General features: G+C 42.3%; 1 protein-coding gene across 2 annotated transcripts; it reads left to right on the top strand.

The window, feature by feature from the left end:
- The first annotated feature begins 17,758 nt into the window (after nucleotides 1-17,758).
- On the top strand, nucleotides 17,759-65,586 carry KDM4B (lysine demethylase 4B). Of its 2 annotated transcripts, none has more exons than XM_075281114.1 (22): nucleotides 17,759-17,877; nucleotides 37,847-38,017; nucleotides 39,788-39,963; nucleotides 42,913-43,027; nucleotides 43,616-43,809; nucleotides 48,202-48,251; nucleotides 48,655-48,758; nucleotides 48,854-48,991; nucleotides 49,090-49,280; nucleotides 49,888-50,036; nucleotides 51,106-51,419; nucleotides 51,502-51,616; nucleotides 54,026-54,204; nucleotides 54,347-54,533; nucleotides 54,620-54,696; nucleotides 56,172-56,227; nucleotides 57,677-57,785; nucleotides 58,191-58,376; nucleotides 62,232-62,396; nucleotides 62,562-62,681; nucleotides 63,598-63,690; nucleotides 64,562-65,586. In XM_075281114.1, exons 2-22 carry the CDS (start codon nucleotides 37,877-37,879, stop codon nucleotides 64,718-64,720), a joined length of 3,018 nt encoding a protein of 1,005 aa, XP_075137215.1. In that variant the 5' UTR covers nucleotides 17,759-17,877; nucleotides 37,847-37,876; the 3' UTR covers nucleotides 64,721-65,586. The 2 variants fall into 2 exon arrangements, with proteins under 2 accessions (XP_075137215.1, XP_075137208.1); XM_075281107.1 differs by having other exon boundaries at nucleotides 17,759-17,942.
- The last annotated feature ends 517 nt before the right edge of the window (nucleotides 65,587-66,103 follow it).

The raw sequence follows: 66,103 nt of genomic DNA, 5'->3' as shown, positions 1-66,103 counted from the left end.
GCGTTCACTGTGCAGCCAAAATGATGTCCCCTGTATTCTGTGTTTCGGTACGGTTCCAGGGATACCAAATTTATATAGTTTTATTTACATTTTGACCCCTTAAAAAAAAAAATCCAAAATTGTGCCAATTTTTTTTTTTCTAAAAGTCGCCATATTCTGACAGCCGTAACTTTTTTATACGTCAGTGTACGGGGATGCATAGGGCGTCTTTTTTTGCGGGGCGGGGTGTACTTTTTAGTTCTACCATTTTCGGGAAATGCTATTGCTTTGATCACTTTGTATTCAAATTTTTATCAGAATCAAAACAGTGAAAAAACGGCGGTTTGGCACTTTTGACTATTTTTCCCGTTACGGCGTTTACTGTACAGGAAAAATATTTTTAGAGATTTGTAGAACAGGCGATTTTGGACACTGGGATACCTAACATGTATTTGTTTCACAGTTTTTAACTACTTTTATATGTGTTCTAGGGAAAAGGGGGTGATTTTAATTTTTAATACTTTTTATATTTTTTTATATTTTTATTTATTTTTTTTGCATTTGTTAGACCTCCTAGGGGTCTTGAACCCCAGGGGGTCTGATCACTAATGCAATGCATTACAATGCATTGCAAAAATTCATCCTTTCTTTTGCAGGCTGCATAGACCAGCCTGCAAAAGATAGAGATTGCAGACCGGCCAGGGAGCCTTGTAAAGGCTCCCGGCTGTCATGGCAACGTGATGTCGGCCCTGGAGCATGCTCCAGGAGCCGGCGATCACAGGCAAAATGGCGGCACCCATGAACCGCTGGGAAAATGGTGCCTCCGGCACCTATGACCGTGGCGCCAGAGGGGTTAATGCCTCCGATCGGTCCGGGGACCGATCGGAGACATTAGAGCCGGTTGTCTACTGCTTAAAGTAGTAGACACCCGGCGGCTATGGCGGCCGCCCAGCTCCCGGGCGGTCGCCATAGTTAAACACCCGACATGCGCCGTACTATTACGGCGGATGTCGGGAAGGGGTTAAAAAACATTGTTATCCTTTAACCCCTTAACGACCCATAACGTACTAGTACGTCATGGGCACTAGGTACTTCGCAGCTAGTGAGCGGGCGGAATCGGAACCGGGTGGTGGCACCCCCCGCGGCAAGATTGGGGGGTGCCGGTATCTGTAATATGTAGTCTGGGGTCTGGTTAGTAAACCCAGGCAGCCCTGAGCCCCCACTTACCTGTTGATGCTGCCGGCGTCTTCTGGAAGTGAGCTGTGCCGTCCGCACAGCTCACTTCCTGTTTCTAGAGTGAGACACATGCAGGCTGTGTCTCACTCTATAATAGAGGATTAGTGATGAAATCATCACTAATCCAAGTGTCCCATAGGGACACAAGAAAAAGTAAAAAAAAGTGTAAAAAAAAAAAAGTATTTGAAAACAATTAATAAAGTTATAAAGCCCCAAAAATCCCTTTTTTCGATAAAAAATGAATCATGTTAAAGAAAAACACAAAAAATTAATAAAAAAGAATACATATTTGGTATTGTCGCGTCTGTAACAACCTGTACAACAAAACAAACAATATTTAATGTATACAGTGAACAGCGGGAAAAAACCCCCGGAAAAAACCCGCTGGAAGTAGTGATTTTTCACCATCTCACCTTACGAAATGTGCTATAAAAAGTGATCAAAAGTCATATGCACCCCAAAATAGTACCAATAAAATGCGCAGGTTGTCCCGCAAAAAATAAGCCCTCAACCAACACTGTCAAGCGAAAAATAAAAATGTTATGCCTCTCACAAGATGGCTATGCAAAAATCATTGATTTATGTCCCCAAATGTGTTCTTGTTCTGCAGAATTAGTATTGCATAAAAAAATAACATAAATGAGGTATCGCCGTAACTGTACCGACCCGCAGAATAAAGGTCACATGTTACTTATACTGTACGCTGCATGGCAAAAAATGTAAAAGGTAAAACTCAATACCAGAATAGATTTTTTCTCTTTTAAATCCAGCAAAAAAGAGTTAATAAAATGTATTCAGTAAGTTGTAGGCACCCAAGATGGTGTCAATACAAAATACATCGCATCCCACAAACAACAAGCCCTTATATGGCCACGTCACCAGAAAAATAAAGAAAATCTAGCATCTAGTAATGTGAAGACAAAATCCCGCAAAATCACCAAATTATTAGAATACAACTGGCTGCGGCAGGAAGGGAATATATAAGCTGTGCGAGCGGATATCAGGGGACATCCCAGATTTACAGCTTATGAGGGAAAATATACCAGAAGTGACCCCAGTGTGACTCCCCCAATCATTGGAGCTACTGGGACATAGTAGGGAATTTGGAGTTTGCAATGTACTCCGCAAAGTTTACATATTCCCTCTTCGCCATCCGCTGTGCAGTCACGTCTGAGATACTAATACTCCACTACACCCCCTGAGAAATTCTTTGAGGGGTGCAGTTTTCAAAATGGGGGTCACTCCTGGTACCCCATGGAATCCACTTTTCTGGTACCTTTACAGGCTCTACAAACATGACATCGCGTCCAGATACCAAACATCAGAATCTGTGCTCCAAAAGCCGCATCGCGCTCCTTCCCTTCTGCGCCCTGCTGTGTGCCCAAACTGCAGTTTATACAACATGGAAAAAGCACAATCTAATACAAGGAGACAGTAATCCAACCAATATAAAAAAATATCAAATATTTTATTACACACTAGATAAATTATTATTAAAAACAATAATGTACAGCAGGGCAGATGGATTTAAGCCAAAGACATACAAAAATAGACACATAGAATAAAGAACGTGGGTGCTTATGCTAGACCATATAAAATGAATATAGGTAGGTATAATAGCATAGGGTAACACTTATATAGGTATAGCAAGGCTATATTAGTACCAACAATAAAATACTGTTGGCAAACAGCACCCCTCCAAAAATATGTCCCTACAAATGTATATCTATATACTGATATTTTATCATTATAGCATAAATAGCTGAGGACATATAGTTGGAGGCAAAAATATATATGTAAAGTGTGAGGTAAACTACATGGGTATTACTCCCATCAATAGGATATAGATTACAACAGTGTCATTTCCAGAGGAATCCAATATTGGACCATAATCACACTACAATGCAGCCTAAGCTATACAAATATAGAATGCCAATAGCTCCTATAAGGCAATAAGCCAAATACCTGAAGTCATGTCTCCAAATGGTAAAGGTCAGCTAGCAACCACGATAAAGTACTGACAGTTAGGTAGACGGACCACCCCTACGCGTTTCGCCACTACAGTGGCTTCCTCAGGAGGTGACAATACTGTAAGGCAGATAGCGTCTTTATATACCAGTGATGAGTGATGTCGGCGCGCCGCAGCTGCGATGGCGTCCCGAGGAGCCGGAAACGTCAGTGCGCATGCGCCGGCAACGTCAATGACGTGCCGGTCACATGACACACACAACGGACCAGATCACATGATTGGGAGACCAGAGCGCAGCTGAAGCGCGCACCTCATCGGAAATAGGTAAGTATAGTAATGCAAAAACAAAGGAATGGAAGAAAAGAAAGCATGGTGGGCAGGATTTTATTAGAACTTAAATGGAACCTCAAACAGACTTCATATATGGAATATAGTTACTATAAGATTGTTGCGTCCCGCTTCATAGGGAACTAACTCAACTAGTTTGGAATGAAACAATATAATACAGTGTACATTGATCAACAATAAGATGATGTCACTAGTAAGCATCTAAAATGATAAATATATTCAATAAAATGGCTTGATATGGATACATAAATATACGTATGTAAATGCATAGCTCTACACTCGCATGCATAAAGAACATCAGAAAAAAAAATACTAATAGCATACCAATTAACCACAATGCATATGTGCAAACATCATTTCTATAAATTTAAAACACAATCAAAAATGTGATGAAGCAAAGTTAAGAGGGATAACCCAATTAAGACAGTGAATAAACACTGAAAATAGTTGACCAACAGTGATATAATAAAGTGATAAATAAAAAAACCAAAGCACCACTGAAAACAAAAAATAAACAATAATAATAAAATCAAGCAGGCAATTCCAATTGGAAAATTTCTGCGGTTAAAACGTATCTGCTCCAATGATGTTCAATTTGAAGAACAGGCCATGGACCTGAAAAACCGTTTTAGAGATAGAGGTCACAGCAATAAAGTCATTAAGAAGGGATACTTACGAGCCAAAAATACACCGCGTAGTTCATTATTGGTAAGTAAGAAGGCTATGAAAGATAGAAATGAACAGGTGGCCCACAATTACGTTTTATTACATCATACAATTCAAGATGGCGTGAGGTTCAGAAAGTGGTGCAAAAACATTGGCCAATTTTGTTGGCTGACGAGGATATAGCACCACAATTAACAAAATATCCAAGTATTACTTGGAAATGATCAAGGAATCTACGAGGTATCCTCACAAATTGCCACTACATCCCGCCCCCGGTTAATCTATTCGGATCTCGTGGACCTCGTAATGGCTTCTTTCCCTGCGGTAATTGCACAATATGCATATACATGGTTAGAGCGGTTGATTTTTCCGACTCAAAACAAATGAGAAGCTATAAAATCAGGCATAGAAATGATGATTGCACATATGCATTGTGGTTAATTGGTATGCTATTAGTATTTTTTTTTTTCTGATGTTCTTTATGCATGCGAGTGTAGAGCTATGCATTTACATACGTATATTTATGTATCCATATCAAGCCATTTTATTGAATATATTTATCATTTTAGATGCTTACTAGTGACATCATCTTATTGTTGATCAATGTACACTGTATTATATTGTTTCATTCCAAACTAGTTGAGTTAGTTCCCTATGAAGCGGGACGCAACAATCTTATAGTAACTATATTCCATATATGAAGTCTGTTTGAGGTTCCATTTAAGTTCTAATAAAATCCTGCCCACCATGCTTTCTTTTCTTCCATTCCTTTGTTTTTGCATTACTATACTTACCTATTTCCGATGAGGTGCGCGCTTCAGCTGCGCTCTGGTCTCCCGATCATGTGATCTGGTCCGTTGTGTGTGTCATGTGACCGGCACGTCATTGACGTTGCCGGCGCATGTGCACTGACGTTTCCGGCTCCTCGGGACACCATCGCAGCTGCGGCGCGCCGACATCACTCATCACTGATATATAAAGACGCTATCTGCCTTACAGTATTGTCACCTCCTGAGGAAGCCACTGTAGTGGCGAAACGCGTAAGGGTGGTCCGTCTACCTAACTGTCAGTACTTTATCGTGGTTGCTAGCTGACCTCTACCATTTGGAGACATGACTTCAGGTATTTGGCTTATTGCCTTATAGGAGCTATTGGCATTCTATATTTGTATAGCTTAGGCTGCAGTGTAGTGTGATTATGGTCCAATATTGGATTCCTCTGGAAATGACACTGTTGTAATCTATATCCTATTGATGGGAGTAATACCCATGTAGTTTACCTCACACTTTACATATATATTTTTGCCTCCAACTATATGTCCTCAGCTATTTATGCTATAATGATAAAATATCAGTATATAGATATACATTTGTAGGGTCATATTTTTGGAGGGGTGCTGTTTGCCAACAGTATTTTATTGTTGGTACTAATATAGCCTTGCTATACCTATATAAGTGTTACCCTATGCTATTATACCTACCTATATTCATTTTATATGGTCTAGCATAAGCACCCACGTTCTTTATTCTATGTGTCTATTTTTGTATGTCTTTGGCTTAAATCCATCTGCCCTGCTGTACATTATTGTTTTTAATAATAATTTATCTAGTGTGTAATAAAATATTTGATATTTTTTTATATTGGTTGGATTACTGTCTCCTTGTATTAGCTTGTGCTTTTTCCATGTTGTATTGTGAGTTTTTTTCAAGCTAGTTTTTTGCGAGAACATGATGTGAGGTCTCTTTGTATGAAGTGTTGCAAACTGCAGTTTATGCCACATGTATGACACTGGTGTAACCGGGGTAATGTCATATGTGAGTATAAACTGATATTAGGGCACATATATGACACTGGTGTACCCCGGATAACGTACGTAATGTCATATGTGGGTATAAACTGATATTAGGGCCCAGCCGGACACAGAAGGGAAGAAGGTTATTTGGTTTTTGGAGCACAGATTTAGACGGTTTGGTTTTTGGATGCCATGACACTTTTGCAGAGACCCTAAAATTGCCCCTACAAAATGGGGTCACTTCTTGGGGAATTCCAGTTTACTGGCACCTTCAGGGCTCTGCAAAAACAACATGGCGCCCAGAAAGTCCCTCTAAATCTGTACCCCAAAAGCTAATAAGCGCAGTGCTCCTTCCCTTCTGAGCCCTGCTGTGTGCCCAAGCAGCAGTTTATACCCACATATATAATTTTTTGCACCTCGGGATCACCCACTTAATAGTTTTAGAAGTGCAGGTCTCTGACAACACAAAGTGGGTGCAACGTATTGGGCACCGAAATGGCATATTTCTTTAAAAATTTCAATTTTTGGGAAGCATTTTTAGTTTCAAAATCATAATACCACTTGATGCATTCCTTGACGGGTGTAGTTTCTAAAATGGGGTCACTTTTGAGGGGTTTCTATTGTATTGATACTTTAGGGGCTCAGAAAATGCGACATGGCACCTCAAAACTATTCCAGCAATATATGCCCTCCAAAATCCAAATAGCGCTCTTTCCATTCTAAGCCCCACCATGTACCCATACAGCAGATTATGATCACATATGGGGTATTGCCGTGTTCAGGAGAAATTGTGTAACAAACTGGGGGGGGGCTCTTAATTCTCTAACTACTTGCAAAAATTAAAAATATGGCGCTAAATGGACGATTTATTGGAAAAAAAAAAGTAATTTTTCATTTTCACATCTCAATGGTAAAAAAAATCTGTGAAACACCTGTAGGGTCCAAGTGCTCACTAAACCCCTTGATAAATTCCTTAAGGGGTCTAGTTTTCAAAATGGGGTAATTGGGGGGTGGGTTTCCACAGTTCTGGCACTTCAGGGGCTCTCCAAATGCAACATGGTGCCTGAAACAGATTTCAGCTAAATTTGCCCTCTAAAATCCCAATAGCGATCCTTCAGCTCTGGACCTTACAGTGTGCCCATACATCAATTTACATCCACATATGGGGCATTTCTGTAGTTGGGAGAAAATGCTTGACAATTTGTGGGGTGCATTTTCTCTTTTAACCCCTTGTGGAAATGCAAAATTTGGGGTTAAAGCAACATTTTATAGCAAAAAATGTCACTTTTCCTTTTGTTGGGCCAATTCTGTTACACTCCTGTAGGGTCAAAGGGCTCACTATACCCCTTGGTAAATTCCTTGAGGGGTATAGTTTCCAAAATGGGGTCACACTTTGGGGGTTTCCACTGTTTTGGCACATTGGGGGCTCTGCAAACGGGACATGGTGCCTGAAAAGTATTCTAGCAAAATCTGGCCTACGAAATCCAATTAGCGCTCCATCCGCTCTGAGAGCGACCGTGTGCCCGTACATTAGGGTAACAGCACATACGGGGTATTGTCGTGTTCGGGAAAAATTGTATAACAAAATGTGGAGTGCATTTCCTCTTTTAACCCTTAATACATGTCTAAATTCTAGGGCTAAATGAATATATTAGTGACAGAAATTGAAAAATGTAAATTTGACCTCCATTTTGTTTTAATTGCTGTGAAATGCTGAAAGGGTTAAGAAACTTTCTAACTGCTGTTTTAGATTCTTTCAGGAGTTCAGTTTTTAGAATGGCGTGACTTTTGGGGGGTTTTATTAGAGAGGCCTTTCAAGTTTCCTTCAGAACTGAACTGGTCCCTTGAAAATGTGTTTTGGAAATTTTCTTGAAAATTTGGAAAATGACTGCTTGACTTGTAAGCCTTATAATATCTGAAAAAAACTGAAAGGGTGATTAAAATTTGATTGCTACATAAATCAGAGACATGGTTAATTATATTTATGAAAAAATTTGGGTAGTATCACTTTCTATTTGAAAGGCTTGCAATTTCAAAGTTTGAAAACTGCATTTTTTTCAAAATTTTCACCAATTTTCCTATTTTTTCATAATTAAAGACAAAACATATTGACGAAAATTTACTACTGACATGAAGTACAATGTGTTACGAAAAAACTGTCTCAGAATCACTTGTGTAAATTAAAGCGTCTCAAAGTTATCGCCATTTAAAGTAACACGTCAGTTTTGAAAAAAGAGGCCTGGTCCTTAAGTCACTTTTGGGCTGTGTCTCTATGGGGTTAAAGCTGAATGCTAGATATAGTTGCTTATGCTTGAAACTGGTATAATGTTAAATCATAAGATGGCATCTGTATCCAAGATGGGTGCAAGAAAATCAAATGCTTGGCTTGCTGCCACAAGACAGCGCCCCAAGGTCAACACACAGAAGCGAGACCAGCTGGCTATATATGGCACTGCTTAAACTTTTTCTATTTGATTGAGATGTATCATGCCAATCAGGAGTGAATATGAAAACTTACTTTGCTATATCACTTCCTTTCTCTGCTACTATTTAACCCCGTGTTCTCAATAAAAAAAAAGAAGTGCGTCAGCACACATTCTTTGGTTGAGAGAAGAATGAATACCAATACATAGAGTGGTGTAATTTCTTTACCACCTGGCACACAGCCTAATTAATTAGGACGATGAAAGTTACCCGAGATTATTGGTCATTTAGTCATAAACGCAACTATGACCTTATCAGCCCCACATAGTATATTGCGCCACAGTGGCACCACACAGTATAATGCTGCACGGCGTCTTTACATACTATAATGCTTCACATTGTCTATCACAATATTATGCTCCATAGTGCTTCCATACCATATAATGCTCCAAACAATCTAAAATGGCCCACAGTATTTCCACACAGTATAATGCCCCATGGTGTCTCCGCACTGTGTAATGGTCCACAGTGTGTCCACACAGTATAATGCTTCACGCCACTTCATTAGTAAAAATGGATGAACTTCATTGTTTTGACGAATATTCATAAGGTTTGACAACCAGTTCCTGGGTTCGGTTTAGGGAATTATTGTACTCTGCAGTCTCCTCAGGTCACATGGGGCATGTTGACACCATGATGCCCTGACCCAGCATTGTGATATCAGCACACTCCATGTGACCGCTAAGGCCCAATTGCATGCCTTAACAGTGACCACTGGAGCACATGACCTTACAAGAGGCCTGAAAAGGATGCCAGAAGATCACTGGATGCCCAGGAAAGATGAGTATAAGCCTAATTACTGCTTTCAACCTGTGGCAGTTTTCATGTGAACCCCAAGGGGTTGTAACTCACAGTTTTGGACACACTGGTAAAAGAAAAAGTTTGGCATCCAGGACTTTTGTGTCAGTGAAAAATAACGGTTTAATGACGGACATCAAGCATCTGTTATTTTTTAACATTGAAGATTATGGGCATATTGAAAAGTGCTGCGGAATATGTTGACGCTGTATGAATAAAATGTATTTTTACTATTTTTATTATTATTATTATGAGTAACGGATTAATAATGGACGTTAACTGATAGTCATCAGTAACCGTCCATTATTTTGTATCCGTTTTTTTTTCTGAGTATGCTCAGAAAGGACAACTCTAGGGATACATGTGGAAATGTATTCTAAACAGATTGTTTAGTTAAAAAATTATGGTTATGCACAAAAAAAGTAAATAAACGTTTTTATTAAAATTAAAAATGATAAGATAGTGTTAAGGGAGGCCTCTTCAGTTGGTTAAAGGTTGACGTACACTTTGACCACTGAGGATCCCTCCAATGACTCCATCTTTAAAGAAACCATATACAAAACGTAAGTAGAGGCAAAAGTGACTATGATGATTTCTTTAAATGCTGTGGCAGGTGCAAGTATTGTAAAATGGAGCAGTCGGTATGTGAGAAATAAAGTCTCTCATTTTCAGTGCTCCGGACTTTAACCCGTTAACGACCCTAGAAGTACTACTACATCCCTGACTCAAGATACTTAACGCAACTGGGCATACTATTATGCCCATGGCCAGCTGCTATCTGAGTGGATGGGATTGGAAGCAGTTTTTAGCTTTAACTGACAGTTAACACCCTGTTCCATAACTCCCAATAGAGTTGAGCTCCGATCAGGGGGTTTAGCCACGGCATACAAGGGGTTCTGCCATGTTTATGACACCCCTCAGCACCCCCTACGGCGAGATCAGCAGGTGCCGTTATATATTTTCTGAAGCCCAGGGGTCATTCCAGTGACCGCAGGCTGTAAGGAGTCCCCAGTACCTGGTTGATCCTGCCGGGATGGGAGGAAGTTAGCCTATGCGTATGGGTAGGCTGACTGTCGCTAGGTTCACACCTGCGTTCAGGGTCTCCGTTCTATGGTTTCCGTCTTCTGCATGCCAGAAGACGGAAACCACAGACCGGGTCCGGCCGTGAGCGTTTTAGGCTCTCCGCCGCGAAACCGTTTTTTTAAATCAGGACACAGAGTACTGCATGTCCGACTCTGTGTCCAGATTATAAAACCCGGTTTCGTGGTGGAGAGCCTAAAACGCTCACCGCCGCACAGCTTTCTCACCCATTCAAATGAATGGGTGAGAAAGACTCCTGCAGGTTTCCGTATCCTGCCTCTGTTTTATGCAGGAAACGGAAACCTGAAGTACGGGGTGCCGGCGCAGATGTGAACGAGCCTTTACTCTATAGACTGCAACACACATGTATTGCAGTTTATAGTACTGAACCAGTGATCAGACCATTGCTGGTTCTGGTCTCCAAGTGAGACATCACTATATCATAAAAAAAAAAAAGTTGGGAAAACAAGTAAAGTGTGTAAAAAAAATTTTTGTATAAAGTCGCAAAATGTCCCTATTCTATTTAAAATTAAATATATAAAAGAAAATCCTAAAAAATTATTAAAACAAAACATAGTTGGTAATGTCACATCCGCAACAACTTGTACAATAAATCTGAAATATTATTTAACCTGCACAGTGAACATCCGTGAAAAAAACGGAAACAAAAAACACTGGAAATATTGATTTTTCACCTCATAACATAATTATAAAAAGTGATCAAAAAGTCACGTCTCCCAAAACAGTACCAATAAAAAGCTCAGGTTCAGCTGACAAATGTTACGTCCCTCAGAAGATGGCGACACAAAAATTGATTTATGTCCCTAAATGGGTTTTTGTTCTGTATAATGCATTCTGAGGTTTAATTCTTAAGTCTTTCCCTCTGTAAGCCCTGAAACTTGGGTGGGTGTATCCCAATGTGCTAATCAGGTTACACATCTCTTGCTCTTCTATATGTCAGGTAAGGTACCAGCAAAGTCGCACGTTCAAACCCTCAACACTTCCTGCCACCTCCAACTCAAGAAAATCCACCGAATCCGCTCCTTCCTCACCCCTGAAACTCCCGCTTAGATTACTGCAACACCCTTCTCCATGGACTCCCAGCTAACACCCTCGCCCCCTCCAGTCCACCTTAAACTGCGCTGCTCGCTTAATCCACCTCACCCCCCGATCCTCATCGACTGCTCCCCTCTGCCAGTCCCTCCACTGGCTACCTATAGCCCAGTGAATTGAGTTCAAGCTACTAACGCTAACATACAAAGCCATCCACAACCTGTCCCCTCCATATATCTCTGACCTAATCTCACTGTACTTGCCCACATGTAACCTCAGATCCTCCAATGACCTTCTACTCCGCTCTTCTCTCATCCGCTCCTCACACCTCCAAGATTTCTCCGGTGCATCCCCCATACTCTGGAACTCCTTACCACGACACATAAGACTGACCCCCACAACCACAGGCTTCAAGGAGGCCCTGAAGACTCACCTATTCAGGAAGGCCTACAACCTCCAATAACACTATCACTGCACTGCCATCTGTACAGTCTCCCCCTCTCCCTCTGTCTCTCCCCTCTTCCCCCATAGATTGTAAGCCCTCACGGGCAGGGCCCTCTACCCCACTGTGCCAGTCAGTCATTGTTAGTATTATATCTACTGTATATTCTGTGTATTGTATGTAACCCCCAAATGTAAAGCACCATGGAATTAATGGTGCTATATAAATAAAGAACAATAATAATACCTTTCAAATGTACCATGTATTCATCCTCCGTCCCCTAGAGGACAGATAAGGGGATTAAAAGTAGAAAATTCTAAACAGAGATATAACGGAGATATAATAAACATTTATTATATGTCCTTATCTCTACTCTGTTTACAATTGCTACGTTTAATCCCTTTATCTGTCCTCTAGGGGGATGGACAGTGTTTGCCATCAGCATAAAAAGGTGTCAGTATACAATCAGTATGTGCATCAGTCCGTTTTAAAGTCTCAAACTAAATTCAAACGGACTGATGGCATACTGATGTGTGAACATACCCTAACTTGTGAAAATGTTTTCTCTCCAGGACAGAGATTATCAGACCGGTTGATACTATTATGCTTCACAAGAAGATTAATTCCATTATCTCTGATATTCGCCCGATTTTTGACAAGGTTTGGGTGCCTTGGGTCCACAGATCTTGCATCCCTGGCCTCTCATACTGTCTTCAGCTTTAGTTGTATAACTGGATTGGATTCTTACTCATGTCACTCTTCCCTCAAGAAACTCCTTAAACATTGCCCATGTACTTTGCAGCACTAATTTTCCCTCTTTTTCTTCCTTGATTTGATTTTGTGTTTTTATTCTCTACTAGTTTTCCCCTAGTATCATATGAGTATTACTTTAGGATGTATTACGTTATCAAAGGGCTCGTTCACATCTGCGCCCGGGACTCTGTTCTGCAGGTTTCCGTTTCCTGCATAAAACGGAGCAGGAGACGGAAACCTGCAGGAGTCTTTCTCACCCATTCATTTGAATGGGTGAGAAAGATGTCCGGCCGTGAGCGTTTTATGCTCTCCGCCGCGAAACTGGGTTTTTTAATCCAGACACAGAGTCGGACATGCAGTACTCTGTGTCTGGATTAAAAAATCCGGTTTTGCGGTGGAGAGCATAAAACGCTCACCGCCGCACCCGGTCTGTGCTTTCCATCTTCTGGCATACAGAAGACGGAAAGCACAGAACGGAGACCAGAACGCAGGTGTGAACCTAGCGTTAGACAATTGCCAACCGTTTTGTACCTGAATTTAGTTTCTTCTGTTTATACTATTTTTATTTTTGGGATAATTTAATAAATATCTTTGAAACTAAAGAGTTTGTCTAGTCTTTTGATATCCATCTCCCACCCTTCATCAATATCATATTAGTGGAGGTCCAATACCCAGAACCACAACTAAACAGCTGATATGACTAGCTTCAGCCACCAGAACTACACAGTGAATGCTGAAAGTAGATGGTTCTGTCCATGGTGAACTGTTGCAGTTCACATTCCTTTCCAGTGAATAGGCACTGAGCTGCAGTAACCCAGCACATCTAATAGATAGTTGATGAAGTCGTCTGTTTCTAGCTGTGTCTACTGTGTAGTTCTGGCAGCAGCTGTGAACAGCTGATCGATGGGGGTTGCAGGTGTTAGACCCCACCAATCTTATATTTATGAAGAAGGCTCTATTCAGGCAACCATGATGGAAATGACATGTGAGCCTATTTGTGTGATCTGTAAAAACAGACATGTGAACAGCCTCATAAAAAGGCATTGAGTTTAATACAGGGGCCGTACAGGGTGGGGCGAAGATGATGAACTCCATTTTCTCCATGTTGAGTTTGAGAAATCGGGAGGAGAGAAAGAAGGCTACAGCTGCTAAACAATTTGGACCTCTGGCCAACAGAGAGGTAATGTCTGGTCCAGAGAGCTATATTTGGGTATCGTCAGCATAGCAATGGTATTGAAAACCATGAGATTCTATGAGTTTGCCTAGGCTGAGGGTGTAGATGAAGAACAAGAGGGGTCCTAGAACGGAGCCTTGAGGGACACCTACAGAGAGAGGGCGTGGTGAGGAGGTGGCGTGCGAGTGGGAGACACTGAATGTGCGGTCAGTGAGGTATGAGGAGATCCAGGGAAGGGCCAGGTCTGAGATACCGAGGGATGAGAGAGTTTCTAGCAGGAGGGAGTGGTCAACTGTGTCAAAGGCAGAGGAGAGGTCAAGGAGGAGGAGGATAGAGTAATGGCGCTTGTTTTTGGCAGTTAGAAGGTCATTAGTGACTTTTGTTAGGACAGTTTCAGTGGAGTGAGGGGGTCTAAAGCATGACCAAAGTCTGTCAAAGAGCAGGTTGGACGAGAGATAGGAGGAGTGTTCTGAGTGGACATGTTGCTCAAGCAGATTTGAGGCGTACGGGTGCAGTGAGATGGGACGATAGAGGGACTATAGCATAAAGATAGGTCATAAGTATCAAAAGGCTGGACAATCACTTTAAAGGTGGTGTGCCCAGAGATAAAAAGTTGTCACAGTACATTCACTGCACTGGATAAGCAGCCTTAAAGGGATTCTACCACTAAAACGCTGTTTTTTTCTGCTTTAGACGTCGGAATAGCCTTTAGAACTATTCGTCTCTTACCTTTAGACGTGGTCTCCGCCGCGCCGTTCCCTAGAAATACCTGTTTTTACTAGTATGCTAATGAGTTCTCCGCAGCAATGAGGGCGGGCCCCATCGCTCAAACGGTGATGGGGGCGTCCCCACTGCTGCCCAAGACCCTCTCTCCAGCGACGCCTTCTTCTTCACCTGCATCCTCCCCTTCTCTGTCGTCTTTCTTCTTCGTCAGCTCTGAAGCCTGTGCAGTCGGCTCTGCCAGCGAGACACTGGTAGAGCAGACTGCGCATGCCGGTGGCCATATTTTCGAGGCCGCAAGGCAAGACTGCATAGGCATCAGAGCTGACGAAGAAGGAAAACAACAGAGAAGGGGAAGATGCAGGTGAAGAAGAAGGCGTCGCTGGAGAGAGAGTCTCGGGCAGCAGTGGGGACGGTGGGCATCACTGTTTGAGCGCTGGGGCCTGCCCTCATTGCTGCGGAGAACTCATTAACATACCGGTAAAAAACGGTATTTCTAAGGAACGGCGCGGCGGAGACCACGTCTAAAGGTACGAAACAAATAGCCTTTCTAAAGGCTATTCTGACGTCTAAAGCAGAAAAAAAACAGCGTTTCAGTGGTAGAATCCCTTTAAGTCGCATGCATATCACCATATGCTTTTGTATGCTCACCGTGCTTTCCATGGCTAACACAATAGCCTCTACTTTGCTTATGGCCTCATGCACAATCTTGTATTATCACAGGTCCATGAGGACAGAGGCAAAACTTGGGACAGTTCATATCTGTTTTGTAAGCCAGGCTCATTAATGAAATGTATGGGTCTGTAGACGTCACAGACATGTAGAGACATGCATGCATTTGTGCACTCAAACAGCAGTAACACACAAAAAAAAACAAAAAAAAACCAAACAAAAAAAAAACAAATAGCATCGACTTGATAAATCAATGTTTTTGGTAGAAGTGATATTTCTGCATAGCAAATAATTTACTTCCAAGTATAGGAAAGCATACAGAGCCAACAGTATAGACATGCCTGTCGCACATTCTGACTAGATGAATAGTTTATTGGAACAGGCTTTTTCAAAACAATAGCAATGAGAAGATACATTAGTCATTTATTCTGTGGTAATACGGGTGTCAGTTTTGGGACTTATTTCAAGAAGGAGGGTAGCAAATGTTGCACAAGTTGTTTATAGTACATTTCCTTCTGAAATACTGGAATATCAGCTATTCCAGACTATTCCACTGTTTAAAAACATATATTGGAGGTGCAGAAAATTAAAGGGGTTGTCCCATCACAAGGATCCTATCTATACTGCTTGTTAATGTGAATGTAAGACTTTTCCTAAATACATTACTTCAGCAAAACTGCTTTGTTTGTCCACTATCTTACTTTATTCATTTCTCTGTTGACACATCCCTTGACTTATCTGGTCATGTCAAGTGATGTATCTGCCTGCTCTGAAGGGGGAGGGAGGAGGGGCTAAGTGCCTGGAGGGGGGAGGTATATTACACCTTTGGGGGGGGGGGGTGCGGGGCCGCCAATACAGACCCGACATCCGCTGTAATAGAGACGCTGATGCCGGGGAGTGTAGACGCCGGCACAGGTGCCTGCAACATCGGTACGCTCCTGCCCTGCATGAAGCCAGCAGCAGCGGGAGCGATGCTGCTATATTTGGGGGGGGGACGGGGGACGGAGCAGAGCACCTGTGCCGGCGTCTACACTCCCCGGCATCCGCCTCTCTATTACAGCGGATGCCAGGTCTGTATTGCATTGTGAACGCTGTGCGTCCGATGCCTAGCTGCATCAGGAGCACACATGCATGGCCAGTGGAATAGAAGCCACGACTTCTCGCCGCTGGCTTTGCATATGTAACCCCGCCCACCAATGACGCAACAAAGCCGGAAGAAAGAAGAATTTACAGCAGCGAAGACTGGCGAGTATGCGACGTGGGAATACCCCTTTAAGGCCTGCTCAACTAAAATGTTCTCAAGTTCCTTTAATTGTCAACTATAACCTGAAAGATACAGAAGAAAGCGGAGAACCACTGTTCACATGGATTGAATAATCTCCTTTAGAAAAATCATCTAAAAGAGGACCTTTCACGTCCTCAGGCACATGCGGTTTTATATACACCTAGAAAGCCGACAGTGCGCTGAATTCAGGACCTTATATCTTCTGAAAGAAGATTTTTCATGATGCATGATTTCACTAGTGCATGAACGGTGGAGCGTTTTTTTTTTTTTTATAGTTATCTGTAAGTTTTTAGCGAGTATGGCCTAAGAGGTTCATTCCTTCAACTCTTGGAAAACCCTTTCAATGGAAATCCAGTTTTCCTGTTACATCATAGGGAAAGATGGTCATGTAACAAGATAGGAAGAAGCAGTACCACCACCAGACTTTTTTTTTTGGAGAAAAAATAAAATATTTTGCATCAAACGTGATCTAATCCGTATGGCGCAGTCTAGACTAGCAGTACAAGTGAAAACAAAGCCTAAGGCTCAGGATACACGACAACAATTGTGGTGCGAAATAAACAAACTGCAATTAGTTGTATGGTATCACACGCAACACGCACACACTGTGCTGCAACCCAACAGCTGCACAAAAATCCAATCTTTCTGAACCTAATGTTGCATGTGACATTGCTCTCAAAGTTAACAATTGTTTCTCGTGAGTGAGAGTCATGCAATTGCTTTGTCTTTATACTCCTTGCTAAAATTTTGTGCACGCTCCAGATTTTTTTCTTAAATTTGTGTGAATTTATGCAGGTGTTAGAAATTAAACAAAAAAAAACCCTAAGAAAAAAAAATTAAAAATCATATCAAGCAATCGATAAATGCATGTGCAGCGGCATGTAACCCTAGCGTAAGAACTGCAGCTAAACAACCATAGCAAGTCCACATAAAGGAACACATTGCGCCTCACTGCTCACGGAGGGTCTCGTAGGATTGTCCAGAAAAAAGCACACATATACAAGCCGCCATTATGTTTCCTGTGCAGACCGGCCATCATACAAAGGCAGTAAACAGAAGCGCCGCGCGCCATGTAAGCACAGCTGAGAGGTGGCCAAGCATCCTCGCCGCCACCATAACCACCACTAGCATCAGGCACATCCGCATACGAACGGCTGATGTACGTGAGGAGATAATAACATCCAGCCTTCGTTTACGGGAAGAGTGGGGCGGGGCGCTCTCTGCTTAAAGCCAATGAAAAGCCACAGCTGGGCGGGCGCTTGCCGCAGGGGAGCCAATCAGCAGCGCTGGAGGGCGGGGATTGTACAGCTGCGGCCTGTCTGGGCTTTGAGAGATGGTGGACGGCGGAAGTGCGAGACTTGGAACGGGAGATCAGGGAATCGGATTTAGTGGATGAAACGGAAGCTCGATAGAACCTGAAAATAACGTACGTTTACCGATAGACAAGCAGTGACGTAGCCTGCTGTGTAGTGAATGGACGTCGCCATTGTGGTAGGGCTCTGCTTATATGCCCGGGCTGGGGGTTGAGAGGCCTCTCAGTACCGTCCTTGTGTGTCTTTATATTTGCCATAATGGTAGAGAAAGTGACTTGCTGTTGGAGCTTGGTGGTCGTGTGGGCCATCGGTGGATGGTCTGTGGCCCACTTGGAGCCGGTGCTTTGTTGTGCCTGTGCTGTATTTTGTGGTATTATTGAGCGATGACTATTGTTCTCTGTTGTCAGGTATAGCTGCAGGTGGGGAGCTGGGTTTGTGTCCCAGAAGCAGGAGCTCATTGCTACATTCCTGCTAGTGGCTGCTCTGCTGTCATGTCTGGGTGTTTTAGGGCCGGGCAGGGAGGCAAAACATTATCATCCATACTAATCATAAATCAGTAGAGCTATGCAGGCGATGAGAGGGCTGGGGGATGGGGAAGATGGTTGCAGATGCGCTGTCCCTTTAAGGGAGGCTGCTATGACAGCTGTCATAAGGATCCAGTCCTGTTCTGTGGCATCCCTGACTACTGGTAATCTACACTTTATGCTTTTACCATAGACTCTACTCGAGTTGTCGATCATTGCACCAGTCACAGGATTCATCACTTCCTCAGTCAGTGGTATTTTGTTGCATGCTGCTGATTTCCCTAGTAATAAGGCGGTATTCACACTTTGCTTAATCTTTTGAGATCTGTTAACAGATATTATCACAGGAGATAAGAGAAACCATCTAAACATAAGTCATAGAACAAGTCTTCTGAATGCCGCTGTGACCTAAGACCTATGTCCCTGATCATGTTTAGCTCCATGGACAGCATTTTCCCTTTTTATTTTTTATTTTTTGTGTGTTTGTACAAAAGGTGATGAAAAATCTGCTAAAAAGTCCCTATACAGTGCGTGTCATTCAACGTCATTGTTGTCACTGCAAGAATCCAGCTCAAGGTTAACAATCGAATGCAAATGGTGCTTGTTTATTACTGAGGCTTTCATGGACAATGTTTTATGGTGTCAGTATCCTTTTGTTGGAAAAATAGGTCCCATTATAGCAAAACATATTTTTCTGGATTTTTTTTATATCATATACCCTGTTCTAGATATGTAGAACGTCGCATGTTTCGTGCCGCCTGTAGAGGATCAGGCCTGCATTACAGACCCATTGCTTCTGTAGCCCACAATTAACGAACTTGCATAGGCACAATGGATTCAAAAGCAGACGTGTCCATTTATCAAGGCATGTAACCCTGTTCGTAAGACCTCAGATATGTCCGATTCTCTGTTCCGACCCGATTATTATAGAACAGGCCGTATGCTGCTCTCTGGCATTAGAACAAAGTGGAACAGCACCCTTATTAAAGAGGAACTTTCATGTCCTCAGGCACATGTGGTTTTATATATTACTACAAAGCCGACAGTACACTGGATTCAGCACACTGTCAGCTTTCCTGTTATATGCCCCGGGGCTGGAGCTATCTGTGCTGTTATAACAGCGCTGATGTCTTTCCACTGTTAGACGGGCTTTCCTGACAGTCTAGTTGGGCTGTGAGGAACACCCCTCCTGACAGTACTGTCCATAGCTCTGTACTGTCAGAGGGGGGCGTTCTCTACCACCCAGCGATGACGCTGAGTCTATGGATGAGTACAGTCAGGGTGTTGGATTCCTCACAGCTTAGCATCATCGCTGGGCGGTAAAGAACCCCCCCCCCCCCCCCAATCTGACAGTACAGAGCTATGGACAGTACTGTTAGAGGGGTTGTCACGGGATGGTTAGAGTCTATACTATAGGCAATGTGTAATATATATTTCATGTGGAATGTATTCTCTAACCTGTTGTAAACATCAGTGTGTAGTTGGCTGATTAGGGTCTAGTGTGTTAGCACATTGTATGCAAATACCTCTAACTAGTGAGGACAATGGGTGGAGATAATCTGATCAGTGTCTCCAAGAAGATGTTGGACTGTGCATTGTTCAAAAGAGACAGGGAGTCTGCTCTCCTTGGCATAGGTGAGGGGGGAAGGATCTGTGACTCAGCCCTTCCCACCCCCAGGTATAGGAAGTAACAGTTTAGTATATAGATGTAGCTGGAGTTAGTATGTGTTAGCCGGCCTGTGCACAGCTCTGTAGAGAGCCAGGATATAGTTACAGGACCAAGGAACCAAAGTTATCATTGGATTGTGACTTCTGTGGACTTATGGTTATTACGGTTGATGTGACCGCCGCCGGCTACTAACTTTGTGGATTACAATAAATTGCTGTTGTCTCCCGACCTCTTGCGTCCGTGTTGATTCAAAAGATCCTCCGGAGGAAGACGTATACCTTTGCTCCGTGACAACTGGTTGGCAGCGGTGGGATCAACAGCGGACAGCGAGATGGACTACAGCAGCCCAGCGATTAATGGAGCCACAACCTCAGAATACAGGAACTGGACTATGGCAAGTCTAAAATTAAGGGCCCGGGAACTAAACCTGAGTTACCAGGGAAGAACGAAAGAGCAACTGATCGAGGCACTGGAGGAGATGACCCTGCAAAGCGACCATGAGGAGGGCTGCCCCCAGGAGACTGGAGAGATACAGGAGTGGCAGGTACAGACCCAAAAGAGCAGATGGGTTGTTTTGTATGAGGAGGAATTGGCAGTGCTGGGGCTAGAAGCAACTGCAGAGCAAAGGAGTAGAGCATTACAGAGGGCTCAGGAAACGGAGAAGGAGGAACAGAGAATGGCGCATGAAAAGGAAAGAATGGCGCATGAAATGCGAATGGCTGAGATAACTATGAGGAATTATAATCAAACGTCGACCCCCAGCCCAACAGTGAGAGAACCACCATATGTCTCCCATAAACACTTCAAGACCTTTGATGAAGCGGCTGGGGATGTTGATGGATATTTTCAGGACTTCGAACACCAGTGCCGCCTGATGGAAGTCCCAGAAAAGGATTGGGTCCGGTATCTGGTGGGGCACCTACGAGATGGGGCTGCGGAAGCTCTCAGAGCTATGGACCCTAGTGATCAGCGGGACTATGAGGCCATTAAAAGAGCGGTGCAGAAGTATTATGCAGTCACTTCAGAGACCTACCGAGTTCAGTTCCGCTCTTTGTCTTACAATGGGGGAAGCTCCTTCCACATGTTCGCCCACAAGTTGAAACAAGCATGCAAGCGCTGGCTAGAAGGAGAGGAGGCTGTCACAGTCGATAAGATCCTCCAAGTCATACTTAAGGAACAGTTCTTTTCCCAGTGCCCCGCTGAGATCCGTGAGTGGGTGCTGGAACGGAACCCAGCCACAGTTGAGCAAGCTGCTTCTCTTGCAGATGAGGGCCTGACCATCAAGCCGCAGTGGAAGAGGTTGTTTGCAGAGGAGCGGAAAACTACCACAGTCCGCCAGACACCCTTCATCCAGCCACCCACCTTTCGTGTCCGGCCTCAGGATTACAATTCCCCCTCTACCCCTGCCCCAGCCCATCGGCCTCCAGCTATGAACAACCCTGTCCCTAGACAACGACCCACTGGAAGAATGCTAGAGCGCAGATGTTTTGGGTGCGGGCGGCCTGGACATTTGCAAGCTAGTTGCCCTGCTAACATGGGGGCACGGGCCACCGTGGCATCCCGGCCTATTCACTACCTGGGAACCACTCCTAGGACAGAAAGTTTGGCCCCATTTCCAGATGACTCCATGAATGACACATCTGTTCCACCTCCAGGGGTCTATGGGATTCAGCCTTCCGCCACACATCCCGCAAACCTTCAGAGGAAGCACTTGCAGGAGGTCCTACTGGATGGCCGAACAGTTGTTGGATTCCGGGACTCGGGAGCTTTCCTAACGGTAGCGGACCCCCGAGTTGTGCGACCCGAGGCCCTAGAGGAGGGCCCTGGCATTTCTATCAAGTTGGCAGGGGGTACTCAAAGACGTATTCCTAAAGCTACCGTGGAACTCGACTATGGTTATGGACCAAAACGATGCACAATTGGTGTGATGAGCGGGCTGCCGGCCGATGTTCTGTTAGGCAACGATGTTGGAAATCTACAGTGCCACTTTGTGGGAGCAGTGACCCGAAGCCAAGCTCAGAGAGACGCCAACATGGATCCACCGGATTTTCTGACAGATGCCAGCCCTTCAACCCTACAACTTTACCATTCAGTACCGCCGAGGGAACCAACACCAGAACACAGATGGGTTATCCCGGCAGGAGGAAATATGAGCTATAGAGACTGATGTGCATTCCCCAATTTACCTGTGTAGGCCAATTGTGTCATGCACATGTTTTGAGAGGGGGAGGGGTTGTCACGGGATGGTTAGAGTCTATACTATAGGCAATGTGTAATATATATTTCATGTGGAATGTATTCTCTAACCTGTTGTAAACATCAGTGTGTAGTTGGCTGATTAGGGTCTAGTGTGTTAGCACATTGTATGCAAATACCTCTAACTAGTGAGGACCAGTGAGGACAATGGGTGGAGATAATCTGATCAGTGTCTCCAAGAAGATGTTGGACTGTGCATTGTTCAAAAGAGACAGGGAGTCTGCTCTCCTTGGCATAGGTGAGGGGGGAAGGATCTGTGACTCAGCCCTTCCCACCCCCAGGTATAGGAAGTAACAGTTTAGTATATAGATGTAGCTGGAGTTAGTATGTGTTAGCCGGCCTGTGCACAGCTCTGTAGAGAGCCAGGATATAGTTACAGGACCAAGGAACCAAAGTTATCATTGGATTGTGACTTCTGTGGACTTATGGTTATTACGGTTGATGTGACCGCCGCCGGCTACTAACTTTGTGGATTACAATAAATTGCTGTTGTCTCCCGACCTCTTGCGTCCGTGTTGATTCAAAAGATCCTCCGGAGGAAGACGTATACCTTTGCTCCGTGACAGGGGTGTTCCTCACAGCCCAGCTAGACTGTCAGGCAGTGGGTGGACAATGGTAACAGCACCGAATTCAGCACACCGTCTGCGTTCTAGTGGAATATAAAATCGCATGTGCCTGAAGATCTGAAAGGTCCTCTTTAAAGTCAGTGGGGGTCGGTCAAATGACACTTGGATCTCATCCAATTGCCATCCCTCCTCGGCCTGCACACCTGGTCACCATGCATGAGACCTTAGCTCCTCTTATTGTCACTTATCTGCGGGTTGACACATTTATTAACCATTTGTGACAGAATTTAACCTTAGTGACTGCCAGTATGCTTTATTTTCACAGTAAGTTTATTAGACATCCAGAGTAATAGGCGTTGCTTTTCTGTCACCAATAAACCTTTTCCAAATCATCTGAGTGTAAAGGCCTAAGTATAACAATGTCCTTGTTTAACAGAGAATATTAAGAGGCAGATAGGCATCATAGTCTTCCTTCTAATAGTATAAAGCAGGGCTGTGGAATTGGTGGGTCAAACCTCCAACTCCTCTTTTTTCCAGTTTCTGGATAAATGACTGAAAACCACTGACAAGTCAGTCAGAAGCAATAAAGATCCCCCCCACATTGTGGAAACGCGTCTTTTTTTGCTGCAGATTTTGCTGCGGTTTTTTGAGCCAAAGCCAAGAATGGCTACAAGAGGAATGGGAAATATATAGAAAGTCCTTATAATTCTCCCTTCTGCTCAATCCACTCCTGGCTTTGGCTCAAAAAAATGCAACAAAATCTGCAAAAAAAAAAAAAGCTGCGTTTCCGCATTGTGGGGCCCTGGCCTAACGTATTAAAAATCTAGAGATTAAATTCCTATTAAAGTAAATATGAAACAAACTAGCGTATGCCCGTGACTTCAACAGTGTGTTGTTGGTGTCGATGATCCGCTTATATTCAGCAAATTGCTGCCGTTGATGATCTGCCTGCTCCGGCGTTTTGGCAGCTCTGAAACTGTCCTGCTACTGAACTTGTTCCTTGCACTGTGCCCGTGACTGTTCCGACAGCTCGCTGAGAGGCCATATAATGAGCGTGTTGTTGGCGTTCATGATCCGCCTGCTTCGGCATTTCAGAGCTGTCAAGCTGGCCTGCTGCTGAACTCGTTCCTCGCGCCGTGCCTGTGATTGTTCCAGCATCTCAGCAGCTCGCTGGGAAGCCATATAATGAGCGTGTAGTTGGCATCGATGATCTGCCTGCTCCGGCGTTCCATCGGCTGTAAGAGTCGTTTGACACCTAGTTTGCTCAATCCTCCTCAGCTCCGCTGGAGTAGAACTCTGTTGACTTCTGGCTACCTTCATAGCTCTTTTGGTTTTAGAATTTTGCAACAAATTATTATTTTCTTTTTTTTGGCATGTTTAAAATTGGCAAACTGCCAATTTGGATTAAAGGGGTTTTCCCATGTCAGTGTCTCAGCATGCTGCCTGGAGCAGATCAGATAATATGCAAATAAATGTACAAAGAATAAATTAGATGGAACTGCTAATTCTTCTAAGTGTTATAGTCCATAATATATGTATTAGTCAACAGGCGACAAATTGTATATATGTCTTGAAGTTTTTTTGTGGTGCTCAACATCCAAAAACAGCAACCGAAAATTGTCTTTCAATGAAGAAAAAAGCAAGGAGGGCACTCACCATTCAGTTGAATACTTCTAAAACATCATCCTTTATTGATGCATATTCATTAAAAACAGTCTTCAGGAAGGGAGACAGTGCATTATAGGCGTGGAGGCAACAGCCGTTTCGCGCTCACAGGAGCGCTTTCTCAAGCCTTGGATAATATGCAAATTCTTGTACACAATGGACTTAGTGTTATCTGTGTGTTTACATAGAGAGTTAACAGACCTGGCTTTATCAGCAACCTACAATTAGCTGAGATAAGCTGCTGGCTAGAGCAGTTTAATATAGTGTATGAACATAAATTCATAACAGTCATGAGGCCAGGTCATTTACTGGGATAAAAAGTAGCCACTGTGTTAATGGAGGTTACAAACTATTTATGTGCCAAATTTCATTCAAATCCGTTCAGCCGTTTTTGTGTGATTGAGGAACAAACATCCAAACACACAAACTTTCACATTTATAACATTAGTAGGATTATGCATCTAATTAGTTATACAATATTAAAAATTGCACAATACAATTAAAAATAAATTTGATTACTGTGGTAACTTTTTCTTCCAATTACACCCAAAATCGGTCCCAACTACAATGTAAAAGATTATGATTAACAATTAATCCTTTATATACTATTGAAGGACAACTATGATACCTATCTTCCTCTTTTAATATTTTCTTGTTACATAAGAACATCATCTTTAACTGATTGTTATGCTTACACTTTTATTCTCAGATGGATTGAGAAAGGTCTATTGATGGCCAAAGCATCATGCCTATTACTCTGGATTGCTGAATAAACTTACTTGAAGTGCAACTTGAGTGCCTAATTTCTGTTTTTAACATTGCATGAAGTGGGATCTTATTCTTCACTTACCTCTAGTAATTTGGTGTGCGTGTAGAATACTGTAGCACAATTGATTGCAGGTAATGCCATTAGTCACAATCTGATATGTCCATTTTATAACTTACAGCTTAGTACGTTGCAATACATAAGAAGTGCAAGGTATTTTGTAAGCAATCAAAATGTTATAAGTTCTAGTCCCTTAGGGCAGTGGCTTTCAACCTCCGCTACACGTATTTTTGGGGGTAGAGCCTGATATCCCCTAGGGTAAACGGTGCTGTGAGTCCCCAGATTATAATAATTGGAGGCACAGAGGAGGTGAGTAGACACAAACAGTGCTACTCATCTACTCTGGGTCCTAGTGCGGACCCCCATCCTCTTTGGACCTCTTATAACCTCGTGGATGATGTTAAACACCTCTGAGGCCTGTGATTGGTCTTTACGTGGCATCATGACGCTTGTGTCTGTGTCATAACACTGGTGTGACCCATGTGATTACTGAGGCCTCAGCAGTCCCTGATGTCATTCAGGAGACTTGAAGAGGATGGGGATTCAGGCTGGAGCCAAGGGAAGGTGAGTAACACTCTGTCTACTCACCTCCACTGCCCCTCTGATTATTATACTCTGACACCCTGTGCCAAATGCAGAAGAGCAGCCACAGAACATAACAGAGCCTCCTCCATGTCTCATAGTAGGGGCAGTATTCTTTTCAAGATATGCTTCATTTTTCCGTCTGTGAAAATAGAGCTGATGCGCCTTGCCAAAAAGCTCGATTTTTGTCTTATCTGTCCATAGGACATTCCCAGAAGCTTTGTGGCTTGTTAACATGTAGATTGGCAAATTCCAGTTTGTCAGATTCAAGTTATTTCTGTGAGCATTGTGGGGTTTTCTTTCATTAAACGAGGGGTACCAACAATTTTGTCCACGTGTGTAGCGTCATTAACAAAAATATAGTTGTCTGGGAAAATGTGTTGCAAACCAAGAAATATTAATAAAAAGTGATTTTATTTTGCAAAAGTATTTGGTATAACTGAAATTGTATCAACCAGACAATGAATCATTATGTTATTTAAGCCACATGGCTAATAACGCAAAATTTACAGTATATATGACAATGGTGGTATTATTGTTTTTTGGTTGTTTTTTTTTCTCTTCTATTCCCTTCCATAAAAAGTTAAAGGTTATCAATGAGCAAGATAGATAGATAGATAGATAGATAGATAATCCTTTAATAGTCCCACAGTAGGGAAATTTAATACAGATACAGGATAATAAACAGTAATATATTACGGAAGTAGACACACATATGATGGGAAGAGAAGATATACTAGGAGACCATAGCAGCTAAGAAAGAGAAGAAAAAAAGAAGGAAGACTTCATAATCATTAGTTTTCTGTGTGGAGTGTCTTCACTTGGTCTGATGTAGATTATACAGCCTGATCGCAGTTGGAAGGAAGGACTTGCGATAGCGCTCCTTCTCACACTTGGGGTGAAGCAGACGGTCACTTACAGTGCTGCCAAGTCCCATCAAGGTCTCATACATGGGGTGGGAGTTCTTCTCTCGCATGGAGCTCACCACGGACAGTATCCTTCTGTCACCTACCTCCTGTACTGGATCCAGGGGGTTCCCCAGGACAGAGCTGGCCCTTCTGATCAGCCTGTCAAGTCTATTTCTGTCCCTGGTTGATATACTGCTCCCCCAGCAGGCCACACTGAAAAAGATAGCTGAAGCAACCACAGAGTTGAGAAAGGTCCTAAGAAGTGGCCCCTGGACTCCAAAGGCCCTCAGCCTCCTGAGCAGGGACAGTCTGCTATGGCCCTTTCTGTGCAGCGCCTCCAGGTGATCAGCCTTGTCTAGTTTATTATTGAGGATCACACCCAGGTACTTAAAGGTCCTGACTATCTCAATACATGTCCCTTGGATCTCCACCGGGATCAGAGCACTTCTCCATTTACTAAAGTCCACCACCATCTCCTTGGTCTTCCCAGCATTAATCCTGAGGTGGTTCAGCTGGCACTGTTGTATGTTGTAATACATAAGAAGTGCAAGGTATTTTGTTAGCAATCGAAATATTATAAGTTCTAGTCCCTTAGGGCTACACGTATTTTTTGGGGTTGAATATGTACTTCAGAATGATGTCATTAAACACTACAACCTGTCCTGCAAAAAAACAAGCTCCCATATAATTACATTGACAGAAAAGTTTTAGGGATAGTTCACACAGAGTTTTTCGCAGGCGGATTTTGAGGTAGAATCTGCCAATATGCTGTGTATTATACAGTACAGACCAAAAGTTTGGACACACCTTCTCATTCAAAGAGTTTTCTGTCTTTTCATGACTATGAAAATTGTAGATTCACATTGAAAGCATCAAAATTATGAATTAACACGTGGCGTTATTTACTTAACAAAAAAAGTGTGAAACAACTGAAAATATGTCTTCTATTCTAGGTAGGTAAAGGTAAGTAGCCACCTTTTGCTTTGATTAATGCTTTGCACACTCTTGGCATTCTCTTGATGAGCTTCAAGAGGTAGTCACCGGAAATGGTTTTCACTTCACAGGTGTGCCCTGTCAGGTTTAATAAGTTGGATTTCTTGCCTTATAAATGGGGTTGGGACCATCAGTTGTGTTGTGCAGAAGTCAGGTGGATACACAGCTGATAGTCCTACTGAATAGACTGTTAGAATTTGTATTATGGCAAGAAAAAAACAGCTAAGTAAAGAAAAAACGAGTGGCCATGATTACTTTAAGAAATGAAGGTCAGTCAGTCCGAAAAATTGGGAAAACTTTGAAAGTGTCCCCAAATGCACTTGCAAAAACCATCAAGCGCTACAAAGAAACTGGCTCACATGAGGACCACACCACGAAAGGAAGACCAAGAGTCACCTCTTCTGCGGAGGATAAGTTCATCCGAGTCACCAGCCTCAGAAATCGCAGGTTAACAGCAGCTCAGATTAGAGACCAGGTCAATGCCACACAGAGTTCTAGCAACAGACACATCTCTACAACAACTGTTAAGAGGAGACTTTGTGCAGCAGGCCTTCATGGTAAAATATCTGCTAGAAAACCACTGCTAAGGACAGGCAACAAGCAGAAGAGAATTGTTTGGGCTAAAGAACACAAGGAATGGACATTAGACCAGTGGAAATTTGTGCTGTGGTCTGATGAGTCCAAATTTGAGATCTATGGTTCCACCACCGTGTCTTTGTGCGACGCAGAAAAGATGAACGGATGGACTCTACATGACTGGTTCCCACCGTGAAGCATGGAGGAGGAGGTGTGATGGTGTGGGGGTGCTTTGCTGGTGACACTGTTGGGGATCTATTCAAAATTGAAGGCATTCTGAACCAGCATGGCTACCACAGCATCTTGCAGCGGCATGCTATTCCATCCGGTTTGCATTTAGTTGGACCATCATTTATTTTTCAACAGGACAATGACCCCAAACACACCTCCAGGCTGTGTAAGGGCTATTTGACCAAGAAGGAGAGTGATGGGGTGTTACGCCAGATGACCTGGCCTCCACAGCCACCAGACCTGAACCCAATCGAGATGGTTTGGGGTGAGCTGGACCGCAGAGTGAAGGCAAAAGGGCCAACAAGTGCTAAACATTTCTCTGAGAACTCATTCAAGACTGTTGGAAGACCATTTCAGGTGACTACCTCTTGAAGGTCATCAAGAAAATGCCTATAGTGTGCAAAGCAGTAATCAAAGCAAAAGGTGGCTACTTTGAAGAACCTAGACTATGACATATTTTCAGTTGTTTCACGCTGTTTTGTTAAGTATATATTTCCACATGTGTTAATTCATAGTTTTGATGCCTTCAGTGTGAATCTACAATTTTCATAGTCATGAAAGTACATAAAACTCTATGAATGAGAAGGTGTGTCCAAACTTTTGGCCTGTACTGTATATACTACATTAAAATAGCATCAGCTGTTATCTTTGATAACATGAGTGCAGGTTAACGTCTGGATTGAGAGGTCAAGTTCTGAGAAATAGAGTAGAAAGGATATCTTAGGGTAAGAAATGTTAGCTTAGTGTGAGGTGAGGAAATATACAACGGAGTGATTAGGTCGAATGATAAGCCTGCTTAAAAAGATACATTTTCTTTTTCTTTATTGATCTGATTGTCCAAGGTAACTCCTTCCAGAGCACTAATTCAGCTCAAAAAAAGTCTTGGAGACAGGAGGGGGGATGTGCAACAGTGGTTTCAAGGCTAAGGTCATTGGCAGAGCAGAGAGGTATGGTAAGGTGATAGAGGCGAGGGATGAGTTGTAGGGTGGTGTAGCCAGGGGTGAACCTACTTTTGCTGCCCGAGGCGGACGACAGAAAGTCACCCCCCCCCCCCCGGGAGGAGGGGGGCGTGGCGGAGAGGCGTTAGCAGGCAGGGAGAGGACTGAGCATGAGGGGAGGCCGCTGGAGCAGCGCTGCGTCTACAGGGCCTCCCCAATCCACCGCTCGCTTCCCGTGCCGGGCTGCCGAGACGGTGACGCTAAGCCAGTCCAGGCCAGCAATATAATCCTCTCCCCAGTGGCCCCACGAACACTTTGGTATAATACTCTCACCATCCCTCCCCCACTGTATAATGGTCTCTCCAGTGACCCCACATGCACACACAGTACATTGCTCTCTCCCGTGGCCTTCTCCCACAGTATAAATGATGCTCTCCCCAGTGTCCTTCTCCCACAGTATATATGATGCTCTCACCGGCCCCCCTCCCACAATGACCTCTCTATGGTAAATATAAAGCTTTCCCCATAGACTCACCACAGTATATATGATGCTTTCCTGATTGGCTCCGTGTGTGTGTGTGTGCGTGTGTGTGTGTATATATATTTATATATACTAGCTTCTGCCCGCAACTTTGTCTGCGGGTAGTTGCTGTTGATGATCCGCCAATATTCAGCAAATTGCTGCCGTCAATGGTTTGCTTACTCCAGCGTTTTGGCAGCTCGCAAGCTGTCCTGCTGCTGACCTTGTTCCTCCCACCGTACCTGTGATTGTTCTGGCATCTCAGCACCTCGATGGAACGTCATATAATGAGCGTGTTGTTGGTGTTGATGATTTACCTGCTCCAGTGTTTCTGCAGCTGTCAAGCTGGCCTGCCTGCCACTGAACGCGTTCCTCGCACGGTGCCTGTAATTGTTCCAGCATTTCAGCAGCTCTCTGGGATGCCATATAATGAGCATGTTGTTGACATTGATGATCCGCATGCTCCGCCGTTTGGCAGCTCTCAAGCTGGCCTGCCGCTCAACTTGTTTGTTGCACTGTGCCTGTGATTGTTCCGGCATCTCAGCAGCTCGCTGCGACGTCATATAATGCATGTGTTGTTAGCGTCGATGATCCCCCTCAGCTGCACTTGAGGAGAACTCTGTTAACTTCTGGCTTCCTTCATAGTTGCTGTCATTTGCGACAAATTAAATTCTCTTTTTCCAGGCATGTTGAAAATTGGTAAACTGCCAATTTGAATTAAAGGTGTTTGCCCATGTCACTTTGTCTGCACTGGAGCTGATCAGATAATATGCAAATGAGTATACACACTGAGGGTTAGTGTGTGTTTACACAGAGAGATAACAGCCCTGGCTTTCTCAGAAGGTGAGATAAGAGCAGTGTAATATAGTATGTGAACAAAAATTCATAAAAGTCATGAAGCCATGTCATTTACTGGGATAAAAAGTAGCCTATATGTTAATCAAGGTTACAGTCTATCTATGTGCCGAATTTCATTCAAATCCTTTCAGCCGTTTTTGCATGATTGAGGAACAAACATCCACATACACAAACAAACTTTCACATTCATAATACAGTATTAGTAGGAATTTGTAGAATTATCCACTGCCCGCAATTTCGTCTGCTTGTTGTTGGCGTTGATGATCCGCCTATATTCAGCAAATTGCTGCTGTCGATGGTTTGCCTGCTTCGGGGTTTCGGTAGTTCTCAAGCTGTGCTGCTGCTGAACTTGTTTCCCATGCCTGTGATTGTTCTGGCATCTCAGCAGCTCGCTGGGAAACCATATAATGATCGTGTTGATGGCGCTGATGATCCACCTGCTCTGGTGTGTTGGCAAGTGTCAAGCTGGCCTGCCGTTGAACTCGTTCCTTGCGCTGTGCCCGTGATTGTTCCAGCATCTCAGCAGCTCACTGGGACACCATATAATGAGCGTGTTGTTAGCATTGATGATCCCCTTCAGCTCCACTTGAGGAGAACTCTGTTGACTTCTGGCTACTTTAATCGCTCTTGTTGTTGTTTTAGAATTTTGCAACAAATTAGATTTTCTTTTTCCCGCCATGTTTAAAATTGGCAAACTGCCAATTTGGATTAAAGGTGTTTTCCCATCAAGTGTGTCAGCACTGCCTGGAGCAGATCAGATAATTTGCAAATGAGTGTACACAATGCACTCGTTAGCTGTGTGTTTACATAGAGAGATAACAGACCTGACTTCATCAGCCTTCTGTCAAGAGCAGTTTAATATAGTATGTGAACATAAATTCATAAATAATAAAATAAATAATACATTTTATTTTTATTTTGCCAACATATTCTGCAACACTGTGCAATCTGTAGGGTTCAAGTACAGACAAAAAGATACATCACAGAGTAATAGTCAATTCACACAATGGGACTCAGGGCCTTGCTCGCAAGAGCTTACAATCTATGAGGCATAGGGGCTGACACAAGAGGTAGCAAGGGCGGCATAGGAGGTAGCCTTGCTTATACAGTGGAAAAGCAGTTTATGTGATAGGTTACTTTCATTACAAATACTGTAAGCCGATGGCTGGTCAGGTAATGGAGGTGGTGTACATCTCACCCAGACTACTAAGGTGGGTGAGATGAAAAAACTCCAGAAGGAATGTTTGTTCTCCATGCCACACTTTGGGGATGTTCCAGCAGCGACTCGGCTGCAGAGAGTCTGCTCATCAAGGGAGCTTAACCCCTTAGCGACCCTTGACGTAACTGTACGTCATGGGTCGCATGGGGATGTATAGAGCGAGCTCACACGCTGAGCTCGCTCCATACACGGCAGATGCCGGCTGTATCATACAGCCAGGACCTGCCAATAACAGCAGCGGTCGGTGCCCGAGCCGATCGCTGCTGTTAACCCTTTACACACTGCGGTCAAACGCGACCGCAGCGTGTAAACAGCGCAGGCGGCATGGGCGCCGCCATGTTTCCCCGATCGCCGCCCTCCTGAACATCACATGAGGGCGGTGATCGGTTGCTATGACAGCCGGAAGCCTATTGAAGGCTTCCAGGCTTGTCTCTGCACGAGATCTATTAGACGATGCCAGAGGCATCGTCTAATAGAAGTGCTGGGATTCTGCTATTCACTGCAATACTGTAGTATTGCAGTGAATAGTATGAGCGATCAGACCCCCTAGGTTTCAAGGTACCTAAGGGGTCTGATCATAAATGTATAACAAGAAAAAAAAAAGTTTTTAAAAGTATTAAAAAAATAAAAAAAATATAAAAGTTCAAATCACCCCCCTTTCCCTAGATTAGCTATTAAAGTAATTAAAGAACATTAAACATAAACATATTAGGTATCCCCGCGCTCCAAAATGCCCGAACTATTAGAATATTAAAACATTTATCCCGTACTGCGAACGGCGTAGCGGCAAAAAAAATAAAAACAGCCAAAAAGCGTTTTTTTCAACACTTTGCCTCCTATAAAAAATTGAATAAAAAGTGATCAAACCATCAGATCTTTCCCCAAATGGTATCAATAGAAACGTCATCTTGTCTCGCATAAAGAGACACCACAACCAGCTCCATACATGGAAATATGAAAAAGTTACAGGTGTTAGAACATGATGACAAAAAATTTTACTTCTATTTTGCAAAGTTTATCATTTTTTTTAAAAGTATCAAAACATTTCAAATACTATATAAATTTGGTATCACCGCGTTCGTACTGACACGTAGAACACAGGTAACATGTCATTTGTACCAAACAGTGAACACTGTAAAAATTAAACCCATAAGAAAATGGCGCAAATGCATTTTTTCTCCAATTGCACCTCATTCTGAATTTTTTTCCAGCTTCCCAGTACATTGCACAGCATATTGAATGATGCCATTACAAAGTACAATTTGTCCCGCAAACAATAAGCCATCATGTGACTCTGTGAACTGAAAAATGAAAAAGTTATGGCTCTTGAAATGTGAGGAGGGAAAAACGAAAATGCGAAACCAAAAAATGGCCTGGTCCTTAAGGGGTTAAGAAGCCAGCTCCTGCAGCAGACTGGGGGTAGAGCTTGGCAGGAGAGCCAACAGAGAGGTCATATTTTTGGAGCTGTGTCCTGAATGATTCTACTGGCTTTTGGATTTCTGTTAGTCTAGGTGAGGTAACCTATTCTATGTTTAGTTAGAGCCTAGCCGGGTAGGTATTTATTTTTGTATTGTTTCCTTTTGTTGCTGCACTACCTTTTTGAGTGAAAATAAACTTTACTTTTGTTTTGGACTAAAGAAACTGGAAAGTCTATTCTTTAGAAAGTCTATTTCACACCTACCTATAGTATGTAGATTGCCTCAGTGGTTTCTGAATAAGTCCGTTTTTATTCATATGCTAATTAGACTGGTGCACGATAGATCCGTGCACACCTCTCCTATTGTTTTCTATGGGAGGCTGCTGCTGCTGATGACTCAGCTTCCTGTTTGCTTCCACACATAGAAGATAATAGGAGAGAGGAGGCTGCTGGGAACTTCCTGAGCTGGCTGGAAGCTCATTAGCATATGAATAAAAACGGACTTATTCAGAAACCACTGAGGCAATCTACATACAAAAGGTAAGTATGGAATAGCCTTTCTAAAGCCTATACAAGCATGTGTTTAGATAAAAATGACTTTTCCCAGTAATAGAGCCCCTTTAAAATGACTATCTTCATAGCCCAGCGCCGCACCTCCCATGAGGCGACCTGAAGCGAGCGCTTCAGGTGGCGCTATGCCAGGGCCTCAGGGAGGGTGGCATTTTTGGTTACCTAAGCCAGTTCAGGACAAGCTGTCCTGGACTGGCTTAGCACCGAGCGGTGGTTTGGGGAGGCCACTGGAGCAGCGCTGCTCCAGCAGCCTCCTCTCACGCTCAGGCAGAGAGCAGGTCATCTCCGTGCCTGCTCTCTGCCGGCGAACGGTGCTAAGCCCCGCCCCTTCACTTTGCCACGCCCCCTCCGGTCCGCCCCCTCCTCCCGGCGGGGGGGGGGGGGCGGCTTTCTGTAGTTCGCCTCGGGCGGCGAAAGGGGAAGGTTCACCCCTGTCATAGCCCAAACGAGTCCAGAGATATTGGCATTAGAAGTAAGGATATAATAGCTACGTCCTCGGCTAGAGAAGTGCCACCCTGGGAGGATGTAGAGCTACGTCTTCAGCAAGGCGAAGGTTAAAGGGAGTCTATCATTGGCTATAGCGATTTTTAACTAAGCATATGTTTGCATAGCCTTTAGAATGGCTATTCCACACATACCTTTTGTTTAGTAATCCTTCCAGACATTTTTCGAAATAGCTCGCTTTTATTGATATGCTAATTAACCAGCACAGAGCACCAGAAGTTCACTGAGCACTGTCTGCTGTGTGTAAACAGGGGGAGGAGAGAGCCAGGTAAGGCTGATGAGAAGTCATCAGCTGCAGCAGCCTCCCTGCTCTCACCTCCCCCTGTGTACACACAGCAGACAGTGCTCAGTGAACTTCTAGTGCTCTGTGCTGGTTAATTAGCATATCAATAAAAGCGGCTAATTCAAAAACGGCTGGGAGGATTACTAAATAAAAGGTATTTCTGGAATAAGCTATGAGTAAGGGACCGTATATTATCTCCTGAAACGCATAAGCTCCTTTAATTTTTTTCTTACATGTATGGATCCATTTTTTCATGTATGTTTGTAATCCGTAAATGAGTAAAAGTTACATTTTACATTTTTGGCATGCTGGAGTACGTTTTTTTTTTTTTTTTTTTTTTACTATGGCTATGTCTGGAATAGCCTTTCTGAAGGCTATGCAAATATATGCATAGTTATAAATCACTAGGCCAATGAAGGAATCCCTTTAAGACTGGTGTACAGAATGCTAGGATTAATATAAATTAATAACATTTGACAGATTTTAAAAGGGAGGCTGTGTAATGACAGTCTTCTGTCCGTATGCAACCTCTCCGCTGTGAAACCTTTTTTTTTTTTTTTTTTTTTTTGTATGGACACAAAGTTCTGCATGTCCGACTGTGTCCGTGTAAACAAAACAAACAGTGAAATTGATAGCTACAACACATCTCAAAAAATAAATTTGGACCGGGCCATGTCTTCAATCGTGTAGCATCCTCTCTTTTATCATATTAACAGTCAATAGATACAAGTGTTGCCTTGCAGCACTGGAGTCCTGGATTCAAATTCAGTTATGGACAGCAACAACATCTACATGGATTCTCCCTGTGTTGGTATAGGTTTCCTTAGGGCAATTTGTTTGCCTTCCATACTCTGAATACATACTGTTAGGGAATTTAGATTGTGAGACCTATATAGGACAATGGTGACAACAATATTTAAAGCACTCCGGAATATGATGACTCTATTAAATAAGCAAAATAAATAAGTGTTAGGGTAGTGAGAACAATACCGGAGTTTTGGGAGAGGAATGTTGTCCCATTCTTGTCTGCTGAAGAATCCTATCTGGTGAACAATCCTGGGTAGTCTTGCTTGTTTCTTAATGTTGGAACTGTGAAGTCTTTAGGCCAAACCATTGACTCCTCTATTTTCTACAGCATGACTCCTACTCCAACTTCATTATAAATGATTGCCAAGCTATGGTAAGTCAGAAATTATAAAGATTCTAATTCCTAAGAAACTAGTGATCAAATTCCTAAGAAAGTAAATAAGCAACAAACTGTTCGTTTTCAAAATAAAATTATGGATTATTTTAAATTATAAAATACAGTTATCAATAATGTATAATTTGCATAGTTTTTGCATATTTACTTCAACATGAAGTCCATCACTTGCTTTCTCATGAATTAAAGGAGATTTATTGTGTTTATTTGACCATTTCTGTCAACCATTTATGAAGAAGTATGAGATAGGCAGTGAGAAAATGGGAGACTGAGTCTGGGCATTGGCACAGAGAAGACTGTAAATGTTTTTGGATTGTGCTGATATGTGGCCTTTTCTTTGCATGATACAGCTTTAATTTGCATTTGTTGATTACACATCAAAGTGTGTTCACAGACAATGATTTCTAGCAATTTTTGATTGACTATTTTTCTATGTTCCATTGTGAATAAAATATGGTTATATAAGGGCTAGTTCACACGGGGCCAATGGAGAGGATTTTGACAGCGGATTTCGCCTCAAAATCCGCCACCATACAATGGAGCCCTATGTGAACTGCTAGCGTTCAATTTTCTGCTAGCAGTTTTTTGCTGCTAGCAGAAAAAAAGAAGCGACATGACCTTTCTGCAGGTGGATTCCGCCTGAGGAAAGCAATTGAAGTCAATGGAAGGCGAAAAACGCGTCTTTTTTTTTTTTTTTTGTGGTCCATTCACTTTAGGGCAGGGGAAAATCGCCTGGCGTTTTCTGAAGCGTTTTTTTCCAAAAACTGCTCCCGAAAACGCTCCAAAAAATGCATAAAGGTCCAAAAACCGTTTCCTAATAAGGAAGCGTTTTTTTTTCCGGACCAAAATAAGCCACATGTAATTTACGTTTGAACTAGCCCTAAGATTTTCAAACATTTGCATTCGTGTTTTTCTTTACACTTTAAACAGAGCCTCGATTTTTTTGGAAGTTGGGGTTGTGATAGACAAGGACACTGTTGGAAGCAGTTTTCCAACTCCTTTTTATTGATGACCTATCCTCAGGATAGATAATCAATAAGATGTTAGTGAGGATCTGTCACACAGGACCCCTGCTGATCAACTGTTTGAAGGGATTGCAGAACTTTAGCAAATACCATGACCACCTTCATTTCAAAATGGCTATGCAATGTTATTGCAGCCTTATCCCATTATTTTACATCTCATGGTCATTAGGAAACCGACAATTTGCAGTGTAAACAGTGAAAAGGTCACAGTGTTTGTACAAGCGCCATGGCCTCTTCAAGCAGCTGATCCGTGGGAGTCCTGGGTGTCCGACCTTTGAAGGTTTAAGCGTCTTAATAATTCAAGCTGAGGAAACTGCAGTCGTAATAAATTTCCCTTAATGTGTAGTGACCATGTCACTTGAATGGGACTGAGCTGCAAACTGCAGATAAACCTCTCTAATCTGAAATAAAATTGAACTAAGGTGACCTCTTGATGTTACGGGTAGAGAATTGTTGTACTGCTGAATATTGTGCCAAAAGGTCTGGAAACAGAATATGTCCATCTTCGGGACCTGCTAATACAGCACAACGATGAGTGGGTAGTATCTGTGACAGTTTGACATTACTCCTTTTATAGCCAGGACTTTCTTGAATTTTTACATCTCTGTAATGTAATATGATATGTAATATGTTTTATTAGTTAACACTGAATTTATTCAATGAGCTATAAATCTTGTATTCTTTATAAAATGAGACTGCAGTCTATTATACATACTATAACATTGTATCATTATCATTGTTTTTTTCTTAGATTCATAGTGGAGACAAACGATAATTCATTATGGGACCAGAAACTACACCATCTCAAAATTCGGGCTGTAAGATCATGACATTTAGACCCACTTGGGAAGAGTTTCAGGATTTTGGAAAATATATTGCTTACATCGAAACTCAGGGAGCACACAGAGCAGGTCTGGCAAAGGTAAGTGCTTATATTATAGTAATGTAAAGCTTTTAGAAGACTTGGTAATAAGATATCTCTGTGACTATTATTATATATTTTTTTATTTTTTTTATGTAGATTGTGAGGCTGCTGGGAAGCTCAGTTGTGGAGCATAGCATTCCATAAAGATATTTAGATAATACAATATTTAATATGACATGCATTTAAAAGATCGAGCGTTATTAAAGCCGGTATGCCACAAAGAGACCCACACTAATCTGCAGAAAGGGGGTGTTTTATCCGCATTGTAAATTCAGCTTGAAAGCAACCGGACGGAATGTATTTACATTTAGTGCATATGTTAATCACGTGAGTCTAAGGTTGGGTTCACACTACCGTTGAATTCCGTTATGAAGGTGTCCGTAAAAATATAAAATTAGAAAAAAATGGACACCTTACATAACAGACATTAACGAACACTAACTGATGTTAATGTGTCCGTTTTTTTTTTAACTGATCCATTTAATGGATCAATTAAAAAAATGGACACACTAGCATCAGTTAGAGTTCGTTTAAATAAACTGTCCGTTTTTTTTGTTTTGTTTTTGGTTTCTGAGCATGCTCAGAAAGAAACGACACAAAAAATAGTAACTGATGGCTATCAGTTACTGTCCATTATAAGGCTGTTGCCCATAGACTTCAGTGTTAAAAAAAAAAAAAAAATTAACGGACACTTGCCGTTTTGTTGGGTTTTTCTGTCCGCTTGAAAAGTCGGACATCTTTGGGAACAGACACTTAAGGACAGGCACGGAGTGTAAAACGACGCACCCGATCTCCTTTTACATGAATGCAAAATGTCACGGACACAGCTAAGGTCCGCTGCTAATGTCCGTGCAAGATTTTGAAAGGACATTAGCAGCGGACACTACCTGTCGGACACTGACGGTAGTGTGAACGCTCCATAACAGACAGAAAAGTCCTGCATGTAGAATTTTTTGTCCGCTGATAAAAAACAAAACAAAACATCTACTGATGGATTGTCTGTAAACGGACGCTAACGGACACAATATAAAATCCCATTGAAATGAGTGGAAATTTAAAAGGATTTCTGACGGTTCAGCTAGTGTCTGTTGCTACAATTTTGTAACGGTCATTAGCTATGGACACTGCTGACAATCACCAATGGTAGCGTGAACGCCCCCTTATGGTGTGGGCCAAGTTTAGAAGTTATATCACTAGGTTATCACTAGTGTTTGAGTACTCCACTACATAAAATTGGTGGAGAGAAAAGTCCTACAAAGAGGACTCTTTCTCAGCTGGTTTATAAAAGGAAACTCAGTGGGACCCCATTATATTCTATTTTTCCGTGTGTAACCGCTTTTTAAGCAGACATGGTCTCCGTTTTTTTGGGTCCCCAAATGGATCCGAAGCACAGAAACCCAAGCGCTAGGTTAACCCTATCATCAGGATCGTGATCACAAGAAGAGAAGTATGTTTCAGCAGCAGATCACAGAGGTATGCCATTCACCTCTGTTGGTACGGCTGGAGATAACTAGGCGCTGTATTGTGATATGTTATCAGATTGTGATAGAGATGTATAGAGTGACAAAGCACTTGTGTGATATGCTGCTCCATTCACATGGGGAATATTGGGCCCTCACTTTCTTGATGGTCCCTGAGGTTGGTCACCAGTCAGCAAGTTTTGAGTATTGGTGATGAATTATAGATTTGGCCTCAACTCTTCATTGTTTTATGTAAACCAGGAAGCAAAAACGTGAGTAAGCATTATTTTGATCTTTAACTCTTCAGATCATCCCCCCCAAAGAGTGGCGCCCACGACGGACCTATGATGACTTGGATGAAATGGTGATTCCTGCTCCTATTCAGCAAGTGGTGACTGGTCAGTCTGGACTCTTTACTCAGTATAACATCCAAAAGAAACCTATGACTGTGGGCGAATATCGCAAGCTGGCAAACAGTGACAAGTAAGACTTGCATTAGCAAAATAACTGTCAGTGATACATGGAACACAAGTTTTTAGGCCTTGACCTAAAACCAGGAAAAGAATACATTGATTATGATATGCTTTTTATTCTACACTATATTTAAATTTATTCAAGTAATCTCATCATGGTTCAGATTTAATGGTTCTAATAAAGTTCTTATCTAAATGTAAACTTAAAAGGGTTGTCCACTTTCAGACCAGTGTTGAGAGACACCCTGCTTACTTGCAGTGGATAAAAATCAGTCCATGGTCATGTGATGGACACATAGGTGCACAGCTCGTTACCAGGAAGATGATTACTGTGATTATAATGAGCTGTGCATCTGTGTGTTCATCACATAACCATGAACTGTATATCACTTGACCGTGGACTAAGTATCACATAACCATGGACTGATTTGTATACACTGGGAGTAAGCAGAATAAATGACAGCAAGCAGAGATCTAGAAAACCATGAAGAATTGATACAGAAAGTTTAATGGAAAGTTGTACAACTTTTCATTATACAATTACCTTTGTCTCTCAATATTGGTCTGAGAGTGGACAACCCCTTTAAAAAAAAAAAAAAGGAACCAGACTTGAAGGAGTAGTCTCTGCTTAGCAAATTGCTGCCAAGATGAGAATTACTACTCTAGTCCCAACCTGCAGGGCAGGACTTATGGGAACACTCTTTCTGCAGCTCTCATTCAACTTCATGGGAGTTAAGGGAATAGCATACAGTAGCACTGCCTAGCAGTTCTGACCTAGGGATCAGCATTTAGGATCAGTTGATCCCATCTTGGCAGGGATGGGAATAACCAGTTAACCTATTACCACCAACTCCAACTCTGGTAATGCTTCAATAAGTGCTGCTCCACTGATTCTGGCACAGTTGGATTTTTTTCTCTAGCCTCTATGATTCCCAAACAATCATTGCAGTTAGTTTCAGCAGAAGTATATACTGTGCTCTCAGATGGGTAGTCTTTTTGTTCCAGCTCAGGACCTCCCACTTGATAGTAGTAAGCATAATTGTGCTGATACTAACCTAAATTTCCCTGGGGAATGGTTGGTGCTGGAATTAAAGAGGACCTTTCACCACCTTTGGGCACATGCAGTGTTATATACTGCTGGAAAGCTGACAGTGCGCTGAATTCAGCGCACTGTCGGCTTTCCCGATCTGTGCCCGGTGTAAAGAGCTTACGGTGCCGGTACCGTAGTGCTCTATGGTCAGAAGGGCGTTTCTGACCATTAGCCAGAGACGTCCTTCTGCCTCGCGGCGCCAATCGCGCTGTGCTGTGGAGCGGGGAGGAACTCCCCCCTCCCGCTCCTGATAATGCTCGTCTATGGACGAGCGCTGTGAGCAGAGGGAGGGGGCGTTCCTCCCCGCTCCACAGCACAGCGCGATTGGCGCCGCGAGGCAGAAGGACGTCTCTGGCTAATGGTCAGAAACGCCCTTTTGACCATAGAGCACTACGGTACCGGCACCATAAGCTCTTCACACCGGGCACAGATCGGGAAAGCCGACAGTGCGCTGAATTCAGCGCACTGTCAGCTTTCCAGCAGTATATAACACTGCATGTGCCCAAAAGTGGTGAAAGGTCCTCTTTAATGGAACCTATTGATGGATGTAATGATAATGAAATGGAGCTGATGGAGGTGCTGTAAGATCCTCTTTAAAGGGGGTTGCCTTATAACACTATGTGCCAAGTGATGGCTGTTTTTGTAAACACATTGATTTGCAATGGGGCTAGACACACTTCCATGTTTTTGACAGTCCGTTTGAAAGGGAGTCTTCCAGAACTTATATCAACACAGCCCCCAGATAGATTAGGGTCACATGAATCAAGCAGTGTATCCCCTAGTGAATCGGAGCCTCTGCTGCCAAGATGTTATTGTTTGCACCAAATATGCCCTTGTTGCTCCAAAGAGCTCATTTGTATACTGACAAAAATGCCAATATTGTGGCAACCAAATTAACAGACGCACAAGGGGAAAACACGGGTTAGTTTAAGCTGGATCTGAATTTGTGGGGATGGGTTGACGTGCAGGGTTCTGGCAATAGACTTCATTTAGTGGACTGTCACAAAATAGGTCATGTTATATCACTTTAGGACGGGTTCACACCTGTGCCCGATCTCTGCTTTGCAGGTTTCTGTTTCCTGCCCGAGAAACCCACAGGCAGTTTTCAAACTCATTCACTTGAATGGGTTTGCAAAGTGTCCACTCGCGAGCATCTTCTGCTCTCCGCGGCGAACCCATTTTTTTTTTTTTTTTTTTTAACTGGACACAAAGTCAAACATGCAGGACTATGTGTCCGGTTAAAAAAAATATGGTTTCACCACGGAGAGCAGAAGACGCTCAAGGGCGCTCACCAGCGGATAATGAATGTTGGATTTCCGTCTCCTGTCGGCAGAAGACCGAAACCTCAAAACGGAGATTGGGGACTGGTGTGAACCCGCCCTAGTCAGTGGGGCCAATTTTAATTGCCATCGAAAAGGATTTGCATTTAAGTGATGGCTGTTAAAATCAGATCAAATGGGTTCACTCTAATGAAATAATTTTTTTCCCCCTCAAAGATGGTGTGAATATAGCTATGTACTGTGAGGGCATGCTAACCTCTCCAAATGGACCTTCACGGTCTCTGAGTCAGACTGGGGGACAGGTCATACAGAGCAGCTTTTTCTCTGCTAGGTTTGGTTAGCCCATGTGTAGCATGATTGACCATTCATTTGAGTGTCAACTGCAGGGTACTTGCAGGGCCAAACAACACTTTCCTTTGCAATAGTTGATTGACTTTTGCTAGCGTAACCAGTCAGCTTAAAAAGGATGATCAGTTTCCTTTCTAACAAAGATGCACAAACACCCATAAACAACAAATTGTATGGAATTCATTATCTAGTTTAATTTTATTTACAGATTTAGCATAAATCTGTTATTCATCTGCTCTAGGTACTGCACTCCGCGCCATCAAGATTTTGATGATTTGGAACGCAAATACTGGAAGAATTTGACCTTCATGTCTCCGATATATGGAGCAGACATTAGTGGTTCCCTCTACGACAATGTAAGACACCTTATGTTTTTTCGCCTTCACTTATAATCCTGTGTTACAGAGAACGTCTCAGCGATAACAGTATATCTTTGTTACATATGTCACTTGTAGTTTGGGGAAAACCAACTTTAAAAAGTAATGTAAATGAGGCAGTTGAGACACTGGCTTTTGATGCTCAGACCCATAGCATTTCCTGGAGGTCCCACCCCATGCAATAAGAGTTGATATTCCCACTACTATGATATCACTCATCCTATTTGAGCAGCAAGAACAATGTTCCTGCAGCTGAAGACCAGTCTCCATTGCACCAACTGCCTTATTTGCACAACACTTCAAGGTTGTTTTTCTCCAAATCTGCAAAAGAGACGTATATAACAAAAGGTTCGTAGTTTATCACTTTAACATGGTGATGACAGTTGAATATGATAGGATGCTGAGGGAAGTGATAAATTCAGTTTAGTATATTTTATGATTACTTTACACTTTGTTTTCCAGTATACAGTGATGCAATATATTTGATATTATTTGATTTTCAACTATTTTTCATCCAGCATGTAGTGACATACTTTTGTGTCAACATTAGCCCTTGTATGTTGGCAGGATATCAAGTTATGGAACATTGCAGGCTTGAAAACGTTGCTAGATATGGTAGAACATGAGAGTGGAATAATCATTGAAGGTGTAAATACTCCATATCTCTACTTCGGAATGTGGAAGACAACTTTTGCTTGGCATACAGAGGACATGGATCTCTACAGCATTAACTATCTGCACTTTGGAGAACCAAAGTCCTGGTAAGATTCTAATACATGTAAATGTTGAATACTTTTTTGCCAATAAATGCAAAAGTATTGTAGGTATGCTACCACTAACATCACAATAATAACCAATATACCTCAATTTTGATGTGTCAAAATTAGGCAGTTGGTGCACTGGGGCAGACCGTCAGCCCTATAAAAACTGCTCTTGTTGCTCAAGTAGGATGGGATAATGCCATAGCCAATGGAAGATCAACTCTCAATACACGGGGTGGAGCAGGCAGAAGATGGTAGCCGAAGGCCTGTCCTTAGTGTACCATCTACCTCATTTGCATAAGATTTCAAAATTGGTTCCCCAAATCTACAAAGTGATGGACATGGACACAGACCAGGCTACGAGGAGATTGATGCTAGGAAAACCAAAAGTTGTTGACTTCACCTTTGGGCTGTACCCCCTCCACAGACACCATGCTTGCAGGTCCTCTGCTTTATTTTTTTCTTTCTCTGTTTCAGGTACAGGGGTTTGTCAGCATGTCCGCCACACTAGTCGAACCCCCCTGCAGGTGCTGCTCTCTTTTGAGGGCCTTGTTGGTCACCCAGTTCCCACTGCCACATCTGCAGTTGGAATGCCGGTGACTCCACTCTCATGCACAAGGTCCACTGAATGGGTGACCCTGTGGCGCCCGAAGACTTCAGATCGGGGGTGAGTATTAAAGTACTCAATCATCACCCGAATATTGGTGGGAAGTCTCCTCCTTCTTTACCAAGTTTGCATTGCCTTTTCTCTGTCCTCTGGCTTCTACAGTGGCAGGCAGCAGCAGCCTTGGCTGACTTGGTGGGACACAGTTCCTGGGGAATCTGTCTGTGCAGCCTTCTTTCTACCTCAGCAGTGGGACTCTCTCCACTATCTAGTAAGCTGGCTCCTGGTCCCTTTTCTGCAGTCATGTCCTTCCGTCAAGAGTCCCACTGCTCCCTGGCCCATGCCTGTGCGGCTACATTTTATTTGTACGCCCACTGTAATAAAAAAGCTGCCATGTGTCCAGCTTGATCCCATCTGCTGCCACTCAGGCCTGCCCAGGACCTTTCCGGCCCCCCCTTCAATGGACTTCCTTACCTGGGCTATAGGCGACCTTGCCAGACTTAATCGTTTCAAGGGTGGAGAGCTTAAAACTGTTGCCTCAGATTGCCGTTCAGTCGGCGTCCCTCCTCCCTTGCAAGCAAACCAGGAGGTCCTCCTATAGGTTGATATCCTACTCCCCTTACTCTGGGTTTTCACGTACTCGATTGTGGTCCATGGCTCTACTCCAAGAGGCAGAACCACGTCTCCCCTTACTTGGTTAACTTCTTCTGGGGATGCCTGATTCCAATTCAGAGCCTCAGGCACTTTATCAGTCGCAATGCAGGACCTTATTTGGTCAGTTAGCGATATTATTCACCTATCTGAAGACCCCAATTCCATTGCTGCATTATATCAGCGGTTTCTCAACTGCACAGTGGGTTTGTCAATTATGGCAGTTCTCCAATCCTAAGGAGTGGCGGTACTTCCTTCTTTATGCCTTCCCAGTACATGAAATTCTTTGGAATGATTCTAGACACTTATCTGGGCAAGGTTCTTCTTCCGGAGTCCAAAGTTCATGCTCTTCAGTCCGGTTTGTCCTTCAAGAGGAACTCCCCCTGCTCTATTTGCCAATGCATGCGAGTTTTATGCACTAGGATGTCGACCTTCGAGGCCATCCTTTATGCCCAATTCCACTCTCGCAACTCATGACTCTTTCCAGCCTCGACTGCCAGATATCTTCTTCATTCCCATCTGCCAGGAGCTTCGGGTCCCTCAGGGGATGTCCTTTCTTCGTCTCCATTGCCAAGTGATCTCCACATACACCAGTCTGTCTGGATGGTGAGCAGTCTTCGGTGTACTGTCTATTCAGGGACTATGGGCCAAGTTGGAGAGCTTTCTCAGGATCAGTCTCCTGGAACTGAGGGACTTTTTCCTTGCTCTCATTTACAGGACCTTCTGGTTAGAGTACAGTCCAACAACTCCACAGTGGTTGCGTACGTGAACCGCCAGGGCGGCACAAGGAGCTGAGCTACCATTTGCTAGGCAGAGTGCCACGTTCCTTTTCTTTCTGCAGTCCACATCCTGGGTGTAGACAGTTGGGGGGCAGATCACCTAAGCCGCGAAAAGCTTGATCCAGACAAGTGGTTTCTTTCGAAATCTGTGCCTTCGATGGGGATCTCTGGACATCGATCTCTTTGCCTCTAGTCTGAACCCCGAGCTTCCTCGTTACATGGCCAGATCTCCGGGCTCTCGCTGCAGATGCCATTGTCATTCCCTGGTTGGACTTCCAACTTCTGTATCTGTTCCCTCCTCTCTCTCATCTTCCTAAAGTTCTCAAGAAACTCAAAGCGAAGAGGGTTCCAACTGTTTAGTTGGCCCAAGATTGGCCCTGCAGGTCCTGGTTTGCAGTCGTCTTGTTCCTGCCGGCATTGGCAGATATTCCTCAACCTCTTCCTCTGCAACACAACCTTCTCTCTTAGGGTTTGGTATTCCACCGCACCTTAAAGGGGTTGTCCGGGATAAACTACAATTCTTCCCCTAAACTAAACACTTTCCCCCTGCCTAACTTCTAATTTACTTGTATTAAAAAATAAATAAATAAATGTATAATTACGTATATCACTGGGGTGTTCATGTGACTGCCCCAGGGAAACTTTCTGATAATCCGATGAAGTTCTGTTTTACCGCTGCAAAACGGAATGTCACCATTCTACTACCATCAATGCGGTAAGATTAAAGGGGTTAACCACTTTTTGTCCACTGGAAAAGTGATAAATGTATGATAGCTGAAGGTCTGATTACTGGGGCACATACTGATCATGAGAACAGAGGTCCTATTTCTCCCTTTCGAATAGGGCAGTGACCATGCATGTGCAGTATGACTCTATTTAAAGGGGTTATCTTATTTTTAAGATTGAAGACCTATTCTTAGGTAGGTACTGCAGCACTGACTCATAGATTTCAATGGGGCAGCATTGCAGTACCTACACTTGCCACCACAGTTTTTAAGGCAAGAGAACAGCACGGCTCTCCCATGCTGCCTTGGTATCGGTGTCTGCGGGGTCCCAGTTGTCAGACCTCCACTAATCTAATATTAATAGCCCATCCTAAGGATAGGCCATCAACCTTAGAAACCGGATAACCCCTTTAAGGTCTATGGGATTCACTTGAGATAGCTAAAGGGAATGTGTTGCCCGAAAATTATTTAAATTATTTTTTTAATAAAGTTTTATTTCCCCAGGGTCTCTGAGCTGCCTTCCCTGGTTCGAAAGCTTCCTTTTCTTATCATTCACAAGGACAAGGTCGTCATCCATCCTCCTACTCCTTATTTCCTCCCAAAGGTTGTTTGCTCTTTCCACATCAATGGGGAAATTGTCTTATCTTCCTTTTGTCTGGACCCCAAACACCCTGAGGAACGTTTTCCTCACTACCTTGACATGGTTCAGGCGATTCTTGTCTTTTTGTCTCTCACCGACTATTTGTGTTTCGGACTCCTTGTTCTCCCTGAGGGTCCTCTCAAGGGCCTGGCTGCTTCCAAGAGTTCCATTTCCAGGTGGATTCGGTCTGCTATCAGGGAGACCTAAAGGCTTATTGGTAGGCCACCACCTCTCCATCTGACGTCTCATTCCATGAGGTTTGTTGGTGCTTCCTGGGCTGTTTGGTATCAGGCTTCCGCTGCTCAGGTCTGCAAAGCTGCAACCTATGTCCACACTTTCACAATATTCTATCAGTCATTTTGTGGCCTCTGCCAATGCCAGTTCAGGTTCTGCAAGCGACTGTGTGCTAGGTTGCTCACATAGCTGTGTTGGGTGCTAGGTTACTCACATGGCTGTGTCATTCCCACCCTCTGGGACTTCTTTAGGACATGCCATGGTGCTATGTCTCCAATGATATAAACGAGAAAACTGGAATTATGTACTCTATAAAGTTCCTTACTTGTTGTATTCATTGTGGCTCACAGATTACACTCTTTTTTAATGTTCTTGCTCAGGGCTGTTCTGGGCTCAGGACATGTTTTGTTTTGTTTTTTTTTGGTTCCTTGTGCTCTTTCCTCGTTCACACTTTTTTTTTTTCCCCTCACCTGCTGCAAAATTGGCTAACATAGTGTCTGTAGAGAGGGTATAGCCCAGATGCAGAGCCGACACTTTATTTTTGTTTTCCTAGTGGCTGGGCCTCTATGCATGGTGCTCTGTCCCTCAATGAATAGAATGAGACAGGGATTTTGCAGTGAGTACAAAAATCCAATTTTATCACACTAATGTGCTCTGTAATATGGTGATGATAGTGGAATATGTATAAGGAGGTGGTATGCTCCCTATTAATGCCTCATTTTCACTTTTCTTTCTTTTCTTCTATTTATTTTAATTCAGGTATGCAATTCCCCCTGAGCATGGGAAAAGGCTAGAACGTTTGGCAAAAGGTAATTGTGATCAATTTGAAATAAATAATTTTAGGTTAGGCCATATTCATATTTGGGTCAAAAGTTCAGATGGAGTCGCTGTAGCAGATTTTATCATATTTCATGGGAGAAATAGCACTTTATACAGACAACTGGGTGGAACCCAACATCCCCTATAGTAAGTCAAAGGTGCCACCCACCACAGAAGCTGGCGCTGTGTTGTGTCTTCTGAAATCTGCAGTCAGTGAGCAGCAACATTCAGATTTTCAGGAGACCTAGTCAGTCCAAGCAGAGAGTACAGAACAGAGAGTTAAAATATCTATACACTGAATTACCTTTTCTACATTCTTAGTCCTTTTTAATATCATTCCCATAGCATCTTCACTGGTTTGTGCTACAATTTGTAATTTCACTTTTCTTACAGGATTTTTTCCTGGCAGTTCTCAAGGATGTGATGCCTTTCTTAGACATAAAATGACTCTGATTTCTCCATCCATATTAAAAAAATATGGGATTCCATTTGATCGGGTAAGTTGCATTTAGTCTGTGATAGAAAAATATTTTCTTCCTGTTTACAATAATTCCTTGAGCGTTTTTTTTTTTGTTGTTGTTTTGTTCCCTAGATCACACAGGAAGCAGGAGAGTTTATGATAACCTTTCCATATGGGTACCATGCAGGATTTAACCATGGATTCAACTGTGCTGAATCCACCAACTTTGCAACATTGCGCTGGATTGATTATGGAAAAATGGCCACACAGGTTTGTCCAAATTAATTTTTCAGGGGATAATGCTTTTACTATGGTAGTCCTACTATATGTTAACTTTTATTTTTCTTTATATTTACGTATATGTATAGTGTACATGTCGAAAAGACATGGTGAAGATTTCTATGGATGTATTTGTCAAATTCCTTCAACCTGACCGGTATGAAGTATGGAAACAGGGGAAGGATATAACCATACTCGACCATTTGAAACCGACTGAGATTACCAGTCCTGAGCTGGAAGCTTGGTTGGAGAGAAAAGCTCAAGGGAAAGTGGGCCGGAGGTAATTTATTTACTTGTTTTTTTGTTTTTTTGTTTTTTTAATTCAGCTTTTTAAATTTGCAATCTGTATTCAAGTTGCATGGCAAATTATAACCATAAGCTTCAACTGTATAGTTTACATGTAAAGGAGCAGACATACTATAAAAAGTTCAGTAATTTTAATACAATGTTATTTCAGGATCTGGTGGTGCTTTAGTTGGTTTGGGGACCACTTGACTTCAGTTAACTTAGTAAATAAGGAGTGAGTATGGTGCAATTCACCGTTCCCAATTCACTTGTAATACGGGCATAAATGTCTGGCACAAGCTTTTGTCCTCCTTATTGGAATAGACGTAATTGTAGAACCATAAACAGAACGAATTGGACCCCTGATCCTCTGTTCACCAAGAAGGAAACAAGTGTCTTCTTGATATTGTTTGACATAAACCAGTACTACATTTCATATATTTTAGCAAAAGAAATGTAAATTCAAGTAAGATAACAAATGTAAGAATTTTTTGCAAGTTAGTAAATGATTACAATTTAAATAGCTATTAAATTAATAAATTATTAAATAATTATTAAAATAATTAGAAAGTCCGACTTTTTATACATTGCCTCTTTCCCAGGACATACAAGAAACGTAGCCAGCCCCGTAGGCAGAAGATACAAGATCAGAAACTACTAAATGAAGTATTTGGGTGTGATGTTCTTTCAAATGATAAAATGGATGATGAAAAGAAGTGCGAGGACGACGGCAATCTAATGTGTTGTAAAGGTTTGTAATTAGGATTTCTTATTTTTACTTGCATGTGGTTAAACTCACTTATTTAGGGATATGGCTATGCAGAGATCATAAGTATTTAATAATTTGGGAAATCAGGGACGTTTTTGTATGAGGCTTCAATGGCTTATCAACTAGAACAGAGAATCGGCCATGTAAAAGGGAATCTGTGGGCAAGTTTGTGATGCTGATCACGTGGCAGCATAAACTAGTGGCAAGACATCATGGAATCGCTCTAGTTAAGGCAGTGTGTCATTCATGTGAAGGTAACAAATTGTTGAGGTCCGCAATGGCATGACTAAGGGGTAGAGTACCTCGAAACGTGTCAGCGTTTTTTTACTTGTTGTTTGTTATTTTTTCTTCTGTTATATCATGTACATCATTATGGATTTTTAAGAAGATTTATTAAAAGTTGAATTTTAATTGGACCAAAGTATTGCGGACCTCAACAATTTGTTACCTTCACATGAAAGCTTTTCTCTTTGGAGTCCAGAGATTTGGAAGGTCGTGCACCCTTTGGTTTCCATTATATGGTGAGTGACAGTGTCTGCTTTTTTTGAACTTGAGTGTGTCATTCAGTTACATCATGGTGACTGCAAGGGCTCAGAAACTGCCTATGTCATCACTGACAGCCAGCAATTTTTTGCTGACAGATTTTGACGCGGAATCCACCTCAAAATCCACCTACAGTTTCAGTGGGAGTTGTTCGCTTTTTTTTTTCTCCCGTTAGCAATTTTTTTTTTTTCTTTTTTACAGCTAGTAGGAAGAAGCCACATGCCCTATCTTCCCGCGGATTCCAATGACAATTGGACATGTTTTTTGCTGTCAGTAAAAACCACTATGGTCATGGGCAGTAGGCCTCAGCCAGTATACTCTGAACCCTGCACATGCTTAGTCGGACTTCAAACATAAAGGCTCCTTTTGTACGCTTTAGTCATTACTTAACTTGAGCTGTATCTCTTGTATGACACACAAGAAAATTGTATTGTTACAGTTCATATAGTTCTGAGAAAATCCAAAATGTTGATTTCTTCCTTTTTTTTTTTTTGGCTCTATTTCACAGACCTTTTGGAGAATCCATTGGCAACATTTCCTTGCTTTTTGAAACCCAAGAATGCAAAATGTGGCAAGAAACAGAGGGCCCAGGTTGGATTCTCCAGTATAAAAAATTCTGACTCTTCGTTAGACCTGCCAGGGGAGGGTGAATGTAAGCCTCGCGTAGTTCCTAAGTTGTATGTAGTACCTGAGTCAAAGAAGATTGTGTTTGACAAAACGCGAATGTCCTGCCAAGAGGCATTTGAACACTTTGCCACAGAACTTGACAGAAAAGATGATGAACTTTCTAATGAGATTCCAAAAAAAGTGGGAGTGCCTAAGGTGCGTTACTGTCATATGTGCTTATGTGACTTACATAATAACTGATAAATTGTCATGGTATGAATTTATTCTATTTCTTCAGCATCAGGCCCTCTTCCCAGAAATGAAAATTAAGAAGAGCAGGCGCCATCCACTGGGTAGACCACCAACCCGTTCTCCCTTGTCTGTAGTCAAGCAAGATGTGTCCAGTGATGATGGTAAATAATACATCTATTTAATAATCTTATTTTTCTGTCTTGATAATAAATATTCCAACATCACTAAGGGTATGTTCACACAAAGGAAAAGGTTGCGGAAACCTTTTCCGCCATGTGAACATTTCGTGCGGCTAGCCGCGACGGGTTGCCGATACAGCATCGTCATTCTGTCGTGGTATCCCGCTCCTGATTATGTCCGAATGAATTGGCCTAAACAGAAGCGTGTCTCGAGCCGCAGACGCTGCAGCTGATTCAGCCATGGAATCCATGGCAATATAGGGCATGTCGCTTCTTTTTTCCGCTAAAAGCGAGTGGTTCCCATTGAAGTCAACAGGAGCCATTTTGGCAGGCGGATTTTGAGGCGAATGCTGCGTCAAAATCTGCTGCCAAAAAAACTCCTTGTGAACATACCCTAAGAAATTCTAGGAGCAAAGCTGCAAAACATTTTCTTAAATAATCTGTTAAAATTAGGTTAATAGGTTTTTCCAATTAAAAGGTAGAGTTTATTTTCACTCAAAACAAAACTGTGCAGTAACAAAAGGAAACAATACAAAAATACCTGCCTGGCTAGGCTCTAACTAAACATAGAATAGGTTACCTCACCTATAATAGCAGAAATCAAAAGCCAGTTGAATAATTCAGGACAGAGCTCCAAAAACGACCTCTCTGGCACTCCAGCCAAGCTCTGCCAAAGTCTGCTGCTGGAGCTGACTTCTTAAGCCTCCTTGATGAGGAGACTCTCTACAGCTGAGTCACTGCCGGAACATCCCCAAAGTGTGGACTGGAGGGGGGAGGAATAACAGGTCCCACTACCAATCCTACCTGCCATTCCTAAAAATCCAGCCCAGTAACTGGTACTCTGAAATAACCCTCAGCAGACAATAGTTATCTGCTGAGAAACCTTCTTTCTGGAGTTTTCTCATCTCACCCACCTTAGTAGTCTGGGTGAGATGTACACCCCCTCCATTACCTGACCAGCCATCTGCTTACACAAGCTAAAAGCCACTGACCTAATACTATTTACTGAACAAGTTCATACACCTGAAGATGCTTAAAAGGTTTTAAGGCAGTTGTATATTGGTTCTTTTTATTTTTATGCAACTATACCCTGAACAGAAACATTTAATGTGAATGGAATCTAAGCAATACTGAAAAATCGTTGTAAAAATAAATACTGATTAACGTGCCCAACTACAATTAAACAAAAAACAGGTGAACTAGTTTTCCTGACTCGTTTCAAAATGCCAGCTGTTAGCATGCCAGCATAGATCATCAGAGGCATAAGTCAAAAAAACCTTCCGCTCCCCCCGCTGCAGTGATGTACGGCCATACATAAGTGCCGCGGGGGGAGCGGGAGGTTATGCAGGACGCTGGAGGAATATGCCATAGCACTTACCTCTTTTTTTTTTGACTTATGCCTCTGATGATCTATGCTGGCATGCTATCAAGTGGCATTTTAAAACGCGTCAGGAAAACTATCCAGGCTCTTTTTTTTATTTAGCAATTTGAGGGAGGTAACGAGTAGGAATACTGTCACTAGCAATCGTTGTAGGCAGCTGAATCCCCCTCCCACGCTATTTAATGTGAGGCAATGTATCGTAGGTGTTCTTTTGGGCTAATAGGGTAAATACTGCTATTGAGAAATTGATGGGGGCAGTTAGAGTGCCTTTACCCTACAAGGACCACAATCTAACCTCTTTCTTGTTTAGCAGCTGTGATATACATAGTCAGAAGCTGTCAGTGTGATATACCTGAACTGACTCCAGACTGCTAATATTGGTATTAGGGAGTACACAACTTTAGGTGCCCCTCATTTTTTTTTTTGTATGCGTCTTTGATATTAAGATACTTTTAGAAGAATATTAAGTTTTCCAGTTTTAAACGTCCCCTGATAGTTCACCTACCTATCTGTTTTTTGTTGAATCTAAGCAATAGCTTTATTCTTGTGACATCATTAACTTAATAAATAGAGCATGGCAATATAAGAACTTTGTAATATATCTTAAGAAAATCTTTTTCCTTCTCCACTTCGGCTTCTCTCTTTTTCCCTTGATCACCCTGTGTACATAGAATTCATAGCAATATTCAGCTCACACACACAACTCTATGGATTGAAGAAGGAGATTGTATGTTTAAAGCCATGCACCATAGGATTACTGCATGATACTCTGGCTTAAAGGGAGAAGCAGTTTCTACAGTAGGTTCCAGTTTTCAATAGTCTAGAGAGCCTCTTTAGAATATGAGTTTCCATTTTGTTGTTTAGATGTAAAATGATTCCGCCAAAAATTTCAGCAAAAATGAACTTCCTCTTATCCTTGAGTGCATATCAGTTTTTCTTTGGACTATACCAACTTTACAATTGTATGCATATTATAATTATTGCACTACTGTACAAATCACCTCTTGCAGATTCTATCCCCTTCTCTGGTGAAGAAGAAGCTGGGGATTCTGAGACGCTCCCTAACCTTTTATCACATTTGTGGAAGAACAAACCACCAAATTTTTGCGCAGAGAGGAAATTCAACGCCATAGCTTCCTTGGTAGAGCCTTATTGTGCAGTGTGTTCCCTTTTCCATCCTTGCCGACAGGTATGAAGTCGTTCTATTCCTTCCTATAACATGAATTACCTTCATTCTTTCTACCTATTTACAATATCTTCCTGCCTGAACCTTGTCATTCAGTTTTCTGCAGCTTGTAGTAGAGTCTCTAACTATGTAGAAACTTTCACAGGATATTTCTCAGCTGTCTGAGTCGGTCAGTCCTAAACGAGGACAGAAAACAAAGCCCATTACACCAGAGATGTGTTTTACACCCAGTGAGAGTAATATGGATCCTTTGCCAGTGAGCACATACATTGGAGAAGATGGTACCAGCACCCTACTGTCATGTGTGAAATGCTGTGTGCAAGTCCATGCCAGTAAGTTTCTCCAGCTAGCAGGGTCCTTATGATGTAGGGAATTCTTGTCTTCAATACTATTAAATGGATTATTTTGCTTTCTTCAGGCTGTTATGGAATTCATCCAGATTTAGTCAAGGAGAATTGGATCTGCTCACGTTGTTCAGTCTGTGCTTGGAATGCTGTGAGTTTTGTTTTTTGGGGGGAGCGTGTTTTTTTTTTTTTTTTTTTCTAGATAACAGGGTTTCCCATAATCAACACTTATTACCTATTTGCGGGTAATCGCAGGGACCCTGAGAATTACAATGACAAATGTAGTGTGTCCCACTTTAGAAAGACGTACCAGTCATGCATTGCGCTGTTGTTTTTTGCATTTTAAAGTCTATGGAACTGATGAGAATAGTTGAGCCGTGTACTCCATCTTTCTCATAAGCTTGGTATGAAGTGGCAGTGCACATGAATGTCTATTGCTCCTTTCAGTAGGGTGTTATAAGATGCATCTTCATGTGTCGATGGGGGACCATGCAGAAGGGCTCTCGGAGATCAGACACTTTTATCCATTATACAAAGAATTGGTGGTAAGTGTCTGATTGCTGGAGAGCCTGCTGCTCAAACCCCATCAAGACAAGAATGTGGGTCTCCTATCTCCCTGCTAAAGTTTGTGAGAGTAATGTCCATAGCTGAGTACACATCTGGTCTGTCCCACTGACTTTAAAATGAGCAGCATTGCATGTCTATGACTCCCTTCAAATGGGGAACATATTACATTTACTCTCGTGATTGGTCAGGGCTGCAGTATCCTATCCTTTGGATAAAAGATAATTAGTGATTTTGGGACAAACCATTAAAGAGATTGTCCAAGGAGAGTGTTAAATTACTTTTGTTACATGCTGGACCTGGAGTTTCCAGGCTGGTTGCCACCATGTGTGACATGCTCTGAATGCTTCACTTACTTCCATTTTCACAGTATACCTGTGCTGTGGTGGCTAGCAGACTATAAAGGGAGAGGAGGTACCGAGAGACACTGGTGCAACAATCGCACCCCCGGCAGCCAGCTAGAAATGGCCGGGGCCCCAGACCACCATGATAGCAGTCGGGGAAATTTTCCCTCTAGTCCCCACCATTCCTGAGAAACAAAAGTAATTAGTTTGGCACCTAATGTGCTATTTAAGCTCTGTAATATCAGAAGGGCAGTGTCAGACAGAGGGGTGTAATTCAGATCTCCAATCAGATGCAGCTAGTGTCAGAGCTCAGAATCACACCCCTTGTCTTCTCCTACCTGACAATGCCCTCCTGACAGTACAGAGACTAAATAGCATATCAGGTACCAAAACTACCAGCATTGATTGCTCAGGAACAGTGGGAGCTAGAGAGGAAAAAATCAACTAGAAATAATGGAGCAGCAGCTATTGAATGGTATAAAGAGGTGGTGAATAGTTCTCATTAAGTGCTGCTTTCCATTTTAGCCAATGATTTGGAACCTACTTGCCAAGTTCTTTCAGGCTTCTGTGTGAATTATTGCAGCTGCTACAGATAGGAAGCTAGATTTTTTTTTTTTTTTGGTTAGTGGCTACAGCATTTTTCCTGTGTGATGCCCCAATGCATCTATCAGATTGGTGTAGATTATTATTTTGTCTGTTCTATTGAATTCTCTTGCAGGACTGCAGTTTGTGTAATCTTCGAGGAGGTGCTCTAAAGTCTACTACAGACAGAAGGTGGGTTAACCCCTTCCCGCCGATGGCATTTTTTGATTTTCGTTTTTCGTTTTTGACTCCCCTCCTTCTAAACCCCATAACTTTTTTATTTCTCCGCTCCTAGAGCCATATGAGGTCTTCATTTTTGCGGGACAAATTTTTCTTCATGATGTCACCATTAATTATTCTATATAATGTACTGGGAAGCAGGAAAAAAATTCAGAATGGGGTGGATTTGAAGAAAAAATGCATTTCTGCGACTTTCTTACGGGCTTTGGTTTTACGGTGTTCACTGTGCAGCCAAAATGACATGTCCCCTATATTCTGTGTTTCGGTACGGTTCCAGGGATACCAAATTTTATATGGTTTTATTTACATTTTGACCCCTTAAAAAAATTCCAAAACTGTGTTAAAAATTTTTTTTTCTAAAAGTCGCCATATTCCGACGGCCGTAACTTTTTTATACGTAAGTGTACGGGGATGCATAGGGCGTCTTTTTTTGCGGGGCCGGGTGTACTTTTTAGTTTTACCATTTTCGGGAAATGTTATTGCTTTGATCACTTTTTATTCAAATTTTTATCGGAATCAAAACAGAGAAAAAACGGCGGTTTGGCACTTTCAACTATTTTTCCCGCTACGGCGTTTACCGAACAGGAAAAATATTTTTATAGATTTGTAGAGCGGGCGATTTCGGACGCGGGGATACCTAACATGTATATGTTTCACAGTTTTTAACTACTTTTATATGTGTTCTAGGGAAAGGGGGGTGATTTGAACTTTTAATTCTTTTTATATTTTTTTTTAACTTTTTTTTTATTTTTTTATTTTTTTTGCATTTATTAGACCCCCTAGGGGTGTTGAACCCCAGGTGGTCTGATCACTAATGCAATGCATTACAATGCTAATGCATTGCAATGCATTGCAAAAAAGCATCCTTTCTTTTGCAGGCTGCATAGACAGCCTGCAAAAGAGAGGCTTTGCAGACAAGCCTGGGAGCCTGTACAAGGCTCCCGGCTGTCATGGCAACGAGACGTCAGCCCTGGAGCATGCTCCAGGAGCTGGCGATCCTGGCCAAGATGGCGGCGCCCATGCGCCGCCGGGAAAATGGCGCTTTTGACCGCGGCGCCGGAGGGGTTAATGCCTCCGATCGGTCCGGGGACCGATCGGAGGCATTAGAGCCGGTTGTCTACTGCTTAAAGCAGTAGACACCCGGCGGCTATGGCGGCCGCCCGGCTCCCGGGCGGTCGCCATAGTTACAGACCCGACATGCGCCGTACTATTACGGCGCATGTCGGGAAGGGGTTAAAATTATCATGTGATCAATAAATTTTCCTTGGATTTATTTTACTTTATCACTAACATTTTATTTACTTAATATATTAGCGATTTCTCATGTTTAATGCCCATTTTCTCAAGTGGACATGACCGTGCTTTTGTTAAATTCTGTGTCTTATTTCTCAATTATCTTAGGTGGGTGCACATTGTGTGCGCTATTGCAGTTCCAGAAGCACGCTTTGTAAATGTGATTGAGCGCCACCCTGTGGACATCAGTACCGTTCCAGAACAGCGGTGGAGACTGGTGAGTTAATGAGTTTTTCCAGGCTAAAAATATTGATGACTTATCCTAAGGCTAAGCCGTTTGACACACAACACACGCACTGATCAACTGTTTTTAGTAGCTGATGCACAGAGAATGAAGCATTAAAGACAGTGCTGTATTGGCTACACCAGGTATAGCAGATCATTTCCCATTCATTTCAATGAGAGCTAAGCTGCAGTGGCTGAGTTCTACCAAAAAGAACAGTGCTCTCTGCTTCCTGCACCATTGTCTGTGCAACAAATATCAGATCTGTGGGTGTCAGACCCCATGGATCTGAGATTAGTGATCTATCTAAGGTCATCGATATTTTTGGCACTGAAAAAAGCTTAAAACATGACATGATCATTTGTAGATGGTATTAACATATACTGTTCTCCAATGCAGAGATGTGTATATTGCCGGAAGAAAATCCGAAAAGAGGTGGCTGCTTGTGTCCAGTGTTCTGTTGATCGATGTTCCACCTCCTTCCATGTCACATGTGCACATGCAGCTGGTATATCTATGGAGCCTGACGATTGGCCTTATGTTGTGTCAATCACATGCTTCAAACACAAGGCAAGCGGTCAGTCTGTAAGTATTTCAATATTACCTCTTAATTTTAACATTAAAGGGAATTTTGAGACTTATATGGATTAGCTTGGTGTAGGTTTGATTTGAGACACCCCCGCCAATCAGCTAATTCATGTGATGGATGTGTAAGTGCTGCAGCCTCTTCACTCTAAATTTCATAGCAACTGAACCTGGGCATTGCTGTTTATCTTGTCAATTAAAGAGGGTCTTTCACGTCCTCATAGATGTGTTGTATTATATACCGCTAGAAAGCACTGTCTACTTTGTTGGTATGCGCTCTGGTGCTGGAGTTATAGGTGCCGTTAATTTCAGCACCGATATCTCCTCACTGTCAGAATGGCAGGCCTTATGTCCTAGCATCATTGCTGGGCTGTGAGAAACCCGTTCCCCTGACAGTACTGTTCCATAGCTAGACTGTAATGACCATTTTTCTGACAATAGGGAGATATCCGAGCTGATGCCTTTACCAGTATGCGTCCCGATGCTGGAGAAATTGAGTGCGCTAAATTCAGCACATTGTTGGCTTTCTAGTGGTTTATAATACCACACATCGATGAGTACGTGAAAGGCCCTCTTTCATAGTCCTTAAAGGGGTATTCCCATAACCATTGTTCTACAGCCTGCAGGCTCTGTGCTCTGTTCACTTCCTGGTTTTCTCAGCACATTGGTGGGCGGGGTTTCACTTGCTCCGCTATCTGCTATGTTTGCCGTCGGTAATGAGGGATTGGTTGTAAATGCATTACCACAGTCTGAAGCTGATGTATAAGCTGATGTAGCAGAGCTGGATTTGAGTCAGTTTGTAATACGTACAGATGTACAGGACTCCCTATCTCAGCCCTTATCAGCCAAATTCAATTAAGCCACAATCAGAAATGCCAGAGCTCTCACCTCCCCCCTCCCCTATCTGAGGAGCTCCGTTTATTGTCAGACATACACAGCTCAGAGCTGCTGCTGAGCACTCAGCCCCTCCCTCCACCCCTGAGAGCAGGGAGCTACTCACTTGGGAACTGAGCAGATAAGCCCCATGGCCATAGAATCTGAGTATAAACAATGAAGTGAATAAATTAAGATAGCGGCCAAACAAAGCAGTTTTGATAAAGCAATGTATTTAGGAAAAGTCTTAAATCTACATAAACTAGCACTTTGGATAGGATGCTTTTGATGGGGCAACCCCTTTAAGCATCGTTGTGTGAAATGCTGTACTATTACATCTGCCATCTTTGTGACTTATTAAACAGGTACGGAAAAAAAAATTAAAACTGCAACAAAAATTGCTCTTTTCATCTCAAAATAGGTTTACTACTATATAAACTATGCAGATTTAGTATTCACACATCCATAATGACCTTACCGTAAAACAAAGGCAATATCTTTCCTGCTGTAAAAAATTAAAATAAAAAACATTGCAAGAATGTTGTGTATTTTAATAAGTGATCAAAACATTTTATTAACCATAAAATTATACCAATAAAAACTCTAGCATGTCCTGCAAAACATAAGTACATAACTCCACCGTGCAAAAAATGTAACACATAACTGGCTCTAGAACTGTGGTATTCACAGTATTGCAGTATTCACACTGCATTGAAATTGACAGTTTTATAAAGCAGATCTTGTCTCTTCTTTATGCAGTGCATAACACTTAGTATCCACAAGATCAGAGATAAATACTACAGTCCAAAAAAGGTCAAAATTGCTAACAATTAAATGTACATATCTCATATAATGGACAGATATAGTTTTATTTCTCATTTACACACACTGTACTATTGATTTATGCAAAGTTTGTTGAAAAGATAAGTACGTTAAACGGCCTAACCCATTCTGTACTTTAAAGGGGTATTTCCATGTCCCTTGCTCACCAGTCTTCGCTGCTGCAAAGACTTCTTTCTTCCTGGTTTTTGACGTCAATTGGTGGGCGGGGTTTCATATGCAAAGCCAAACTGTCCGACTACCTCCAGTTTAGCTCCGCCCCCAATTTAGCGTGTAGCTCCCCCACCACGTAGCGTGATCCTATGGGACGACTGAAGGGCCTGTGATGTCATCAAAGGTCCTATAACACTTGAGTCAGCTAAATCCTAGTGGGCTAAGGGACCAGGTCCTTCTGCCCACTAGCTTTTAGCCTGCTCTATATAAGAAAGCTAAATCCTAGTGAGCAGAGGGACCAGGTCCCACTAGGATTTAGACTGTTTTATATAAGAAAGCAGCACTCAGTTCCCCCCTCCTTTATCTGAGAGCAGGAAGCTAGGTCACGTGTGGTGTAGACACAGGAACAGCTACAGACACAGGTTGGCTCCTGTGCACTTAGCCCCTCCTCCCTCCCCCCCTTGACATTTGAGCAGATAATTCCAAGGGCCATAGAAACGCAGTGTCAACAATGAAGTGAATAAAGTAAGATAGTTGACAGACAAAGCAGTTTTGTTGAAGCAGTGTATTTAGGAAAAGTCTTACATTCACATTAACAAGCAGTATAGATAGGATCCTTGTGATGGGACAACCCCTTTAATGTATATGTGAGCAGGGAATAGTAACATAGTTGTCAATGTATGTCTACATTTCCAGGGGGAATTGCACATCACACATTAAAAATGCTATAGCGCTGTTCTCTCATGGGGAATTTCAATATTTACAGGTCCCCAGTTGTACAGGACCAGAAAAAAGGGTTAACTTTTTTTTTTTTTCAAGAAACAGTGGTACCTCTGCACATCTCTGTGCATTACCTGTGTCTGGTACTGCAGTTCATGTCCATTCAAATAAATGGAGCTGAACCGCAATACCAGTTACAACCTATGGACATTTGTGGACTTGTTTCATGGGTAAATGGAGACTATACATTAATTATATAATATGTGTAAAGTGTCTCAGAGACATACACACATAAACACACACACACACACTATATATATATATATATATATATATATATATATATATATATATATATCTCATACACATACATGTATATTTTATATATAGATGAATGGATAGATATACATACTATATAATTAATGTATAATCTCTCTCTCTCTCTCTAAAATCTATTTTTTTTCCCCCTCGTCCTGAACAATTCCTTTAAAAACAGCTATATCTACCCTTTTAGGTTTTTTTTTTTTTTTTTTATATAAGGGTTCACTTTGTTCAGGGTTCAGGTTTGCTGCTAAATCTCAAAGCTTTTTACCTTTCTGTTGTATTTTTTTGATGGCTGCTTGTTTTTAAGCTTGACATTTAGAAAGGCTTTTAGAGTGACTGAAAATACACTGCTCAAAAACTTAAAGGAACACTTACATCCCACATAAGATCTGAAATAACTAAAGATTCAAGTTGAAAATCTTTACTGGTATAAATTGTTGACTTTAGTGAATAATATTTCACATTACTACCTACACACTCAGCTGATGTTGCAGGCAGCAGAATGTTCTCCGTTGTGTCTCCAGATTCTTTGGACTTCACTCACGTGTGCTCTGTGTGAAACTGTTGTTCTCTTTGAAGAGAACAGGGAACCATTGAGGGACTTGTGAGTTCTGGCGCTCCTTGTACCAATATATTTGTAACAGTATCTGTGTGATAGCTGAGGGGCTCCACTGACAGTCCACAGAACATGAGTCTTGATGGCCCCCATTATTTCTCTACCCTACAATGGATTAAGAAGGAGTTTGAATGGAACTACAGTCCAGCACCCTGCCACTGTGGTCATGCAGTGAGGACCACCAGGGACCTCAGGACCTTCAGCGGTCTGACATCTCTCACTTATCACCAGTGGATTTGTGATAATTGTAGATTGTGGAACAACCATTTTAAAAAGTGCAAATATTACCACACGCTTTTACTTTAACATAACCTGCCTTTTCTTTACAGAATACAGTCTCCAAGGAGGTGAGTGTAGGCCAAACTGTAATCGGTCGGAATCGGAATGGTTTGTACTACAGATGCCAGGTGATTGGATCTGCTACTCACATTTTCTATGAAGTCAACTTCGATGATGGCTCATACAGTGACAACGTGTATCCTGAAAATATCATGGTAAGGTGTTCTGTCTAATTGTTCATATATGAATTGTGACTTTGTAGATACTACCTTGGCCGCTTTAGTCCTCTGTAAAAATCCCTGAGATCTGTAGATAAATACCCGCACACACTCACATTTGTACTTTAAATTAGTCACGTTGTATTTTCGTATCTCTTTTAGAGCAGAGACTGCATACAAAATGGGCCACCAGCTGAGGGAGAAGTTGTGGATCTCCAGTGGATAGATGGGAACATTTACAAAGCTAAATTTATTTCATCTAATGTGAGCCTCATTTATCAGGTAAGGAAATAGTTTTTAATCTAATAGTTTTACATGGTTATGGAGGCAGCCGTCTTGCCTGTGCATATTTAATGATATGATTTACGTTATAGTCATGGCCACAGCCTGCAATAGACTGGAGCCAACTCATTGAGGTCTATGGGACAGTTTTCCAGACATTTTCTGTACAGGGAGGAAGTTAAACTGTTAAATAGTTAAACTGCCATGTCATGTATTGTCAGTAGTAGATGCAATGATGGGTTACAGCGGATGATACGCTATGTTCACACTAGCGCCCGGAGTCCATTCTGAGCTTTCCGTCTTCTGCATGCAGAAGTCGGAAAGCTGTCAGACCGAGTCTGGCCGTGTGCGCCGGTGAGCGTTTTATGTTCTCCGCCGCGAAACCGTTTTTTTTTTAAACGACTCTGCTGCATGTCCGACTCTGTGTCCGAGTTTTAAAAAAAAAACGGTTTCGCGGCGGAGAGCATAAAACGCTCACCGGCGCTCACGGCTGGATATCTTTCAAACCCATTCAAGTGAATGGGTCTGAAAGAGTCCTGCAGGTTTCCATCTCCTGCTCAGTTTTCTGCAGGAAACGGAAACCTGTATGAATGGAGACCGGGCGCAGATGTGGACAAGCCCTTATCTGTAGAGTTCTATTTTGATCTTGTCAGTATTGTTTGTGATATAAATCGAGGTCACTTCTGCTTTGAAAACCCCTATAGGATTCGCAAGTGTAAGGTGGCTATCATGTTTTCTGGGCAGAGTGAAAAGAGCAGGATATTGTCATTTTATTGTCCGGTCAAAACAAGACCCCAGAACAGCAAAAATCTACTTTTTTGTTATAACTGTATTATTACTTATGGACTAAATGCAGTCATATATTTTCACTACGTACTGTTCCTTATTTGCTTTATTGACTTCCCTTTATGTCTAGGTGGAGTTTGAGGATGCGTCTCAGTTAATGGTCAAGCGCAGTGAAATCTTCACGCTGGAAGAACCTCTACCGAAAAGAGTGAAGTGTCGCTTGGTGGGTGTTTTTTTCTGACGATTAGTGTTTGGTAAAAAAATAAAAAAGAAAGAAGATAACTTTAAAATTTTTCTTAAGGACTCCTAAAAGCTTTATTGCATAGAATTGCATAACCAGCTTTAGTATAGAATATTGTCAACAGGTTTAGTCTCGGTTATTTAGGTGTCTAATGTAAAGTTTGCACATGATAGCCTATAAACAAGCTGCTTATTTAGGACCAGACTTGATCTGACTGCCTTGTGCTTTCTTTTGCATCGATCATTTGATGTAGTGTTGTTTTTTTTCTAGTTTGTTTTTAATTTTAAAGTAGCAAAAAAATAGTAGTGGATCTAAGGCTGGGTTCACACCAGTGCTTAAACTCCGTTCAGTGTTTGCAGAGAGAAAAGCACTGCATGCATCATTTTTCTCTCCGGATTTTTATCCCTTTTCGGATGAAAACCCTGCAGACCCCATTATAGTCTATGGGGTTCGTGAGTTTCCGCGGTAGCCGTTTTTTAAGCGGATTAGGTTTCTGTTTGGGGGTGCCCAAGCAGACCCCCCACTCCCCAAATAGAACCCAAATGCAGGTATGAATCTAGCGTAAAGATGATGTAGAATGTTTCTGATACATTATGAATAGAGATGAGCGAGTACTGTTCGAATCAGCCGATCCGAACAGCACGCTCGCATAGAAATGAATGGACGTAGCCGGCACGCGGGGGGTTAAGCGGCCGGCCGGCGTCAAAGCGGAAGTACCAGGTGCATCCATTCATTTCTATGGAGCGTGCTGTTCGGATCGGCTGATCCGAACAGTACTCGCTCATCTCTAATTATGAACCCTTTTTACGTCCTTCTGTCAGTCACCTACATATTGTTTGTTTTTTTCCTTTAGTCTGTCAGTACTGGAGCTTCTTTGGAGGATACAGAGGATGTGCAGATAAATAAGCGCCCAAGGGTCACAAGTCCAACTAATGAAGAGCCTGATAATCAAACTTTATTTGACTTGAACGAGACTTATGTGGAAAATCCCACCCAGTCGGCTGGCTTTTAGGGTTCTTGCCATCCATATACTCTGAACATTTAAAGTCAGCAAAATACTTTCTATATTTCAAACTCCAGAATGGATTCGAGCACCTCTCAGGCATTTGCAGACCGGAGATGTCAGAAGAGTTCTGTACAGCAGTGTCATGGGCCAAATACTGCTGCCATAAATAAACATAAGCTGAGGACATGAATTCTCTAGGTGCTATGGTAAAACTGCATATAAGATCCTCTCTTTCTATTTTTCAAACTTTTCAAGAAACATTTCAGAATAGCTTTAAAGTAACAAGAAGAGAGAAACAAAATGTGATTTTATTTAATATCTTGGGTAAAAAAACAACAACTTTGAAATACATTTGAAAAACCTTTTTAATTCATGGTTCATCTGATTGTGATACCTGGGAACTGATATGAAACAGTGTTGTCATGAATTGTTTACTACCACATTGTAGAAGAGCATTTATTTCCTGATTCCACCCAAATTATGACACTTGTGTTAAAAAAAGAAAAAAAAAAAAGTACTGGGTGTTGTTTGAAGGGTTTAAGTCGGAGTATGCAAGCAAGGTCCTTGTGTAACCATGCATGATATTTTTTTCTTCCTTTCTTGAGTCACCTGGTGTTGGGATTTATGGACAGTGCTTCTGAGAACCTTAATGTATATTGCAAAGTGTAATCCTCAGGAGCTTTGCAGCCTACTGCATGTCCTCATGTTTTCTTAGTTAGGGATACATGCATTTTCATTGTGTCATGGTGTTTTATTTTGTGCACTAATCATGATTTCCAATTGTTTATTGACAATGTGCTGTATTACCATATTGCCCTCTTTTGTAATTAATTCAGAATAAATCAAGGCACTGGATACCATTTCATTAAATATTGTGTATTTCATGGTTATTATGTCTGTGTACACCTCATCTGACTGTAGTGGGTCTGACTCCTATGACTCCTAATGATCATTTGGTGCAGCTGGCAATGGGTGTTTTGTCATCCTGTAGATCAAAGCGGTTTGATAGAAAGTTAGAACTGCATAGGCCAGAGTCTTTCTGTGATAAATGCAGTGGCTCCATAGACTTGCTGTGTAGTTATGGAGTATGTAAAGTCATGGTCAAAAGTTCTCAGATTTATTACAGATTTATTGACATACATCAAGTTTATGCAAAGACTCAATATTTACAGTGTTGATCCTTATTTTTCAAGACTTCTGCAATTCTCCTTGACATGCTGGATATCGGCTTCTGGGCCACATCCTGACTGATGACAACCCATTCTTGTCTTATCGATGCTTGGAATTTATCACAATTTTTATTGTATTTGTCCACCTACTTATTGAGCCCCCACAAGTGTATTGCTACTGCTAGGGGACAGCATTTTGGTAAAACTTTTTTCATTACAC

Source organism: Leptodactylus fuscus, chromosome 1 (assembly GCF_031893055.1).
Source record: "Leptodactylus fuscus isolate aLepFus1 chromosome 1, aLepFus1.hap2, whole genome shotgun sequence".
Classification (NCBI taxonomy): Eukaryota; Metazoa; Chordata; class Amphibia; order Anura; family Leptodactylidae; genus Leptodactylus; species Leptodactylus fuscus.
Note: the sequence above shows the minus strand (reverse complement) of the source record. Positions and strands in the feature narration are given on the sequence as shown.

Excerpts from the sequence above, each read along its gene's own strand:
- KDM4B (XM_075281114.1), top strand. The coding sequence starts at position 37,877 with ATGGGACCAGAAACTACACCATCTCAAAATTCGGGCTGTAAGATCATG. Across the intron at positions 51,617-54,025 it reads AGATGTGTCCAGTGATGATG|ATTCTATCCCCTTCTCTGGT; the intron begins GTAAATAATACA and ends CACCTCTTGCAG. Across the intron at positions 57,786-58,190 it reads CAGAACAGCGGTGGAGACTG|AGATGTGTATATTGCCGGAA; the intron begins GTGAGTTAATGA and ends TCTCCAATGCAG.